The following is a 72089-nucleotide window of genomic DNA, read 5'->3' on the forward strand; positions in this document are numbered from 1 at the left end:
CAAGTGTCGAGCTGAGCCTCGATGCTGCACAAGAAACCTATGCATCAAAGTCAAAGGTGAAAAAAAAGCCTTACAAATCTGATGTGTGGGATCATTACACTAAAATTGCAAAAGTGGAAGGACACATGTCTTCTAAGGACAAGGTAAAGTGCAATTATTGTCGTGTTGAATATGTACATAATAGTGCTAATGGGACTAGTACAATGCGCACACACTTACAAAAGTGTGAGAAGTATCCCAACAATAATGACAAGAAACAAAAGCTTTTATCCTGGCAATCAGTGACACAAAAAGAAGGAGATAATAGCCTTGTCTCTTGGAAATTTGACCAAGATGTATGTAGGGATGCACTTGCGAAGATGATAATAGTAGATGAGTTGCCCTTTAAATTTGTAGAGCATGAAGGTTTTAGGTATTTTTGTAGTGTTTTGCAACCCAGGTTCAAGTTGATCTCTCGTTTGACTATAGCTAGAGATTGCTTAGCTATGTATGCTGTGGAGAAGAAGAAATTAAAGGGTTTGTTGTCTAATGAAAGAATTTGCCTCACTACGGATACATGGACCTCTTTGCAAAACATGTCTTACATGTGTCTCACTGCTCACTTTATTGATAAAAATTGGAATCTTCATAAGAGAATAATCAATTTTTGTCTAATTGCTAGTCACAAAGGTGATGCCATTGGAGGGGCAATAGAGTCGTGCATGCTTGATTGGGGTATTGAAAAATTGTGCACAATAACTGTAGATAATGCTAGTTCCAACGATACGGCTATTGCATCTTTGAGAAGAAGAATTGTTAAGACAAATGCTAGTTCACAAAATTGTTTGATGTTGGATGGTGATTTTTTGCACGTGAGGTGTTGTGCACACATATTGAATTTAATTATGAAGGATGGTTTAAATGAGGTGAAGATGTCAATCAATAATATTCGTGGGGCAGTTAGGTATATTAGGAGTTCTCCTACTAGAAGCCAAAGATTTAAGGAATGTATGGAGAAGGAGAAAATCACATGTAAGAGTCCTCTTTGCCTAGACATTCAAACAAGATGGAACTCAACATACCTAATGTTAGATGCTGCATTGAAATTCCAAAAAGCATTTGAACGGATGGAAGAGGAAGGAGAAGTTTGATAAATATTGGGGAGATATAGAAAAAGTCAACATAATGTTGTTGGTTGCGGTAGTGTTGGATCCTCGCTACAAATTAGAGTATGTGACATTTTGTTATTCAAGACTTTATAGCTCTGAAAAGGTTAATTTACTTGAAAAGAGAGTGAGGGACACATTGCTTCGTCTTTTTGAGTATTACCAAAGGGTGGACTCACTCTCATCATCTTCAAGTGGCACACCAAAAGTAGCAAGTGACATGGATGTTGATCAACCAAGTGTTGAGGGATGTGAGCAAGCAAAGTCAGATTTCATGTTGGATTTTAGAAAGAAATTGAGACAAGACAAGGGTTTGGAATGCAAGACGGAATTAGATAGATATTTGGAGGAAGATGTTGAGGAGGGGGGGTCGACATTTGAAATATTATATTGGTGGAAGTTAAATTGTTCTAGGTTTCATGTTCTCTCACTCATTGCACGTGATGTTCTAGCTATTCCTGTTTCTACCGTTGCCTCGGAGTCAGCTTTTAGTACAGGAGGTCGAGTACTTGATAAATTTCGTAGTTCTCTAACTCCTAAGTTGGTAGAATGCTTGATTTGTACACAGGATTGGTTGCGAGCTTCACCAATTCCTATAGATATTGAAGAGAACTTACATGACTTAGAAGATTTTGAGTCAGGTATTTTTTTTCTTTGTTTTCTTTTTTAACTTCTTGTTGACAATTTTAATTAATTCCAATTTGTGTAGATGTCGATTCTAATACATATATAATTATTTTTCTTTTTTGTAGGCATAGCTACGGATTTTGAAGCTTTTGATCTTGACTCATGAAAAACATAACTCTTGAGTTACTTGATTCATGGTAACCAATTATTTTTTTGTAAGATTAGAGGAAAAGGGGTGCAAGTTTGATTCATGATAAATAATTAATTGAGTTACTTACTCTTAATCTCTTATGTTTATTTTTCAGAAAATACCTATGGATATTGGATTTGAGGAGAAAGGATGCAGGTTGATAGCTGGATGGCTGGATTGAGTTACTTTATTTCTGTTGATGACTTGATTTGGAATTTTGGATAATGGATATGTTTTAAAATGGATTGGGCAATGGTCTTGGATTTAGTTATTTATAACTGTTTTAATTGTCATCTCATGAACTGAAGAGAGTTGAACTATAATTGTTTTAATGTAACTGTTCCATCATTAAGATCTTTTTAGTTTTTATGGTTTACTATCTGATTTTATCATATTGTCGTGTTATAATTACATAGAGTTTTAATATCAGATTATGCATGTACCCATAATGTATCCTTCTGACTTGTGACTTGTGAGCCTAGGTGATCTTCCCATTCAAAACATGATTTTCAGTTGAATCTATTGTCAGTCACTTGGCGCAATGGGTTATTGCTATATGTGGTGGAAGGCAAGATTCTACATGTTAAACCAACAAAGCCTATATATTCTGTTCCACATTGTGTTTCAAGGGTGCAAATAATTGCATTTGTTTTTATTCATTTATTCAATTTCTTGACTCTACTACTTCACATATAATGGCTAATCATGTTATTTTTTTTCCGAAATGGTATTAATCTCCCCTCGTAAGGGCAATTATACCTATTGCTTTTGACTGACAGAAGTTTCTACTTTTTGATTGATTCCAGACTGCAACAATGTTCTGTATTTAGGGTTTCAAATTGGATTTGATATCGAACTGATCTGGTTTAGAGGTGCCTGAGTTCTTGTTTCAGTTCTTCATCAACTGAAAGAAGCAACTGAGCATTTACACTCTCCTATTACTCACAGAAGTAGTTTCCTTAAACAATTTTGAAAATTGTTCATCATGAGTACTTCGCAATTGATTGAGAAAAGTGCATTTGAGCCAATCCCTCTGATTACATTGTTTGAATTTTGAAGGGCTGCCATCTGCCACATTCAGTTGTGAAGTGCTGACATAATTCTACACCAACTACAGGTTTTGTTCCAGCAAGCTTTGGTGAACAGTATACTAAAGCAGCAGAGCCACACATTATTTTCTGAACTAGGTGAGGAGTCTTCTAGGATTTTCACAGCACCAAGATCGAACTGGTTGCCCTTCAAGCATATCGTTCATCCAAGTGAGTGATATCGGGACTGGTAAGTTAATAACAATGAAACGCATTATTTGTATGCATTATTTCGGGTTCCAAATCTGTCATTTTTATTTAGATGGGCACTCTTGCTTGTTTGGAAATGCTCTGTTCCTTAGTGCATGTTGGGGCTCGTGGCTCGTGCATGTCTAGGTCGTAGATGGGCTCACTGTCCTGAGTTAAACTTGTTCAATTGCTGAATATTGCTTTAAAAGCAAAAGGTCATAATGTGCTCGTAGATATCAGCTTCCTTTTGTTCTATTAGCATATATTTCATGACTTAATCACGACTTCCTCCAATATTTGGTGCAGGGATATTCTTCGGTGGGGAAAAAATATTGGATCGAACAAAACACGCACTACGAAGCGTGCTGGTGTAGCAGTCTACAATAGAGCATCATCACTTGAAACGCTAGTATGTTTCTTAATCCAAGCCTTTGGAAACCTTAAGAAATAAATCGTTTAAGAGCTTTCATGACCATGCATTTTGCTTTTCTCTTCCAAGGGCCTCCACCTAATTTGATGTGTTCGTCAATTCATACTTAATAGGATTGATGATACAAGGGCAACAAATGTTTTTTATATTTCTTAAACTTTTCACAAATAAATGAATGAATGCTATCGCTCTTTTCTTTGTGGTAGCCTGCTGTTCCGCCAAGTTCCCTTTTCACAACCTGATTTGTTACTTATAAGCTTTCACCATTCCATTCTTTAATTATAAGTTTGCAAAATCTGACATCTCATTTCAAGGAGTTACATAAACATCTCTTGCCTCATCCCATTGTTGGACTTGAAAAACTCTGTTTCTCGACATAAAATTATGTTCTCAGGAATTTCACATTCAATTACAGTTGAAAGTTAGCAGATCAATATAATAATTATTGTTGTGCTTGGTAGAGTTATCTAATTATCTTTCTTTTTGTAGGTTGGAAATCTTTACCTGACTGATATAAAACGCTTGGAGGAGCTCATGCTTAAGTTAGGATTCTCGACGGGTGCTTCCACTGAAAGGATCTTGGAGGACTTATAATAAGTCGTGATAAGAGGTATCTAATCTAATTTTGCTGTAACTTCCTAGCTAGCCATATTGGCATGCCTTTTTCTATCAATCTTATTGTAAATGCCACAGCAATATTTCAATCCCAATGGCTAAGAACTACCTGCACCCTTACTCATTCTCATTTTTGCATCTATCCATCTCTTGTAAAATAACTGAGTTAAACTTCTTTGTATCTGTCAAATGCCAACAAACCCACTGATCGATTCATCCCCAAAACACTGTAACATCCATTAAATTTGTCTCTCCCTCGTTGAGGAGAAGTTGAGCTTGAATGGAAGCAAGCAACAGATGTGAGTATTGAAGGAGATTTCTAAAATGGAAGTACTGAATATCTAAGATTATAACTGTTTCTCATAATTAGATGCATAGATGTATGTTCTCATTTGTGTGTAAAAAGGGTTTACTTTGCCAAATATTTCCTGAAACGAGAGATGATTAAAAGCATTTGAAATCACACATATAAGTGTTAAAGCCCATATCTAAAAATAAGTTAATTCCACTCATAATTGCAGTTTCGATCAAATATCATTACTCACAGGACGTGGCCCATAATTTTCTAAACGAAACAGTTCATAAAATTTATATAAAAGCCCCTAGTTACGGCAAATATACAGTTACCGCATGTTTTTAATTTATCTATCCAAATAATAAGTTCTCTTTGGAAATAAAACACTTCTAGATATCTTTGGTTAACTAAATAACTAGTCACCGCTCAAATACGGATAAACCATGAATCGAACCGAACCGAACCGGTCAATAACGTTTGGTTCGGTTACGGTTTGGGAAAAAACCAAACCGATGGGATCGGTTCGGTTCAAGAAACACCCTTAAACCGAACCGGACCGAACCATGTGCAGCCCTATATGGAATGAGAATAACCAGTCACATGCTGCGATAAATACACATGCAGAAGGAATTGAGATCGTCATTTGCTAACCAATTGAAAATACCCATGTCAATAAATCTCATTTAAACTAAGGGTATTTTTGTCAAAAATTAAAAATCTGGATTAGGACTTCCTAATCTCAGTATAAGTACTAATTTTCAGCAATTTTCTTTGTATGAAAACCTAAACTAGAGAGACAGAAGGATGAAGCAAAGAAAGGAAGGCTGCGGGAGATCGTTTTAGAAATCTGAGGGGTCGATTTGAGGTAAGAATCCAATAAGATTTGGGTTTAAATATTGATTTATCTTGGTTTCGTATAGATTGGGGTTTTAAAGGGGGGATTTTCTTTGTTTTCACCATTCGACAATTTTTTGGGAGGTTTCCAACGAATATGTCGGACTCTTTGGAAGCCCCTTGCTCTAAGATTTTTTTGGGAGGTTTCCAACGAATATGTCGGACTCTTTGGAAGCCCCTTGCTCTAAGATTTCCAACAAGACCAGTATTGCACAATTTCAGCAAGATACGAATGAGATATGGCATTTTAAGTGGTGTAGAATAAAAAACTCACGAATTGGAAAAATCATTCCACTCTACTTGGTCGACTGAGCACCATGACGGTTGATCGAGTAGATCTCCGTCCAGGGCGGATAAGTCTGAAGCTTCAAAAATTCATAACTTAGTCAATTCTTGTAAGCCAAAGGTTCAACCCTTGGCATTTCCTATCGTGTTTTGTTGATTCTAAACACAAGTGATTTTGGTACTAATGTGCTTATTCATTTAGTACATTTTATATTCAAATTGATCAAATCAAGTTGGATAAATGTGGTGGAGCTTTCAAGGAGTATCATTCAAGAGCACAAGAACCCTTTGAGGATCCAAGTATGCAAAGGACTTGAAGTGGAGAAATCAAAGCTGAAGATCAAGTGCATTTCAAGACAAATTAGATTATATAATCAGATCCTTAGGATAGATATTTTTAGAGGCATTAAGGAGGCTTTGATGAAGTCCCATTAGCCATAAGCCATAAAAAAAGCTTTAATTGAAGAATGGGAATTCGGGTGGTTTGGCCTGCCAAAGTCCACCAAGCAAATTTGAGAAGCAAAATAAACAAAATAGTAACATTGCTTCGGCTTACTAAAGCCTGCCAAAGCTTTATCAACATATTTAGGAAGCAAAACAGTAACATTGCTTCGACCTGCAAAGCCTACTATACTGCGTATTGGCACATTCTTAAATGAGCCTATGGTAAGTTGTTTGGGATCCAAGAGAGTGTTGGGAGACAAGGTAGCTTTCTTCGACGTCAAGTGGTGAGGCGCGGATCCATCGTTGGATTGTAAAAAGTTTAATTTTTATCACAAGAAGATTGGTTTATTGAAGCCGCCAAGGAGACAAACCTGGTGGAGTGGGTAAGTGGGGTAGGCCTCTTGGTGGAGGACCGAACCACTATAAGTCTTGTTGCACGCTTTCTGCTCTCTCTATCTTTGATTGCATTTGAGTTTATCTTCTTTAAGCTACTGTTTGAAAGTTGCTCTTTGGTTTTAATTTATAATTAACAAAGGCAAAAGTTTTTATGAACCCAATTCACCCCCCCTTGGGTTGTCTTACTGTGATTTCAATTCTTATCCGATTTTTGGACTTCTTGTGCATTCCGGAAAGCTTAAGACACTTAATTTCCAAAGAAAATAGTTCCAAAAATATTTGGGGCCTTTCTAATTCCATTAATTGTATATTACTAAGTGAAACTCATGGACAACATACCGGCCTCTTCCCAATTATGCATTAAAGAGTGTTTCGTACTGCTATGATATTCAGTATAGCATTCTTAGACATGCCCATGATAATTGGAATGATTATTTGATACCAGGTGATTGAGTTTGAATCTCGAAGAAATTGGAGTTGTGTTTAAGAGGCAAGTGATATGAGACTGCCTAAGAATGATATGGTAACCCTGTTCTTTGAAATCTCAACCGTAACTCTAACCTCTTTGATGAACCCTGGGTCTAGCATGCCTCATTATTTTGGTACTTTTGCCCTTCATGTTCATTGACTTGCTTCTAATGCTACTCTGTCAATGATTCCTTTGTCATTGAATTGTGCATGCCTCCATACATTGGTATGTATCTCACATACAGTTCACTTGCCTCACTATCGTTCTGACTATGGATATGCTTTTGACTAATTGCCATATTGATTCATGAAAACCTTATTATATGCCCTTAATAAACTCTTGTATGAACATACTTCCATGACTATTGTGATTTTTTGTTTTGTCACCTCTTGTGAGGATTAGGTAAAAATTCTACTCTGCCAATGGGAAATGCATAATACGTTCGTAATTCTGGACAATGAATAGTACTTTGGTAATTATAGTCCCTGCAAATGGGAATGCATAATACATTGGTAATTCTAGACCCTGCCAATGGGAAATGTATAATAAATTGGTATTTATATCCTGCCAATGGGAGCTAATGTGTTAGCCCTGTAGATATGAATTCTGTAGGAATGAGATCCAACACAGTGGGCTGTTGGTGACAAAATAACGAGCTTTTTGTTATAAATTCTCAACTAAGGCTATGACCTAGAAGTGATTCTGATTTTGTATCTGCTTCTTTTTTTGTTTTTTTTTTCGTTTATGTTTTTGTTTTCGGTGATCTATTTCCATTTCAGTTTCAGTTCCAGATTCTATGTTAGTATATGACTAACGCATAACCCTTATTGATTCTTATCGAATTCGACCATATGACTGTTTATTACATGATTTTGTTGGGTTACTTTGCATTGTCTTCATTTCACTTGTTACAAACCTCATATTGAAATTAGAGCCCACTTCATGCTTTGGTTTCGTCTTAACCTCCTATTCTGTGTAAGCCCAAAGGTACAACCCGTTGATGTTTTGATGATTAACAAACCCAAATTGATGGTAGATTACTAATAGCTTCTCTAGTGTTGTGGTGAGACAGGATTCATCAAAGTCAACACTTGAAGCAAGAAGAAGAATAAAGGAAACCACAAGAACAAGAGCAACATAAAAGACTCTCGCAAGTCAAAGAACGTCCATGCAAATGCCTAGAAGAGAAGGAATCAAGAAGACTCAAGGTTTCTTTATTTTATAGAAGGTACTGGAGTCCTCTTGACATTAAGTAATTTGCATAAAATTATGTTTTCAAAACCATTTCAAAATCATTTGAACAAACTCAAAAATGCATTTGAAAACATAGGACAAAAGCCCAAAGACCATAGACCAAAGCCTTAAGAATTTTCTCTTTAAAACCAAGTTTTTAAAACAGGGCCGGTTGACCGCGGGAAGTGCTGGAACCTCGGCACCTACCCAATATTAGAGGGACGGTCGACCGAGGTACCCCGGTCGACCTCAAATGAGCTCCTGGAAATTCCAGAGCCCATCCAGAATGGTCAAGGAGGTCGACTGCCATAGGGTTAGGCGACCTCTGATAGGTTTCTGGATTCAAAATAAAAAATTCAGAAGGTGGGTGACCGCGGTACCCCAGTCGACCGCGGATGTTTGAAATTCAAAATAAAAAAGAGTTAGCGCTCAAAGGGCGGGCGACCGGGACACCTCGGTCGACCGTTTCTGTCTAAAAAAGTTACACTTGGGGCTCGAACGGTTAGTTCTTTTTTACCTAGTTTTTTACCATTTTACCCCCAAACGGTAATAACTCGACTTAAGCTATTTATACCCCATCCTTGACCATCTAAGGAACCTCTTGAAAGATCATTTATCAAACCCTAGTGCTTTAAACATTTAAATCAAAAGGATTCCTTCTTCAACCTCTTGAGCATTAACTTTGTGCATTTACTTCTTGTCAAGAGACACTCCTTAGGACTTTTACTTGTAATCAATAGGAGTGATTAGTGAGCCATTGAGTATTATATTTGCTTTTAAGAGGCTCGAGTGCTTTCTCTCTTTCATAATTTTCTTGTACTTGCAAAGAGAACCCATTTCCTTTGAGGCGTGTTGCGAAGAGGATTGGTGTTCTTGGAGGCGGTTCAAATTGTAAGGCTCGGAACTCGGCTTTAGTGGAGGTCCAAAATAGTGAAGAAAAATCTCAAGGAAAGACCAAGTACTTGGGTAGTGGAGTATGTCTGTTTGTGACCGAACCACTCTAAAATCCTTGTGTGGTCTCATTTCTCTTCATCTCCTCACATTGGGTATTTGGTAATCTCTTTACTCACTTTCTCATGTTAATTTAACAAGGGTTAGCATTAATTAAAATCAACTACAAACCCTTTTGATTTAGATTAATTTTTTAACTACCCAATTCACCCCCCTCCCTTGGGTTGCCATTTGGGATTTCAATTGGTATCAGAGCTAAGGCTCTTACTAGAGATTTTCTAATTGAAATTTGAAAGAGAAAAGATCAATGGCAACTTCATCTTCCTCCTCACAATACCTTGAGGGTCAATCCTCATCTAGGCTACCATATTTTAATGGATCCAATTATCATTGTTCGAAGGCTCGGATGAAGATTTATCTAAAGAGCCAAGATTTTGGCATTTGGAAGATTATTGAGAAGGGATATACTGAACCTTCAACCGATAGTGAAACTTGGAAAGACTCCAAGAAAGCCCAATTCACTATGAATTATAAAGCTATGAACTCCCTCATTTGTGCTCTTTCTTTGGAAGAGTTCAATAGGGTGTCCATCATTAAAATCGCAAAACAAATTTGGGATACACTTGAAGTAACCCATGAAGGGACCACTCAAGTGAAGAAAACTAAAATCAATTTACTTCTTAGTGATCGAGAAGCATTTAAAAAGAAACCCGGTGAGTCCGTCACCGAGATATATACTAGATTTACTAATATCATGAATGAGTTGGAAGGTCTAGGTAAGGTGTTCTCAAACAAAGAAATGATGAACAAAATCCTCCAGTCACTCCCAAAGACTTGGGACCCGAAGACAACCTCCATTGTAGAAGCCAAGAACTTGGACACGATGAGGCTGGAAGAACTAGTTGGATCTCTCATAACATTCGAATAGAAGATGAAGAAGAGAGAGACAGAAGAGCAAGAGGCTCAAAAAGAAGATCCAAGGAAGAAGAGTATTACATTCAAGGCCCAACAAGAAGAAGAAAATGGAAGTAGAAGTGATAATGAAAAGGAGAGTCTCAAGGATGAGAGAAGATATATCTCTCCTTACAAGAGATTCTCAAGAAACAATTGAAGAGACTTCCGGAAGGATAAAAGCTCTAGAAGGGAGAAGGAAGAAGAGAAAGAAGACAATGATTAGTTGAGGTGTTTTTTATGTCACAAGCTCGGACATATAAGATCCAATTACCCACTCAAAAAGCTTGATGAAAAATACATACAGAGAAAAGGGAAGGACAAGAAGAAAAGCTTTAGTGCAACTTATGATGGGCTCAGTTGCTCATCCGGCAGTAAAGAGAGTGATGATGAAGTATTCCACATATGTCTCATGGGAATTCAAAAAGACCAATCATCTAAAGAGGTAAATTCTTCATCCGTTCTTAATTTCGAAACTAATGATGAAGATGAAAATGTCTCCTTTACATATGAAGACTTGAGTCTATAAATGAAGAATTTTTAAAAGAAAACAAGGAGATTTATCTAAACATTGAAAGATTGTATTTAGAAAATACGGAATTAAAGTGGGAAAATGAAAAATTGTCATTAAAATTCAAATGTCGTAAGAGTAAGCTAGATGAAATTCTTGATATGAAGCTCTTATGAAAAGAGTGGTCTTGGTTACCAACATTTTCAAAAGAAACCTTCAAATAAGAAAAATACCTACAAATCACATATCTCTTTTGTAACAGCTAGGTCATCACACACACACACCATAGTGTTTGTTCTAGCTCATTCACACCCACTTGTCATTACTGTGGGAAGCTTGGTCACTTCAAATACTCATGTAGAATTAGAAAATCAAAGAACTAAGTGTGGGTAGTAAAGAACAATCTCTATGGCACTAATCATGAAAGACCCAAAAAAAATTGGGTACCTATTCTCTTTGATTACCCACTCTTTTGAAAACAGCACATTGACTTGGCATAGGAGGCTAGGTCATTCTAACATGGAAATTATTGTTAGAATCTCTAGGAAAACATTGTATATGGACCCTAAACTTAACTATCTTAAGTGCCATTTATGTAGAGCATGTCAACTTGGAAAACAAGTGAAAGACTCTTTTAAAACCAAATGTCTTTGATCACACCTCCTCCAACATTACTAGGGCTACCTCTACCCACACCCATCTGCATTTCGCTTCAAAACGTTGACAACCGGTATTCTCCAGTAAACCGAAGAAGTGTTATCTGTATTTCTTAAACCCAAAAGATGAAGAATTAGAAACTAGATTTTTTTTGGCCGTTGCCTTTTAGAGGATTAAGGCATTGTGAATTTTGAGCATTCAAAAAGCCTAAATTTTATTGTTTTGATTAATAATGGTTCATCAATTGGGTTGTTTTACGGGTTTTTTTTTTTTTTTTCGAATGAGGGAGAGTTGGAAATATCATTTTGTGGCCCCTCTTTTCCACGAGAAAATAACCACCTCGTTACATTTATAGCTCATTAAATTCAGTAATTACTTGGCTCTTCTATGCTGAAAAATTCTATTGCTTGTTAAATTTAGCAATGACTTGTCTCTTCTCTCCAGAAAAGGAGGGGGCAGTAAATTATATTTGGAAATCACTAAACACACTAGCCACTGGGTAATGTAAGATTTGCTTTTTCTCACTTCTACAGAAAGAATACTAATATGATGGGTGAAGAAAGAGCTATGAGAGACGGTCTTCACGATAGTGCAATCGTAGGAATTAAAAGAATATGGGTTGAATCTGACAGCCCTAGCCCTTAAAAATATCATTAAAGGTAAAAGCAGATCCCCGTGGCACATACATTATATATTAAAAGAAATAAGAAACATATTATTTGCTATGGATTTTGTTGTCACTCATATTTGCATGGAAGGTAATCTTGTCACAGACAGGCTGGCAAATTTTGCCAGTGACATAAGCATAAATTCAGTCTTTAGGGATTGGACCAGCCTACCAAAGAACTCCAAAGGAGCAGCTGCATGTGATCAACTGTGCATTCCTTATATTTGTAACAAATAAAGTTACTTCATTTTAGGGGAAGGAGGTTATTTCTTATTTTTCTTGTACTATGGGTTAGAGGCAAGGCTTTAATGTCCTCTTGTACCTTTTACTCCTATAAATAAAATTTAAGGTGCTGCCCCGGGTTCCAAGATACATTCTGGGTTAAAAGAAATAATACAGATAACACTTACTACATCAATCCGTCTACTCCATACCAATTAGTGGTGTCCTTGGTCGACCAGATTAATGGCCCCATGCACCAAAAAGCAGTTTTATTTTTTTCAGCTAACATTCATAGTTAAAACAACTTAGCTCCTTGCCACTAATCCAAAGTCCCCAAGTTTTAGAGTAAACAATCCTTATTTCCGACATATCAATGTTCAATAAAATCCTTACTACGTGGATTATACATATACTTAATGTGTTCTCCATGGGCCTGTGGTGAGTGTGGAGTCTGTTGGAAATCCTCTGTTTTTTTAGTAGTCAAAACGCCTCTAGGGAAGAGTACAGGACAAGACCCAGGGCACCCAAAAACAACATAATAGATATACCAAAGGAAAGTTTAACTTGATCTTTTGTAAACGGTATAAGCAACAGCAACTGATGCCGCCACTGCTCCGATAACAGAGAGAGCCACAAGAGTGTCACCCTGCTCCCATGTCTTGAACCATGATTTCAGCCTCCCTGCATCTCGCTCGCTCCCACACATTTTCCCCTCAATGCCGTTCATTGCTTTGTTTCCTTCCACCTTTTCATCCTTGCAACAAGTAAACCCATTGGCCACCTGACAACAGCTTGAACTAGAGCAGCCACCTCCTGATTCTTTCTCACTATTCGGCTGTAGCCTTTGCTCATATGCTTTCTTCTGCTCCTCAGTCGACAAGCCCATCTGACCCCTGCAATTGGTAACTCAATTAGAGGTCTTCATAATACAATTCAGAGAAAGTATATGATTTTACCATCTATAACACCCTCTGCAGAGATGAATCAAACAAACATATTTTGGCTTGACAAGTAAATAAAATTACTGTGTTTGGCACATGCTAAATGGAGCAGAATGGCAGCCGTCGATGGGTTTAATTTTGAATCCAATAATCGGTTTCGCACTCTGACGTCGGAAAAGCATGCAATCAGCAAGGAGGAGAAAATCGAAGCAATGAGAATGCTAAGATCAATTGTGGGGCTAGAAAGCTGAACTACGTGTTGGAGAGAACTCCTAGTGAAAGAGCACACCTCAACTCACACGTTCATTTTTCTTTTTTTTTCAAAACTCTTCTACAACAACCGATAAAAGAAAGCTAAGCAAAACAGATACTTGACTGATAATAGAAATTAGAAATAGATCCCTGAACAAATGAGGGCCACTCAATCAGATTCGGAGAAGATTTCAATCACTGATTCCAGCAACATAGAGGGTGAACAACCCCCCCCCCCCCCCCCCCCCCCCCCAACACACACACAGCCTCCCGAAGACTATCTCCAAGTGCCCAAACAGCTATGAAGAGAGCCAAGCGCAAATCCAATCATTAAACAAAGGATGATTTTGAAAGATCGATCTTGAAACTTTGATTACCGGATCCCTCCTAGGTCTTTAGATGTTTTTTTTTTTTGGGGGAAAGATGACATTAATATTTATAAATCATGCTTATAACTACATGAGAAAGTCCCCCATGATTACAAGCATGAGGACATCATAGCAAACTCTAATGTCGATAAGAAGAAACCTAACCAGATTAGGAAAATACTGTATATCCTATTTCCTGAACATTCTTTAACAAAAGCTTCACACAACTCCTTTGCGATCCCCACTAGGGATCTTGAACACTTCTCCTTAAATACTTCTCCATGATAAACCCATCCCAGACGGTCCACTTCCCTCCAATGTCACCCGAATTCCTTCAATTTCTTCTAATTCAAATAAGATTACCAAAAGGCTCCCTTCCGCAGAGGCAAGAAAATAAGAGGCTCAACAATAGTCGAGCAACTACTTCGTTTCGTACACACGTCTTGCTTTCAGAACAGAGTAGAAAATACATCCCAGGCGGCAAAGAACATGATTCCTCAAGCCCACTTTGATGTTCTTTTGCCATCTTCCAATCAGCACTTCTGTTGAAGAAAGAACTGCCAGGACCCTGCCTCTAACAACATCTCCCACTTTAAAGATTCCTTAAACTGAGGTATATTCTTACTCTAGCTCAAAGCTACACCTCCACCACAAACTTTCAATCAGAGACTTCTGCTCCCAAAAATCTAGACATTCTTCAAAATCCATCAAGAACTTTTCACTAAAAAACCTATTAGAACCAGAAAGGAGAATCAAGGACATAAAAAGCCTACCCAAAAAAATATATACAAAAGCGAGATGAAGGGGAAAATTCTAGGTACTAGGGTCCAAAGACCCATCTTTTCCTGTCCCTGACTCTAATTTTTTTCCTATACCTCCCTTTTGTCCTTTGGTGAATGGTCACTCGACACTGTTTCAAAGACATCCCCTATCACCAAGAAATTGTCTACCTCCTCTCCTACACTGGCATCCTCCGCTACTCGACAAGACATCGGTTCCTCTAAGGGAGCTAGCTGTAGCCTTTCTCTTGCTCTTTGCACAGACGCCCACTTTAGCCTCCTTTCCTCTCTTTCTTTTGCAAGGGCTTTTTGAAAGTAGGGGAGCTTGTATTTTGGAACACAGTTTTTTGATATCTCTCGTACCTGTTAAAGTGAAAAATTCCTCTATATGTTTTGTGGCATCTGCCTTGAACTGTTTCAAATCCTTCTTTAAAATCTCTATTTCTAGTTCTTTTCGTGTCGGAGGCCCTTCGTAAGCCCTTTTCTCTTTGACCTTTGGTGGATTTTTGTTCACGTCAGATGGCTCCTCCTATTCGACCTTTTCCCTTTCCTATCTTCCTTGTTTCCTTTTCCTGAAGAGTTAGGGTTTTCCATTAGGTCTTGAGAGGATGAAGGTACTTTTTCCTTCTTGTTCTTTATTGCTTTGAAACGACTTAGAAGCTTTCTTTTAAATAGTGATAGCCCACCTTTAAAGGCCCGAAGCGTCGGAGATTGTAATGATGATTACCTTTCTTGGATTTGCCACCTCTTCTCGTAATGAAACCTTCTCTATTACGATACCTCTTCGAGTACCATGCCAAAGGGCCACGATGTCCTCATAAGTGACTCCTACCCTTCTTGGCCCAATTAGAATTTTCACTTTACTTTTCGAGGCTCTCATTAGATTTTCTCAAGCCTTTCAAAAATCTTGTAGATATTTTTATACCTTTCCATGAAGCTTGCCTAGAAGCCTTCAGTTGTGGGCTATCTATGCTAGCCATTATTGCACTCTGGGAATCCATACAGATGGATTTTCCTTCCTTTTCGACTTTTTTCTTTTTTTGACCTGACGTACGCCAACCTGAGTATTGCACTTCGGTCGGGAACCCCCCACTTGATTCAAATTCGAATTTTTTTTAACGGATCTTTTTCTCCCTTGAGCCTTCCCTTGGAAAAGATTTTCCTTTGCTTTCACTAGTTGGGTTTCTCTTTAGTTGTGACATGTTACTGATCTTGCCTTCCACCTCTTGAGATGCACCAGGAGATCCTTCCTTGTTGGATAGAATTTCACTAGATGGCACCCCTTCTTCTACCTCTTCAGCATGCATCAGGAAACCGCTTGAACCAGCTTTGAGGCGAATAAAAGGGATCTAATATTTCCATTCTTTGATGAGGACCATACATGGTCATGGCTGCCTTAAGATGTTTTTGTTTTCTTCTACTGAGATATGTCGTATCCCTTATCTATTGGAGGATTCTCGGGATAGGGTTGGTGTTTAGAAGCCTTGATTGTATAATCTTTCATTTTTTCTTAATAAATAGGTAGGGGTCCACCCTAACCCCAGTTTACCTACGCAAAAAATTCTCTATCTTTTGAATTCACACCAAGGAGACACCTTCCAAAATTATGTATTCATGATTTAGACTACCAAGGATAGGGGCATAGGTCCTATTTATATTCCTTTTCTACCATAATGCCTTCCATTTGCGCATATATGATAAAATTAATAGCTAGATACTTCCATCCATATTCACCTTGCATCTACTCTTCTAGGACCTTAAACTACAATGTTGCATCTTGATATAGGCTGATAAGAACTTAAAACTTCTGCATTGCCTTCGATATGGTCAAATAGGAACCTGAACCTCCATGTTACCTTTAAATTAAAGGTCTATAATGACCCAAAACCTCAACTTATAGCCCAAAACGACTTGTACTAACTAAAGTAAATTATTATTCCCTGATAGTTGATTTTGGAATGTTCTAGTTTCACATATTGCATATCTTTATTCACATAATAACTCGTATCTTTTTCCTATATCACCTATCATACACTACATCCTTCCATGCTTATTCATTATCATGACTATCTGCTCTTATTCAACTATCATACAAACTTTACAACCAAAAGTAAATTATTACTCTCTGATAGTTGCTTTTTGGAACGTTATAGTTTGACATATTCCATATCTTTTTCACATAACCCAATCTTGTAAAATCACGGAAAAGTATGGAAGCATATGAAAATGATGAAACTTTTTAATCTTTTAAAAAACAAATGATGAAATTTTAAGATGAAACGCTGCGAAATGCCAGATTAAGCACAAATACATACTTAGAAACAATCACGTACCATAATAGCTTAATAAAATTGAACACCAACTGACATGCATTGTCTAGCATGTCTAGAATAGTAAAGTCAATAAAGAAGTACAATGTAATGAAGCATAATAAAGTATGATGACCAGCCTCCCCTCTAACGACCCCAACTCTATGTCAATAACACATAGAGTTATGTGGTATTATTGGTCTCATGCCGATATTACATCCCATGCATAAGATACGGTTACTATGTTGTGCAGTTCAATGACGTTGCCGGCACCAAGTATCATTCTCTACATTAATGAAATGAAATGAAATGCAAATAATAACATTGTTCCATTTTTTTTGTCGTTACGACCATTCGGGTAGAATTTCAGGAATTTCAATTGAATTTGGGAATTTCGAACAAATGTCGAGAAATTTGGTCAAAATTTCAGAGAAATAATGACGTGAAAGAAAATCATGTAGATTTCATTTCAGTGGGGATGGAAATGGAAACATTTCGATCATTTCGGGGATATTTAAAACCAAGCCTGATGTTCTCACACGAGGCAGAGGGACATCTTATAGCCAACCATCTCTCATCCTCCTCTCTATCTAAAACTATGACCCATTTTCATTTGACTTCTCCGTGGTTTGGCAAACACAAAATCCACCAAAAAAGATGCAACTGTACAAATATATAAAATTCAAGAATCTAAATATTTCATTCTTTTATCAGCCTTCCAAAAGGCAATAGATGTTTCTTATTCTATTTGACAAGTAATATCCACTTTCAAAAGACAAAATTAAATCCTAAGATCCTTAAAACACCTAAAATCTCTATTGTTCTATAAACGTCTCTGCTCCTTTTCGCAGCCAGCTCACACCGACATATTTAGGATCAACTCTAAAGATTTTTTATATAAAATAAGTTTCGGGTACAAAAGGTCAGTGGAAGAGAAGGGAGGAAAAAATAAAAGAAGAGAAAAATCCATACACCAATCAAGAGCTTTAGCCAAAAAAGGCAGGCCAACATATACATAATTTGGGCATGCGCCTCTAAAGCATCTCATATACAAAAAGTTCACATGAATCCTCTCCTACATTAATAAAAATGCATTCATCTCCATCTTGGGTTCCCACAGTTCCTAACACTAGGACAACACATCAGATCATCTAGCCTCTCACAGTATTCACAAGTGGCCTCCAACAGTCTACCATCACATCCCAACCATCTGATGCGACGCCTTACCATCAACAATGAAAAATGCAAACCACAGACAATTGCAACAAACAAGAAAGGACTAAACCCGATCTATTTTATTTATTGTGTTGATTACCTCATAGCTGCTTATTTAAATCCAGATTAAACGATTGTCTTTAGTTTAGATCAAACCACAATTAGAAATCAAATAGAAAGAATAAAAAGTGAAAGAAAAAAAAAACTTATAACTTCATATATAAAAATCAGTACTAACAAGGTAAGTTTTGATGAAAAAAGATCGGAATCACAGAAATATATTTGGCAGATATCTCCTTATCCTGTTTTCCACACCTTATTTGCTATATCTAGAGATGATTTCTCTCCTATACGTATTCTCGATCACAATTCCTCTCATTAGTACCTACGATCATGTCAATAGATGTCATTCTTTCAATTTATTATTCTATTTATTTAATTACTTGATGCAGGACGAAAGGAGACTCTAGGTATTGTAACTCTGATAACAATTGATGCCAACTGAAACAATCACTATTCAAATAGCTCTCATACTAATTGATGCAGGAAAGATACCAACTATATGCAGGACTACTGATCGATACAACCTCGCTAAATATAGGCCAAGTCTTAATCAAAAGATAGGATTATCAAACTGAAACCTAGAATCTGTATGGCTGTTAGGGAAGATGTAACACATCTGGACAGATCTGTTAAAACAGGGTAAAGAATGGTAGATGTGGGGCAAGGTAAAGGATCTAGGTTTGATTTAAGGTCTGGGAGATTGGTAAATACTTTTGATAATTAGTAGGGATGGGATCACAGTTAATTTAGGGATTGCTACATGTTAAAGTGACTGGTTTGAAGTTTTACAGGTTCAGCTGTCTAAGAAAATCTAGACTGGATCTAGTAATAGGACAGTAATGGCTTCTACAACAGAATTTCAGGGTAGGATTAATAATAGCTGAGGGCAGTTTGATAGGAGGTTTGAAGGATTCTAATACTAAGGGAAATTTCATAACTCTTAAATGTGTTGGGATCTGTAAAAGATTTTGGGTTTTCTGGGTGATAGGGCTTAAGGGTGCAAAGTTTGGTAAGGTTCAGATCTAAGGCAGGGGTTAAGGTTTAGGATTGGGGTAGGCAGAGGGATAGGAAACTGACATGGAGTCACATAAGAGTTCTCTTAAGCATCACACTTTAGGATGTGAAGCAACACACTTCAGAAAAAGGCATCACGCCCAATTCAACATTAGAAAGCATCAATGTTCATTCATATTCAACTATTTCCAGGGCCAATAAGCCTTTCATATTCATAGGTTAGTCAAGCCATATAAACTCAACTCAACTCAGCTAAGCCTTTGTCCCAAACTAGTTGGGGTTGGCTAATGAATCCTTTAGAAAAAATTTATGAAGAAGGTGAAAGGATCTGTCCCAAGGAAGCAGGATTCTTCCCTGGGAGTGGGGAACCCCGATTCCCGGGTTCTCGAATCCGAAACGGGAATCTTCTCGAATCTCTAAAAACTGAGAATCCCGGTTCGGATTCGCCAGAAACCCGATTCCCACTTTTGGGAATTGAGGTTTATGATTCCCCGGAAACCCGATTCCTACTTTTGGGAACCGCGGTTTAATGTTATGTGAAACACGATTTCCCAGTGATTCCCCAGAGATTCCCTGGCGATACCTAACTTCCCAGCGATTCCCCGGTGACTCTCCGGCGACTTCATGATTCCTGCTTCTGACCATCCCGGGAGCCTTCGATTCCCGCTCTGGCAACCTTGATCTATCCGGTTCAAATTGACTAAGTCTAATCCTGACACTAGTTGGGTTCGGCTACATGGATCATTTTCTTCCATTCTATCCTATCCAAGGTGATGTTCTCTGTTATGTTCCTAGCCCTCAAGTCTTTCCTCATTGTTTCTACCCAAGTTGTTTTCGGTCTGCCCCTGCCTCTTTTTACTCCATCAAATTGGCACGAGTCACTTCTTCTCAATGGAGCATCCAAAGGCCTACGTTGGATATGCTCGAACCATCTTAAGCGGTGCTCTCTCATCTTCTTCTCAATTGGTGCCACCCCACCTTTCTATTCAAGCCATATGTAATTTAAAAAAAAAAAACAAAAGACGCCTAATCCTTGTCGAAAAACAACTACAAGTCCAATTAGGACTGCCATTATAATTAACCTACAAACTACTCGTTGAAACAAAACTCCTATTACATGGACTCTCCCTACTGCAAGTAAACTAGGACTCTCCAAACCAACTAGGACTCCTAACTGATCTTGGAACCTAATCCATTTCATGTTCCGCAAATACAAGGACTTATTTTGCAACATGGGCCCTTGTGATCATTTAAAAACTTAAGTGAATTACAAGACAAATGATCTAAGTACCCATACCACTAATAATTTTTGTAACAAATAGGTGGGGCGCATTTAAAACACTCAACTTAAAGAATTTCAGTGGTTTGACGGGAAAGTCCTCCTCAAACCCCCAACCCCCAAGACCTAGGAGAATTAAATGACACATAAAATTAAAATATCGAGAGAGAATTAAAATCAAATTCTCTCTCGATACCTTCCTCAAAAAATCCGATTTGTGGCTGCGTTCGGCAACCATTTTCGTGATTCTCGCCCTGGAATCAAGAATCAGAATACATTTTTTGAGTACTTCTGGCAATAGAATTGTGTTAGGCAAACTCATGTCCAAAAAATACTTTTTTTTTTGTTTTTATGAGGAGAATGATGTTTGGATGTGATAGAAAAAATGGACTCTGAATTTTTTGGGGACATATGTCGACCCTCCAAAAGAAACTGTTTATCCAGGCTAGGCTAGTGGTTTGGATGGGCTATTTTTTTTTTTTTTTTAATGAGGAGAATAATTGTTTGGATGTAATAGAAAAAATGGACCCCGAATTTTTTGGGGACATATGTCGACCCTCCAAAAGAAACTGTTGATCCAGGCTAGGCTAGTGGCTTGGATGGGCTAAAGTAGATGAAATCCGGGCTAGGCTAGTGGCTTGGATGGGCTAAAGTAGACGAAATAAGGCTACCATTTTTTAGAAAAATAACAATTTCCTCCTTTTTTTTGGGAAATGATATCAGCACAAACATGTTTTAATGATTGCACAGATCCATGTCGTCTTTTCTTTTGTGAGTGTTTTTTGGGAACTGGACTAACATTTGACAGTTCTTCAAATAGTAAAAGACAAGATGAATTTGTGAAAATACCAAACCTTGGTTGTGTTGATATCATTTACCCTTTTTCCTAATCTCCAGCCCAACTTCTCTCTTCATTCAGAACTTTCCTCTCTCACAGCAAAAGGGTCTGAGGGGTGTTGGGACGGGATGTGTGAGACGGTGTAGCGATCATCGACACACCACGGTCGGATCGTGTAGTGATGTCGGCAACACAACAAAGTTCAGGAGCCTTGATGAGACGGTGTTGACTCCTTCGTGGCAAGGCTTTGTGATGTGTATTGACAACTCGGACGGCCACGACCGGCCGGATCTATTTGAGGCTGGCTGAAAAACGTTGATGGGGTCGGCCGGGTGGTAGAAAACTCGTCGGAGATGGCATTTTTGGCTGGCCGAAAGAGGGAAACCATGTCTAGATCTGAGTTTTCATGGAATATTTGTGATGTTTCTACAGGGTGGATTTGTCTGTGCCGGTGCTGATCGGAAAACCGACCATGGGTGTACCTCCCTCACCGGCAGGAGATTCATCCTTGCCTGATGAAGCATGTGAGGGGGACCATGAGTTCATTAATGTCTCATGGGTTCTCAACTCCGTGAAGAGAAAAAAAAAGGACACGATGGGTAAGCGGAAACGGTGGATATGCCCGATAAAATGGAGTTTTTGTTTCTCCGAAGCGACAATTTGTCGCTCTATAAAATCTGGGTTAGGACTGAGTAGAGCAACTAAAAATGTGCCTACTGCATCTCAAACGAACGGCATTCTTTTGCTATTATCATTCTGGGAACTAAAAATGCGGAAAAGCCATTTTTTAAATGGTTGCCGAACGCAGCCTAAGATGGTCCCCAGCTTGAAAAGACTCAACCATGTCAGGTATAATGGTCAGCATTACCAATGGGAGTTCGTCAGTTGTAATCCCCGCACACGTCGCAAACGGATGTCCCATCCAACGAACTAGGTACTTCAACCGTTATCTTGAGCAATTGCTCCTGATTATCATTGTATGATCGTAATGCGTCCCTTCAATGTACTGTTTGTACTATGTTGGCTTTAGCAAATGAAAGGTTGGCTCACCTCCTTGAATTGATTCGTAAACTTTCACCCATGTCTTCGATTAAATAGTAGAAATTGAGGTGTCCAAATGCTATGATCAGTGACTCCGTTGAGCACATATTGGAAGAAATATTATCTTTGGCCTTTATGGCTTCTTCTATCAAAGCTTCTCGCTCTTTAACCAGTAATGTTGTCCGCTCCTTGAAATTCCATTACATTTCTTCTAATGTAAATTGCAGTCTTACATTTTCTTCTGCTGACACTTTCTTCATGCCAGTTCTTAGAAGCTTCTTTGTTATAATTGCCTTATAAGCTCTTCAACTTGACTTTCCAAGCTAGCATGGGCAACTTGTAGGGATTTCATTCGCATTCTCCGAAGCTCTCGCTGACTCTATCAAACAACTTTGTTCCTCCAACTGTGATAATTGACGATTGATGCCCTCTAAATCCTCATATAATGCACATGGGCTAACTTCTATCGAAACCAACTCTGAAGGATGATCGCTGTTTTTAAATAGGTAAGTAATGTGACTCACGTACTGTCGGAATGACTCTGGATGATGAGTGTGGCTCTCGTTTGTCACTTGGATTTGAAAGGTTGAAATAATGTATCTTGTATGCTTGTTTGCCCAGGTACACTCATCAAGTTGTCTAGATCCTTAGACTATAGTTTTAAATTTCCACCGAAACCGACACAAAATGACTCAAATGTTTCCATTTCTATTCCCACCGAAACGATAACAAAACAGAAATGCATGTCAAAACCAAAATTGTAAGTTATTTGTAGTATAATATATCAGTATATATTATGTAATAATATTTTCTTTTTAAGTTGTATATATGATGTAATAATATTTATATGAATTGCATGATAACTGTGGAGTATATATTATATGGGGAAATGTTTTCTGCGCGATACCTGAGATAAGTTATCTGAGCAAGAGCTCAAAAAATCATGTGAGCCCACATTGTTTGGATGATCCAAAGCATTCATTTGATAGGCCCTTACATAGAAAGGGTGTGCCCCAAAAATCAGCTCCATAGGATCATCCTAACCCTTCGATTTTTGGAGGTTAAAAATGGACAGATTTGTGGACGTATATACCCATCCACTTTAACCTCCACAAATCAAAGGGTTAGGATAATCCTGTGGAGCAGATTTTTTGTGCACACTCTATCTATCTTTGGACTATCCAAATGAATGCTTTGGATCATCCAAACAATGTAGGCCCATATGTTTTTTTGAGCTCTTGCTCAGATAAATTATCTGAGGTATCGCGTAGAAAACGTTTCCCCATTTTATATATAAATATTTATGTGAATTTTGTGGGAAACGTAATATATATTGAATTATCAAACATGCCCGACAGTGCATGTCAGTAGGTGTTTGCTGTTATCAAATCATTATGGACGGCTTACCTTGCTTGTGTGATGGTTTTTAAGTGTGTATTTGTGTTTATTATAGCATTTCCTGCAGTTTCATCTTAAAATTCTATCATTTGCATATGTTTTCGTACGTTTTGCTAACTTACCAACTTCTCCAAAAGCTTAAGCTGTTGGAGAAAGGCGTTATTTATCTTTTATACTTTAACACTCCCCCGCACGTGTGGCCCACTTGGCAAACACGTGGCACATGTGGTCCCACTTTGGGCCAACCATCGCATGTGGATTTTTGCTATCCGGGAGGTTTGAACTCGAGACCTTTGGCTTTGATACCATGTTAACTTACCAACTTCTCCAAAAGCTTAAGCTGTGGGAGAAAGGCGTTAATTTATCTTTTATACTTTAACACGTTTTCATAATTTTATTTTACAAAATTTCCATCGAAAATTTCAATAACCAAAATGTTTCCGTTTTCAAGGAAACCGAAGATGAAACCGTAATCGAAATTTAAAATCTTGCCTTAGAAAAGAGAATAGCTTCACAATGTGAGCCTTGACTTTATTGGATTTCTCTAACATGCCCAACCAAAACCATCATGGCAACTTTGATCATTTGGTCATTTATTCATGTTGTGCTTTTCAAAGTACACTTCTAGTGTGTCCACGCAACACATGCTTGCTTCAATCAAAGGAACCCCAAGCGTACTCTTGTAGATATGGCAAAAAAGAAAGGTTACCAATCTCCTAATCTACTCTTCCCCTCTGGAAATTGATATGGAATCAATCATAATCGGGAGCACTCCTGTCATAAAGAACTGCAATAAGTGAGACTAAGAGCTTCCCAACAGAAGCAAAAGTTCAACGGCCTAACCTCCGTCTATGAACCTGTTGTAATCACTTCCATGGAACATAGGCCATTCATGTTTGTGGCATATCTCTTGTGATTCATACATTCAGTTTGTGCCAATTGGCATTCTACATTGCCCACCTTGTCTGCTAGAAATAAGAGCACCTCTATCACCTCTGGATTGTTGTTCCTTGGTTGGCAAGTCCTACCACTACGAGTTGTCATTTTGAGAACTATGGCTAAGATACCAAATGACGCATGATGGATGCTAAGAATCACTTCTCATATAGCTCTGATACCAAATGATGTAGGACAGCATAGGAAGACTATGTATCATAATTCTGATACAAGGACAGCCAACTAAAACAAACTACTCAAACAGCTCAGATACCAATTGATGTAGGACGGATACCAACTTGATGTAAGACTACTCTCAAAACTTAGGCTAAGTATTAATCAAAAGATAGGATTATCAAACAGAAACCTTGAATCTGCAGGACTGTTAGGACAGATGTAACAGATCTGTTAAAACAGGGTAAAGAATGGTAGATTTGGGATAAGGTAAATGATTTGGGTTGGGTTTAAGGTATGGGAGATTAGTAAATATCTCTAATGGTTGGTAGGGAAGTGATTACAGGTTTAGCGATTGCAGCACGTTACAATTAACAACAAAGATTTAAAGTGTATTGGTCTGAAGTTTTACAAGTTGAGCAGTCCAAGAAATAGGACTAACTGCATGGTTAGACTACAGGCCTATTGGCAGGGTGTTCAGTCAATTTAGGGTGGGTTAGAAAAGATAGGTTTTGGGTACGGTTATTAAGGTTGGATCAGGTCTGCAACAAGTCTGGATAAGATAATTGTAACAAATGTAAAATAATTTTATGATAGATCTGCCGGATCTGTAATAATATTTCAGATGCAATTCCGCAGCAATTCTGGAAGGAAATCTGGACTGGAATATAGTAACAGGTATGAATATGAATAAGATAGGTCAGTAACCGTTTCTGCAACAGAAATTCAGGGCAGGATTAATAACAGGCGAAGGTAGTTTGATATGAGGTATAAAAGATTCTAAGACAAACGGAAATTTAACATGTCTTAATTCTATTGGGACCTGTAACAGATCTAAGGTCTTCTGGGCAAATAGTCTACGGCCATAGGGCTTAAGGGTGCAAAGGTTGGTTAATTTTAAATCTGCAGTAGGGGCTAAGGTTTAGGATTGGGATGGGCTTCCTCGGGCAGTTGTAGGTAAGGTATTGGTTTGAATCTTGGTCTATGGGTATGGGGTAAAGGGAATGGGCAAGGAAGGTGGTAAAGAGTATAATAGTGATGGTGGTCGATGGTTGCAAAGGCTTGGGAGAATAGATCAGAAAAAGAAATATAGAGGGACAAAAAGAGATGGAAAGAAATACAAAAAGGGAAACAATGGAGATAGAAAACTCACCTAGAGTCACGTCAGGGTTCTCCTAGGCGTCACACCTTAGGATAGAAAGCATCATACTTCAGAAAAGGCATCGCACTCAATCAATAAAAGAAAGAATCTATATTCATTCATATTCAACTGTTTTCCGGACCAATAAGCCTTTCATATTTATAGAGTATGCAATCCATACGAAAATTGAAGAAAAAAAAATTGACTCCCAACCCATCTTGCAAAACTAACTCCTAGTCTAATTAGGACTCTCATTATACTAAAACTAATAACTCATTGAAATAAAACTCACATTACATACACCCTCCTGCGACAAGTAAAAAGTACTCTTCAAACCAACTAGGACTCCAAACTCACCATGGAAGCAAACTCACTTCATGTCTCACTAATACAATGACTCCTATATGCTGCAATGTGGGCCCTTGTAGTCACACAAAAACTTGAGTGAATTATACTACAAATGACCTAAGTGACCTTACCACTACAATTTTCTTAATACACAGATGGGGCCCATTTAAAACACTCATAACTTAAATAGCTTGAGTAGCTTTAATGGGAAAATATCCTACTACGCCCTATGACAACGGAGACTTCAATTCAGACTTCCAAGAATTACTCTAGACTCTATGCATTAGCTATTTCAGATGTTACCAGTAAATTAAGTCGCAAGTTATATTAGAAATAACCATGAGTTAAGTTTGAAATCTTATGTTCTTTTACAGTTTTTTCCTTAAATAAACTCCACATCATAATTTAGAGTCAAAAGAGAGACCTTATGAGGTAATCATGCCCTGACCACATGCTATTTTCCATTTTGGGGACTTTAGTTTGAGTAATTTCTATTTTCAGCACCTAAGATAGTTTCCATTTTCAGCACTCTTCCTATTTTAATTTGTTACTATTTTTGGAGCCTAGATGTAGAGATTGCCCACATTATCTAGAGCCCACAACACCTCCCACACCATGTCATCGCATACATTGCCCATATTACCCTAAAGTGATTAGTGTTTCTTTTATCATTAAGTAGAGGTATCTTATATCATATTGGTCGTTGGAGTGGGCCCACCTCTAAAACCACTTAAACCTTATATCAGGAGGCTAAGAAAGGAGGAAAATCCTAACATCGATTGTGAACCCCCGCCCCCTTTGGCGCTTGACGCAAAGTAGGGTTTTTCTTCCTCCCTCATATTTTCTTCTTTCCTCTCTCCTTTCCTTTTCCTTCTTTCTTTCTTTCTTCTTTCTCTTCTACTTAGGGGTGCAACTTGGGCGGGCTCAACCTGAACCCGACGGGTTGAACCCTGTTATTTTGCCAGGTTGGGTTGATGCTTGGTCGGGTCGGGTTCGGGTTCGGGTTGGGACAAAGCACCCGATTTTAATTTGGGTCGGGTTAGGGTTGAGGCGTTGGCAACCCGAGCCAACTCTCAACCCGAGTTTTTTTCTTTTTTTACCGATTTTTATTTACTTTAGGGAGAGCGTCCTTTTTTTTATTGTTTTCTTAGATTGTTAGAACTCTCATAAATAAGACTTTTGGTTTACTTGCTCAATCACGCCAGCTGTCTCCCACTACCAAAAAGTAAAACCTAAAACTGCTAGTTGTTTATTTCTTTTTGATAAGCTGTAAAAAAGGCTACTCTGTCTTTTTTATAAGCTGTAAAAATTAAAAAAGCCTATGAGTTATCTCCTCGTTGAAAAAAGCAAAATCCCACAGAAGCTTTCCACTCTTTAAACTTCAGGTTTCTTCGACGTACAACAATGGAACCCAAACCAGAAGGAGGAAAGAAGACTAAAGAAAACTACAAGCCACGGACCCACGGTAGCGGAAAGTTTTCTCGTCTTAACATTTTTGTTTTTTGTTTTTTTTTTTCATTTTTTTGTCTTCTTCTCTCTTCACTGTGTGTCATGGTGTCGCTGGATAATCCCTGTGTGCCCTTTTGTATATGGTGTCTCTGCTTTTTTTTTCCCAAGATTTCCGACTTTTTTCTTCATTTAATCCTCGGGTTGGAATTCGGGTCGGGTCGGGTCGGGTTAGGGGTTTGGTTTCGGGTCGGGTTGGCCCTCCTCAGGTTGGGGGTCGGGTCAGGTTAGGGTTGACATGGTGCTACTTCGGGTTGGGTTCGGGTTGGACTCAACCCGACCCGAGTTGCACCCATACTTCTACTCCCCTCCTTTTCTCCTTCCTTCTTTCTTCCATCTTCCTCTTTCTATTCTTTTTTGCCTCTTCTTTTCTCTATCTCTGCTTCTTTCTCTCCTACATATTCTCGGTTTTCTCCCCCTAAGCTGCCTCACGACTGGATAACAGTCCATAACTATCAGGGCATCCCTTCCCTTCTTCCTACACCTATTTTCCCCTCAACTGCCTCCCTACCTCCACCCACTTTCCTTCGTCCATCCTCTATCCCCTTCCATAAGCATCCCATCTAATTTCCAGCAGGCCTTTTCTGTCCAGACAATTTTGGACATAGATTGCACCTAACAGCCCTCGCGTGTCCTTCGTTGCTTCCTTAGGTCTTCTCGCATCCTTCCTTGCTTCCTTACATCCTCATTGATGTTATCTTGCCTCTTCATGCTGAAACTTCACTAGTTACAGCCCTTCATCTCCCCTCTATACTCTCTTTGCTTGAGTCTTGCTACATTACTCCGTTCTTGATTCTCTTTTACACCTTTTTTTCCAGGGGTTTGCGTGATTACCTCCATATCATATTCTCCCTATCTTGGCTCTACTCATTGGTGACGGCTGCTGTCTATCTTGGCTGATTGACGTCCCAACTGCTCCGCCACTTATCTTGGGCCCCTTCACGAGAGGTTTGAGGTCAATGCGCCTATCTATCAGTGAGATCTGATTGTTTGTGATTTTCAGCCTGTTCCTTTGGCCTCATAGGGGTCCTTACTTTATCCCAGATATTGTTTGCCCTAGGTAGGAGGTTAGTTTGGACCCTAGACTTCTTATATTCTTTATTTTCAGATTGTGTTCAGATCATATTCTTGTTGTGTGTGTGCGAGGGGAGGGGGATGAAAAGCGTGGGATCCCTTAGGTTTGATGGTAGGAGGTTTGTATGCCCATTAAGGCGGGACGCCTCGGTGAAGTTAAAGGAGGTAAATCAAGTTATCCTAGGCAAATGGCTTCGGAGATTTAGGAGGAATCTCAGTTCTGGCCAAAGTGATTGTGAGTAAGTATGGGTATGCTCTGGGCATTGGGAGTTTGTGGATACTTTCAAACATTTAGGGGTGACATTATGGCGTGACGTGTTGAGATTGAAGCAAAAGTTCTTAGGAGTAAGATTCAAAGCTTACTCTAGGGACCGAATAAGATTCTGGTTCCATAAGCGGTGTTCATCCCTCCCTTTAAAGGAGATCCATCCCAAGCTTTTCGCTCTGGCCTCTTCTAAGGGGGCATCGGTTAGGGACTATTTTGAGCGCAGAGACAACAGGGTGATAATGGAAGCCTATATTCAGCAGGAATTTTTTTGAGAGGGAACGCAAGGTGGTGGGCAAATTTTTGGGGACTCTAAAAGGGTGTTACATCAAACAATCTCGTGTGGAGAAAAGGGTCTGGATCTGGAACTCGGCTGGGGAATTCTCTGTCAAGTCTCTCTACAATCAGCTTGTATCTTGCCATGTTCCTTCCAAAGTTGCCAAAGTTCGGGAGATCCAATATCCATGCTCCTCCTAGGGTATGTGCATTTAGGTGGACAGCTGTCCTTGATAGAATTCAGACGGTGGACTTCCTAAGAGCCTGAGGGATGTGGATCATAGACCACAGTGCTCTATACGTAGAGGCAGGGGAATCGATGGAACATATTTTCATGCACTATAAGGTGGCTAGAGAGGTGTGGAGCTATATTTTATCTAGATTTGATATATCATGGGATTTTCCTGCCAAGCTTATTGAATTATTGGAATGTTGGCCCTCGGTTCCACGGAGGAAAAGAAAAGATCCTATGGAATGTTTCCCTTCTAGCTACGATTTGGGTATTATGGAAAACTGGAAAGAGCAAAATGCGCTGGTCTTTAAAGATTCTCAAAGAGATCGAATTTCCTTTACAATGAGGTGATTGCCATCACTATTTCATGGGTGAGGACACTACCTTGTTTTAGGTTTGTGTCTGCTCAAACCATTAAAAAAAAAAGGTTTGTGTCTACTCATGAACTATGGTTTGGGTGGAAGGAGATTTGCCATGATTCAAAATGGGAATCCAAGATCGTTCAGGATTGGGAGCCTCCTGCTCTTGGGTTCATGAAACTAAACTTCGATGGTTCTAGCATTGGGAACCCTGGATTTTTTGGTAATAGAGGAGTCCTTAGGGATGAGCATAGAGTAGTGAGGTAGGCTTTTGCAAGTCCCATTGGAGTAGTTGATGCCAATGAAGCCGAAGTGCATGCTGTTCATCAAGGAATATTGTTCCTTGGGAAAGAAGAGCTTACTAAAGTGGTGATTGAAGGGGACTCCCTCAACGTTATAAGTGGCTTAGAGGCTCCCATTCATAGCACTGAAGATTTGCCCCTTTTCTTATGAGATCCAAGATAGAGTGGGAGAAGCAAATATTTCTTTCCTACATGTTAGGCGGTCAGCTAATGGGTTGGCCGATAGTTTAGCCAGAGAGGGAGAGGGCGCTTCGAGGGTGCGGAGGTGGAGCTTTTTTATCCACACACCCCACCCTCACCACCACCCCCCGGGCGGACTTTTTAGCATTAAAGGAGTCGGATGAAAATAGAGTAGTGAGATGGGCTTTTGCAGGTCCCATTTGAGTAGCTGATGCCAATGAAGCTGAAGTGCATGTTGTTCATCAAGGAATATTGTTCCTTGGGAATGAAGACCTTAATAAAGTGGTGATTGAAGAGGACTCCCTCAACGTGATAAGGTGGCTTAGAGGCTCCCATTCGTATCCCTGGAGATTTACCCCTTTTCTTATGAAATCCACTATAGGGTGGGAAAAGTAAATATTTCTTTCCTTCACGGTCAGCAAATGGCGTGGCCGATAGTTTAGCCAGAGAGGGAGAGGGCGTTTCGAGGGCGGAGGTGGAGCTTTTTGGTTTCCCCCCTTGATCTTTTTATTCTTCTTGCCCCAAAGGAGCTCTCTATTGTATTTTTATGTTTTTCCAGTTGCTATTTTATTCCTTGTATAGAACGCTTCGATCTTTGGCTTCTATCAATGATTTGTTTTTAACCCCCCCCCCCCCCCCCCCCCAAGAAATATATACACACACATATTGTTTTCTTTGACTTGAACCTTATTTGCAATACATGTTTGAGTAGAGTTTTAGACATATTGTTGAATTATCTCAAAGGTTAAATCAAAGTAAATTTCCTAGCATTAATTGATTAATTTCTTTAACACCTAATCCGAAAGTGGAACACATTAAACTTTCTTCCATTCCGCTTCTTTTCATATTTTGAATCTTGAACATGAGATTGCTGCTCCTAAATTCGGTTGTTTTTTCTATTTAACTATTGATGATTTGGTGATCCACAATAGATCAAACAAAAGTAGCAGATTGAAGTCCAAATAATTGTTACCAGTAGTTACAATGACTTCCATTTGTGTACCAAGCAAAAATTTTCTTTTGTGGGTTTATTTTGGAAGGGCAAAGAGGTTTTAACATTCTTACTTCTATTAGTACCATAAATTTTTTTTATCATAAAAGACATGCTAGAACTTGATGAAGAACTTCCTTACAACTGTTTTACGATCTTAATTTACGTAGAATTCACTAAAGGTTACATTATCCAAACCACCTTGTTAATCATTCTACAATATCATCTCAATTGGCAGAGTACAACCACCTAAAGTCCTGAAAGATCACTCATTTCTATCATTTGATGAAGGGAATAACGTATGAAGACATTGGAAACAGAGTTTCACACATTATTCAGACTAGTCAAATACTGGCATCATTTAAGATGATATGAGCAGAGATATTTACTGAAAAGTAAAAAAGCGAATGAGTGCAAACGAAACAAACCTCCAAAGCTGATCAATGATCTCTCCCTTGCTGATGTGATGATCAAGCAAAACAGGGACATCATTGGGAGTAACATACCCATACCTGAAAAGAAAACCAAAAAAGAAAAAAAAACATTGTCAAAGGAGCAACATTAATCCATGTCCAAACTCAACAAACAAAGTAAAAGAGAAAAAGGAAAGCGTTGCATATTTGTGCTTCTCTTAGAAGTAGCTTATTTGACTTAAGTGAGCACAGTCATGTTAATTTGAGCTCGGGTTTTGCAGTCTTGGCCATTTTTGTTCTAAAGATCTTTAGTAACTTTTAATTGATTTTAGGTGATTTCAAAAGGTTTTTTCGAGCCCTATCAAGGAAAAATATGGATATTGGTTTCTGGGGCAAAACTTGCAAACATTATAAATTGCATAAATTTACAAAAATGTAGATTTTTTAGTGATAAAATAAAGACAATTCAAAAATGAAATATGCCAAATAGCATTAACAAATAAACATATGAAGGAATATTTGGTGGAAACCGCATGGCACCACTGCAATTTTAGGACCATGAGACCAGGAAAAAAATAGAACGAATGGATATTGTTGTCAATGGGCCAGGTGTGGGCTTTGCCTTTGTCAAGTATAAATGGGCTTGGCCAACCTGATTATAGTGTTATCTTTGGTTCTGAATAGCCTGTCGACTGCCCATTTCACCCTATGCGGATAAGTATCAGTTTGGGCAATAAGTATGTCTAAGTGGCTAGAGTTGTTTGGACATTAGCTGTGATGACAAGCCATATGAATATTTTGAACCATCATACAGATATCGTGGTAATGGTCTTTTTCAGGGGCTAATGAATTACAAATTTTCTTTTTATGTGGATTTATAGCTTAAATCTCATGATTCCACAAAGCTCATGTCGTGTGATGCTAAATCTTATGGTGTAGTAACACTGCTATGTAAGTTCTATTATTCTCAGGTCTCAAGCTTTTAGTATGAGTGTATTTACTACCAGATTGAAAGGAGTTACTGTGGGAAATTTGATGACTGGTATAGTTTAAATTTCAACTATAGTTTCTTTTATGGAAGTTTATGCATGAAGCTGGTATGTATAAGATTAATTCCGGCATTAATTGGTACCAGACCAAATTAATTTCTACGTTAGGAATTGAATAAACCAATCCAGAGCATGCAAATTAAATATTTATTCCATGGAAGATATGAGAAATAAATCTGAAAAGGCAAAACTGAAAGAATCTATGAAACTTACCAGTGACCCTCAACTTTTCCTTGAGCATTGGGACTGAATACTACCAAATTCCCAGCATACTTGTGCCCCCCAATGTGAGAGCATGGACTGACAAACACCTGATCATTTATCCCTCGTGTTTCAATCTCCTCCTGGAACTTCGTGATAAGGACAGGCCCACAAACACCGCATCTCTTATCTCTACTATTATGAGCGCACACAAATACAAAGGAACCAGTCAATGGCTCGGAGTTGCCAGAAAGCCAATCTGCGCCTTTTACAAGCACCTCCTCAACAAAATTATCCACATCAAATTCTGTCAAACCCCTGCATCAATTAAATCGATTCCACAAGAGTCTCAAATCACCAATCAGGCAAAAAATTGAGAAGCCATCAGCATAAGAAAAGATGAGCTCAACGAAATGAAGAACAGACTAAGGAACGAACTTGTAACGGATCATGTCTGGAAATATCAAAACATCCCCATTCGAATTCTCTCCCTCATCCTGTCCTTCGCATATCGTTACTCGAACCTGTGCAAAGAAACTCAATTATCAAAACTCTTTGTTTGCTGAACAGCCAATTCAAATTGAATCCTATTTTCATGGCATTGCATTGAATTCCTCTCTTAACTGAACCCAAGAAAAGAGAATAAAAGGAAAACAACAGCTTATTCTATTCAACTGCGACTGAACTCAATCTAAAACAAGAAGGAAAATAGAGGAAAGTAAGGGCCTGTTTGGATGGCAAGAATTTTGTAGAAAAGTTTGGAAAGAAAAAATATTTCAAAATTTCCTACATTTTTAAGACACGAAAAAGATAATTGCAGCCATATTCAAATTTTGTTAAGTGTGATAAGGGAAGTTTGGTCCACATATGTAAAATATACTTATATATAAATCGTGAGGGGGAGAGAACCGATTTAGCTTCTCTCTTATTTTTGCCCCCTTCTTCTTCTCTCACACACTCTCCCCCATGATTCATCTCTCTGTCTATCTCTCATTCATTCATCATCATGTATAACTCAACACGGCATCAGAGCAGATGGTTTGAGAGATCCACATCAACACAAAGGTTCTCCATTCCCTGCTTTGTCGTTTTTTTCAAATTTTTTTGGTTTTTTATTCCAACCCTACGCGTTTAGTGCTTCCAACCCAAAACTTTATCAAACCACCTCTCCCAACCCTTTCTGATTTTTGCCTGCACCCCTCCCTTTCTTTTTTATTTTTTTTGTCTTATTCACAAACCCTAATTTTTCTTGTTTGGTTCTGCTTCCGCCTTCCCTAACCCTAGCCGAACCATAACTCAACCCCCCTCCTTATTTTCACCACCCTTTCTATCCATCTTTTGGTTTCCCTAACCCTACATCCTACCCCACTTGCCTCAAACCCTAACCATAGTTCATATATGTAATTTTTTGGAATTCCTACAACCGAGGTGGGTGATTACATCATATCATCACGTCACTTTCTTTCAAATCAGCACTTATGTACCTTTTCTCCATGATCTAGCCTCTCTTCTTTTTGTCTATTTTCTTCGTTTGTGATTCCGGGCCATTGGGTTGTGGTTGGCCATTATTGGTTATGTTTCTTTGCATAAGTTATTGGCTGTTTCTTATTACGATGTCTGTGCTGGCGTGTGGTATTCGTGATTCGTTCTATTTAGCACACGTGTTGGAGGTGTTGTGATTGGTGGTTGATGATTATTGGAGGGATGCTATGGATGCTGAGATGGCTTCACTTAAATAAAACGTGGCAGTTTTTTCCCCTACCTTTTGGTGCCCGACCTGTCGGTTGTCATTGGGTCTTTGACATCAAGTACCTTCCAGATGGGTCTGTCAAGCGTCTCAAAGCTCGTCTTGTTGCTGAGGAGTACACTCAAACGTTTGGTGTCGACTATCAGCAGACTTTTTAACATGTCGCTAAAATTCCAACAGTTCGCGTATTGATCTCTCTGGCAGTTAATCGTGGTTGGCCTCTGTATCAACTTGATGTCAAGAATGCCTTTCTTCACGGCGATCTTTCTGGGGAAGTTTATATGGAGCAATCTCCTATGTACGTTGCTCAAGGGGAGATGTGTTCATCAGTATGCCGTCTTCAGAAGGCGATTTATGGACTCAAGCAATTGCCCAGGGCTTGGTTTAGACGTTTTAGTGCTATAGTTTTGCATTTTGAGTTGAAGCAATGTGTTGTCGATCATTCAGTATTCAGTCACAAATCTGATTATGGATATATTCTCCTGATAGTATATGTTGATGACATTGTAATTACAGGAGTTGACAAGTCTGGCATACAAAATCTGAAGTCCTTTCTCCAAGGAGAATTTCCACTAAAGATTTGGGTCAGCTCAGATATTTTCTTAGTATTGAGGTAGCAAGCTCTCGTCATGGCCTTTCCTTGTCACAAAGAAAATACGTGTTGGACATTTTAGAAGAGACAGACTCAATGGGGGTGAAACGTACTGCTACCCCTATGGATCCAAATGTTAAACTTCTTCCTAATCAAGAAAAGTTGGAAAGTTGCTGAATGATCCTGGTCGATACAGAAGACTAGTTGGGAAACTAATTTATTTGACTTTCACGCGTCCAGACATCATTTGCAGTTGATATGGTCAGTCGTTTTATGAGTGCTCCACGTACTTCCCACTCGGCGGCCAAGGTTTTAAATTTCGGTTTTAGTGTGGATTTTGGCCACCACCGAAACCAAAACGTTTCAGTTTCGGGCCGAAATTTCAGCCGAAATCATGTAAAAATATGATTATGATTTCGTTTATTTTTAATTTCAACCAAAATATCTAATACTTCGGTGTCAATTTCAGTTGAAATATGGGCTATTTCGGTGGAAATTTTATAAATTTCGGTGGACATTATAGCATTTCGGTGTACATATTTAAAATTTCGGTGGAAATTTTGTAAAAAAGTCCAAAAATTTTCGGAATTCTAGTGAAATTTTACCTAGAATTCACTGAAATTTCGGTGAAATCTTGTAAATAAACGACTTCATGTGAATTTCGTTTCGGTTTGTGCCGAAACCGAAATATTTCAGCCGAAACGAAACGTTTGTGCTTTAGAATTCGGCCGAAATTTAAAACCATGTGGGCGACTATAATTCAAATCATCAAGTATTTAAAAGGTACTCCAGGTAAAGGTTTGTGCTTCAGAAAATATGGACATGAAAAGGTAGAAGGATTCAGTGATGCAGACCGGGCAGGATCTCCTGCTGACAGTAGATAGATAAAGTACGGGATATTGCACGTTTGTTGGAGGTAATTTGGTATCGTGGAGGAGTAAAAAACAAGATGTTGTGTCCAAGTCAAATACAGAGGCTGAGTATAGAGCAATGTCATATACGAGTGGGGAGCTAATATGACTTTGCTCCTTCTTAGCAGATATTGGGTTATCATCGACATCTCATGCACAGTTGTATTGTGACAATAGAGCTGCAATTCATATTTCAACGAATCCAGTGTTCCATGAACGAACCAAACATATTGAGGTTGATTGTCACTTCATTCGTCATCGAATTCAGAGTGGTGAGATTTGCACAGTGTTTACTCGATCTACAGATCAACTTGCAGATATGTTTACCAACCTATTAGGATGTGCAAAATTGAAAGATTCATGTAAGAAGCTACGAATGTATGATATATATCTTCCAGCTTGAGGGGGAGTGTTAAGTGTAATAAGGGTCGTTTGGTCCACATATGAAAAAAAATAATTATATATATATATATGAGGAAAGTGTTGGTGAGCTTAAGCGCCCAATCACATTGGGGCCTACTTTGTTAGGATGATCCAAAGCATTCATTTGAAAGGCCCTTACATAGATGGGGTGTGTACCAAAAATCAGCTCCATAGATCATCCTAACCCATCCATTTGTGGAGGTCAAAATGGACAGGTTCTCTCTGACTTTTGGCCCCCTTTTTTTCTCACATACATCATCTCTCTGTCTATCTCTCCCATTCATTCATTCATCATGTAGAACTCAACAAATTTTATTCACAGGGTCATAGAATGTATGATAATATCTGTTCAAATTAACCAAAATCATATCATTTCCCTTCAAACCATAGAAGGAAAAAAATCCCCCAAGAATTTTTTTTCAATCAGAAATGTTTTTCTTGCAATCCAAACAGGGCCTAAAGCAATAGAATTTCCAAACACTCCTTAACCAAGTCTGTCCCAAAAATCTAACATAAAGAACCTCTGTTAACCCACACTCGCCACACAAACCCTAACTACAACATTTCATTCGATCCTACACCCGATTAAACTTGAGAAAGACGAAAAACAGAAAGCAAGAAAGAAAAATAAACGAGAAGAAAATAGATAAAAAAAGGAAAGAAAATTCTTTGAACAAACCGACACTTCTTGGAATTTCGTTCATGCGAGATTTGAGAACAGTGGCAAAGTGTTTGGGGAAATCAGAGCCTTCAACGCGAGGAGGCCAGCTCTGAGGATCCTTATAGCAGAGAAAGAGATGACAGTCGTAAGCATCGATTGTGCCGGCCAGAGGAATCGTGTACATCTCAAGCCGTTGGAATCCGTGCTTGAGCTCGTCAATCTGAGAATCGGAGGAATTCATTGAGAGTTCTTCACGAGATTCAACCATGGGGGAAATTAGGGTTTGTAGAGGAAGGAGTGATGCAGAAGAAGGGAAGGGCAGATGGAGATGTTTGGGAAATGAGAAAGAGCGAAGAAGAAGTCTCATTCAATTCTTTAACTATACATCAAATTGTATTAGCGTTTTGGGTTGAAGCAATGTGCAGTTGATCATTTAGTATTCAGTCACAAATCTAATTATGGATATATTCTCCCAATAGTATATGTTCATGAGTTGGCTTACATAATAGATATTGGTGAGAAGAGAGAGGAGAAGTGGCGTGGAGAAAAGTCTTTCGTGACTTTGTCCCCCACCCCCCGCCCCCCACACACACATTAATATATATATATATGTGTGTGTGTGTGTGAGAGAATATATAATGAAATGACAAAAATAACCCCACTTAAGTGAGGTTCTTATACGTGCAACACTAACACTCCCCCTCAAGCTGGAATGTATATATCATACATTCCCAGCTTGTTACATAATTCACTTAATCTCACTCTGCTTAAAGGCTTGGTAAACATATCTGCTACTTGATCGTTTGATCTAGTGAATACTGTGCAAATCTCCCCCTTTTGAATTCTGTGACGGATAAAGTGACAGTCCACCTCGATGTGCTTAGTCCTCTCATGGGAGACTGGGTTATGTGCTATGTGAATGGCGGACTTGTTATCACAATGAAGAGAAGCAGGAGATGAGTAGGGAAGCCCAATCTCTGACATGAAGGATCTCAACCATATCAATTCACATCCTGTATAGGCCATGGCCCTATATTCTGCCTCTGCACTTGACCTTGATACGACATCTTGTTTCTTGCTCTTCCGGGATACCAAGTTACCTCCAACGAAGGTACAATAGCCAGCAGTCGATCTCCTATCTGCAGGGGATCCTGTCCAGTCTGCATCTGAATATCCCTCGATTCTCATATGCCTGTGTTTCCTGAAGATCAATCCTTTACCAGGAGACTTCTTCAGGTATCTAACGATCTACGTGACTGCTGACAAGTGTGATGTTTGTGGAGCACTCATGAATTGACTAGCAACTCCAACAGCATAGGATATGTCTGGGCGTGTGACAGTCAGATAAATCAATTTTCCAACTAAACGTTTGTACCTCCCTGGATCCTGTAGAAGTTCTCCTTGACCAGGAGAGAGCTTGATGTTGGGATCCATGGGTGTCTCAGCCGGCTTTGCACCCTGTAATCCTGTCTCTTCCAGTAAATCTAGCGCATATTTCCTTTGTGATAGGGATAGCTCTTCTTGTGAAAAAGCTACCTCTATCCCTAAGAAATATCTGAGGCGACCAAGGTCCTTAGTGCTGAACTCTTTCTGAAGGAATTCCTTCAGCCTCTGTATACCTGCACTATCACACCCAGTAATAATAATGTCATCAACATAGACGACTAGAAGGATCCGACCATCCTTAGACTGAGAGCTGAACACAGAATGGTCTACAGCGCATTGAGTCATGCCAAACCTAACAACTGCTTCACTGAATCTCCCAAACCAGGCACGGGGAGATTGCTTAAGTCCATACAAGGCTTTTCTCAACTTACAAATAGAATTCTTCATCTCCCCCTGGGCAACATACGCAGGAGGTTGCTCCATATAAACCTCCTCCTGGAGATCACCATGCAGGAATGCGTTTTTGACATCCAACTGATATAGAGGCCATGACATCTTAACGGCAAGTGAAATAAGAACTCGGACTAACGGGATTTTTGCAACAGGAGAAAACGTATCCGTGTAATCAATCCCGTAGGTTTGAGTGTACCCCTTTGCAACAAGTCTTGCCTTTAATCTCTCCACCGTACCATCTGGTAAATATTTCACTGTGAATACCCACTTACAGCCCACTGCCTAAGCCCCAGGTGGAAGAGAGACCAACTACCATGTATGATTAATCTGCAAAGCACTCATCTCAGTGTCCATCGCTGCTCTCCAACCAGAATGAGCCAAAGCCTCTGCAACTGAACAAGGTATAGAGACAGAGGAAACAGAGGACAAAAAAAAAACGAAAAGTAGATGACAAGCGAGCATAAAAAAAAATATCAGAAATAGAGCGCTGTGTACAACGAGAACGGGTACGAGATGATACAGGAGCATCATCAAGTACAATCAAAGGAACAGTTACCTCAAAAGCTATGGATGGATCACCAGGGGTGGCTCACATGAGGGGCCGTCGGCACACGTGGGTAATGCAGGCCGCTGTCGAGGACGACGGGAATAAATTTTAACCTCAAGTGATGAAGATGATACAGGAGGAACCGGAGCAGACAACGGAAGAGGAAGAACATGTGAGGGTGAGGACGCAGGCTCCGTAAAGTATGGTTTATCCTCAAAAAATGTGACATTAGCAGCAACAAAAACACGATGAAGTTGTGGACTATAGCACCTGTAGCCTCTCTTAGTGCGGGAATAGCCAAGAAAGATACATTTGATGACACGTGAAGCAAGCTTATCGAGACCAGGTGCTAGATTATGGACAAAACATGTACAACCAAAAACTCGAGGAACCAAAGGAAAGAGATTCCCTGACGGATGTAAAACCGAAAAAGGTGACCTATTTTGGAGGACAGATGAGGGTAGACTGTTCGCCAGAAAACATGAAGTAAGAACAGCGTCAAACCAGTATGTCTTCGGAACATGGATATGAAATAAGAAAGTGCGTGTCATATCAACCAAATATCTAAGCTTCCTCTCAGCAACATCATTTTGCTGAGAAGAATGAGCACGTGATGATTGGTGTAAGATGCCATGACTAGATAGAAATTGTTGAAAGCCACTAGAAGACGAAAATTATTCACGTGCATTATCTGTGCGCAAACATTTTATAGAACATGAATACTGTGTAGAGATCTCAGCATAAAAGGAACAAAACACAATAAAAACATCTGAACGGTCTTTTATTACATATAACCAAGTCATTCGTGAATAATCGTCCACAAATATAATAAAATAACGATGTCCAAATAATGAAGGAGTCCTACAAGGACCCCAAATGTCCGAATGAACAAGCTCAAACGGATTTGACACACGACTGACGGACCTAGATGGGAAAGAAACACGATGGTGTTTTCCATACTGACACGACTCACACTGAAAAAAGCTAATAGGACTAGAAACGATAGAAGAATGCTGAAGGCGATTCGCTGGAGGATGACCAAGGCAACAGTGCCACATGAATGAGTCAACAAAGGCTCTCAATGCCGAGAATGATGGTGCACTGTCAAAGTAGTAAAGGCCACCGGTCTCACGGCCCTAGCCAATCCTCCTCCCAGTCGCAAGATCCTGAAAAACACAATAGGATGGAAAAATTGTTACAGAACATCGTAGATGGCGAGTAATTTGACTAACAGAAAGTAAACTACAAGGAAAACTGGGAACACATAGGATATAAGAAAGAAATATCAGGGCCAAGCAATGTGTCCCCGGTACCAGAAATAGGACACATCGTTCCATTTGCCAAAGTAACAGAAATATTAGCAGAATTCGGCACAAAGGAACTAAGGAAGCTACTATTACCAGTCATATGATGAGAGGCTCTAGAATCAATGAGCCAAGAACCTGACTGACTGAGAGAGGAGGATGGTACGATACCTTCCTTTGTAACAGTGGCAGTAACTGGTTTTCCCTCATCCTGAGAGCGCAACAGAGCCTCATACGTCGTGCGTGAAATAACTATCGTATTTGAACGAGTAGACTGTGAAGGAGCATCTGCAGAGATAGAAGTAGTCGCGCCAGAAACATGATGAGCAACACATGAGGGTCACAGCTCTGGATGTAAATCATAGCAAAAATCGACAGTATAGCCCTCATAACCACAATGCGTACAGTAACAGGATCCACGACCACCAGATCCACGGCCTCCCCCTGAACCTCGACCACCACGTCCACGACGACCACAACCACGGCCTCCACGAGTACCATGACCAAAACCAGTCTGCACTGCAAGAGCAGAACCCTGAATGGAGGAATTATTAGGGACCTCTGTCCTCATAGCACGTTGAACTCGTGAAAAGGTCTCAGTGAGAGACGGTAAAGGATCCTGACCAATAATCAGTTGACGAATCGGTAAAAAATCACTGAAACCATCAAGGAACTGAACAACCCTCAAGTCGCTTTTCTGCTTAGCCAGGATAACAGGATCTGTAGAGAAGGGCTGGAATGAATCTAGTTGTTCACAATGGTGAGCAAACTATGAATAGTAATCTGAAACAGTTCGAGCACCACGTTCTAGACGTCGGAGTGCTGAGTAAGTGTCACAAATCCGTGTCAGATTATTCTCGCCAGAGTACAACGTTTTAGCATGCTCCCATATATGTTTAGGCGTGTCAAGAAACATCATATGTTCAGCAATCTGTGACTCCATGCTATGAAAGAGGAGAGTTTGAATGTGAGCATCTTCCTGATGCCACTGAGTATGGTTCTTGCTTTCGGCTGACGGAGGAGCCGAAGTGAGATAACCAGACTTCCTTTGGGCTCGAAGATAGATCTGAACAGAGCGAGACCACGCAGGATAGTTCTTGCCATTTAGTTTAACAGATGTCATCGGAACCATTGGTAGGGTTCATAGAAGACCCAGAAACCCCAGTCGAAGAGGTAGGCGTCGTCATAACAAATCTCCACAACTACCACAACAATGAACAGAATCTCGGCCCTACCAATAGACTAGCAACAAACAAACCACAAATCAACAACTATCAGACCACGAATCCACCACTAATGAAACGGAAACACCACATCAACCGCTCAACAACCAAGTCTCATAAAGCCACCAACAACTACCACAAACATACTATCAACTATGATAGGCACGGAAAAAAAAACCAGCCACCAACATCCACCACCAACAACACCACAAACATAGACCTCAACTAATAACACCAACATTAATTTTCGTTTCCGGGAGAAAAAAAAATGGGCAGCACCACCACAAACATACAATACCAATAGAAGAGAAGCGGCCAACAATCATTCGGAACGAACTTGCTCGTGATAAAGATTCAAGAAATGGCATTTAGAACATCGAGGCAAAGAGATAGAAAGGTTTAAAGCGAGTTTAGTGAGGTTAAATAATGGTACTGTTCACTAGGAAGAGAGGGTGTGAGGTTTGTAAGGGTTAGAGGAGGGGTTTAAAATGAGGAGAAGGAAAAGGGAGGGGTGTGATTAGGGTTAGGGAATATACATAGCACTTTGATTCTAGGATTTTTGGATTTAGGGTTAGGGCTCTCGATCTTCAATCTTCAGATCTTCAACCCGCAGCTTTGATACTATGTTGACTTACATAATAGATATTGGTGAGAAGAGAGAGAACGGAGAAGAGAGAGGAGAAGTGGCATGGAGAAAAGTCTATCGTGACTTTCTCCCCCCCCCCCCCCACACACATTATATATATATATATATATATATATATATGAGAATATATAATGAAATGACAAAAATAACCCCACTTAAGTGAGGTTCTTATACGTGCAACACTAACAATGACATTGTAATTACAGGAGATGACAAGTCTGTCATACAATCTGAAGTCCTTTCTCCAAGGAGAATTTCCACTAAAGATTTGGCTCAGCTCAGATATTTCCTTGGTATTGAGGTAGCATGCTCTCGTCATGGCCTTTCCTTGTCACAAAGAAAATAAGTGTTCGACATTTTAGAAGAGACAGGCTCAATGGGGGTGAAACGTGCGGCTACCCCTATGGATCCAAATGTTAAACTTCTTCCTGATCAAGGACAGTTGTTGAATAATCCTGGTCGATACAGAAGACTGGTTGGGAAACTAATTTATTTGATTGTCACCCGTCCAGACATATCATTTGCAGTTGGTATGGTCAGTCGTTTTATGAGTGCTCCAGGTACTTCCCACTGGGCGGCTATCATTCAAATCATCAAGTATTAAAAGGGTACTCTAGGTAAAGGTTTGTGCTTCAGAAAATATGGACATAAAAAGGTAGAAGGATTCGGTGATGCAGACTGGGCAGGATCTCCTGCTGACAGTAGATCAAGTACGGGATATTGCACGTTTGTTGGAGGTAATTTGGTGTCGTGGAGGAGTAAAAAACAAGATGTTGTATCCAAGTCAAGTACAGAGCTTGAGTATAAAGCCATGTCATATACGAGTGGGAAGCTAATATGGCTTTGCTCCTTCTTAGTAGAGATTGGGTTCTCATCGACATCTCATGCACAGTTGTATTGTGACAATAGAGTTGCACTTTATATTGCAACGAATCAAGTGTTACATGAACAAACCAAACATATTGAGGTTGACTGACTTCATTCGTCACCGAATTCAGAGTAGTGAGATTTGCACAGTGTTTACTCGATCTGCAGATCATTGGGATGTACAAAATTAAAAGATTCGTGTAACAATCTTGGAATGCATGATATATAGCTTCCAGTTTGAGGGGGAGTGTTAAGTGTAATAAGGACATTTTGGTCCACATATGTAAAATATACTTATATATATAAATAGTGAAGGGGGGAGAACCGATTTCGGTTCTCTCTTACGTTCGCCCCCCTTCTTCTTCTCTCACACACTCTCCCTCATACATCATCTCTCTGTCTATCTCCCATTCATTCATCACCACGTAGAACTCGACAAATTTTATTCACAGGGTCATAGAATGTATGATAATATTTGTTCAAATTAACCAAAATCATACCATTTCTTTTCAAACAGTAGAAGGGAAAAAATCCAAAGAAATTTTTTTCAATCAGAAATGTTTTTCTTGCAATCCAAACAGGGCCTAAATCAATAGAATTTTCGAACACTCCTCAACCAAGTCTGTCCCAAAAATCTAACATAAAGAACCTCCGTTAACCCACACTCGTCTCAACACAAACCCTGACTACAACATTTCTTTCAATCCTACACCTGATTAAACTTGAGAAAGACGAAAAACAGAAAGCAAGAAAGAAAAATACACTAGAAGGAAATAGAGAAAAAAAAGGAAAGAAAATTCTGTTAACAAACCGACATTTCTTGGAATCTCGTTCATGCGAGATTTGAGAGCAGTCACAAAGAGTTTGGGGAAATCGGAGCCTTCAACGCGCGGAGGCCATCTCTGAGGATCCTTATAGCAAAGAAAGAGATGACAGTCGTAAGCATCGACTGTTCCGGCCAGAGGAATCGTGTACATCTCAGGCCGTTGGAATCCGTGCTTGAGCTCGTCAATCTGAGAATCGGAGGAATTCATTGAGGAGAGTTCTTCACGAGATTCGGCCATGGTGGAAATTAGGGTTTGTAGAGGAAGGAGTGATGGACGAGAGGAGAAGGGCAGATGGAGATGTTTAGGAAATGAGAAAGAGCGAAGAAGAAGTCTCATTCAGTTCTTTAACTACACATCAAATTCTAAGGTTGATACACAAAATAAAGGGTAGTGATATTTTCCGGCCCTTTTTGTACTTGGGACAGCCATCACTAGTGTTTTTATGACTACTCTTTTACACTCGCTAGGGCTGTCCCAAGTAAAAAAAAGGAGAGAATATATAATTTTCATAATTTTCCATGGGAAGGCAACCAATTAGACTGGTTAGGATTGTTTGAACACAACATCAGGTGGCCCTCTGGCGTTGATCATTTCACGGATGGTTCAGATCAGCGGCTCCTGCTTTTACCCATCCAACCCCAGGAAAACGCCAAGTAAAATGATCGGGTGTAAGACGTCACTGCATCAAGAAACAGCTAAATAATATTAGGAAAAAGACAATGACGTGTTTAAAGCAGCAATGTCATTGTATTAAAATATCATATCTAAAATACTTGTATTTCATTAAATCCTAAATTTGAAAAAAAAATAATAAAACTTAAACATTTACCTATTGTAATAAAAAATTATAAGTAAGATACTTGTCTCTCATCAAATCCAAATTTAAAAATAAAAAATAAAAAAATTAATGATTCAACTATTTATGATAGTTGATTAGTTAAATTGAGATCCGCCAAACTCACTGTAACCCTTGCAGAAACAGTGTAGAAGGGTGGCACCATTGCATCCGCATCATTCTGAGTGCATTTATGATGGCATTGAATGACGGCATTTATAATGACATGGATCCAATGGTGCTGCCCTTCTACACGGTTTCTACACAAGGGCTCCTGTGAGTTTAGCATTCCTCAGATAAATTATATAAGAAAATTCAAAACATTTAAGACATATAAAAGTGCTATAGAGAGTTCACAAATGTTGGGGGTACAATTCACCACGCAACAAGAAGCTAAGACATTGCATCCACAGCCCAAAGGTGATAGGGGCACAAAGGTAATTTCACCCAAACCTTCTAGAAACCCTAAACCTTCTCAAGTGACGAACTTATTAGGCGATATTCTGGGAAACCAGCCTAACTAGGAAAGAGACTCAGAAAGACGGGATTCCTTAAAGGCTTAGGACTCTATTCTATAAAAGGGTGACAAACTTTGAGGTATATATTAAAAATTCACAATTCAATTCTCTTCGAGGTAACTGCAACCCGTACTTTGTTGCCGCGTCTAACTGAGGCATCTAACGCCCCCCCCCACCCCCCTTCTCCTGGAGCCCAACTCTAGTCCTCTTTTCAATCAATTTAGGTATATGTAGGTCACCTTTTCTAAAAGCAAGCTCAACACAGTTCATTGCTCGAGAGCCAGTCTAGATTTCAGTGGCACCAACAAGGAAAAAAACAAAAAAGGTTCTCATTGTCAACTCTTCACAACTTGAGACAGACAAAACCATATTTTTAATATTCCTATGGAGTACTTTAAGCTTATTGGCATATAGTTGAATTAGACTTTATAGCTAGAAAATTATATTTGTTTTCTACATCTAAGATTATATTTTGTTTAACACATTGAAAACTACTAAATATTTAAAATTTTGAATGTTTGGATTTAAAGTTGGTAACGGGAGAGGGTTCAAAACTTTGAATTTAAATGCAAAAGAGGAAGGACTTGAAAACTTGATGGTTTGAATTTGAACGTGGAAAGTTTAAAATTTGAATATAAGCTTAGTAGATTACTAAGTTGTAGGTAAGTAGTATTTTAGGACTTTATGTTGGGGTCAAGTTAACTCAAATTAGTGTAAGTGACTGAGTAGATTTCACAGTCTAATTCACAAAGTATTGATGTGCATAGGATTCCTAGCTTAGAACACTAGTGATTCAGGATCTTAAAATACTTAGAGGGTTTAAAGGGCCTAGATAATATGAGATTGCAGCTTCAATTAGCAGATAGGTGTCTATAGACACCCCATTTTGACTGGACCCTAAACTCCCAAAATTAAGTGAAATCCAAAAATCAAATGGAGGTCTTGAGATATGAATCCCAAAATCGAGCCCCGAGTGAAAAGAGCCTGAACCCGAAAAGTGTCCGTTTACAAAACATTTGGAAGCCTTCACAGAGCCTGAGTGATCCCCAGAACCCTGTTAGAAACCTCCATTTCGATGTCCCATCCTTTTCTCTCTTTTTTCTAAAATTTGCAGAAAATCATGAAATGCCCTTGTATTCTTGGTATTGGCACTCCTTATTTGCACCCTTAAGCTTCAATGCTTGATCGCAATCACATTCTGATATTTTCACTAACTCGTCTTATATTTTTGTGTGCAAAATACTACCAAGGGGTTGCTACCATTTCCAAGTGCTCCCCTCTAAAATCTTAGGTAAGATAAGAAAATGAAGGAATGACAAGAAGAGTTGGTGTGTTTATCAAGGCATAATTGTGCAGACATCATTTTCTTTAAGGTTTCCTTTTACCCGAGTCACCCCCCCATATAGGGTAAAGGAGTAGTCAAAATACACTAGTGGTGGCTGTTTAAGAAAGAAAGAGTTAACAAGTGTATCATTTCCCTTTTGTATACCTTTATTTTTACCTCAGACCATACCCTTGTGAAGTAAAAAAAGTGGGTCATACGCTATATAGGGGGTGTCCAAAGGAAGTAGAAAGGGGTTGAATATACCAATTTTTAGTGCCATAAGTTTTACCCAGGCCACACCCTCGTAGTGTAAAAAGAGTGGTCACAAATACATGAGATGGGGGGCTGCCCATGGAACAAAAACCGGGGGTTGCATATATCATTTCCCTTTTGACCCCACCGAATTAGGGCATGAGCGGGGGGTTTCATTTTGTGGATAAAAAAACAGAGGGAGGGAGAGCAGATACAGAATAGAGAAGGAGAAGAAGAAAGTAGGTTTTTCTTTGGGTTTTTTCTTGGGTTCCTCTTGGAGCTTTCTCTTGGGGCTATATCTTGGGTTAATCTCTTGTACAGTCTTGGGTTGAGAGTGTCAATCTCAAGGTTGGACTTAAACACGTTCTGTGGGATTCAAAGTAAGCGTTGAGCATTTGTCTTGATGTAATGTGAGCAAGATAAGGATAGTTCACTATTAATAGGGCTTAAGAAATGACAGATTCAAGGGTTAATATAACTACACAAACAATTTCGCCTGTGGAGAAGATATTAAAGGATAAAGGAAACTGCTTGCAGTCTGAAAAGAAATCTTCAATGTATGTAAAATCAAAGCTCAGTATCTTCTTCTTTTTTACGTAGGGTGTCCCCATGCCACTTCGTAGAGTGAGGCTAATTCCCTCCGGATGCTCGCAATCACCCGTAAACAATGCGCATTGGGCAAGCCCAGGGAGATTTGAACTCTCGTCTCTGGGGAGCATACCCAAACTTAAGCCAAAGAGCCACACCTGTACGTGTTGCTCAATACCTTATTTACCCAAATATTTGGGGTATGTAAAGTTCCAATCCAATGAATGGGAGAAGTATTGAACAATAAAAGAAGGGCAATGATTTTTGCACCCCCCCCCCCTAAGGACGGATGCGCCCCCATTTTAACATGATTTGACGTCAAAAAGAATTAAAGTTGCTCAAAATTCACATTAAAGGGGGCGCATCCATCCTACAGGGGCGAAAAAATCATCTCCGTAAAAGAATATGAGATTAATATTCAAGTATAACTCTATTTTACGTGAGCATTAGAGTTTATAGATAGGATGAGCTGGATTTGTTTGAATCTATGAACAGGAAATATTGCAGACCCAATAGAAAGTAATGGTTATTCCCTTTTGGATTGGGATTGTTACACAATATTCACAAATAGTATGAATATATCTTACTAGCATTCTTGGCCCATGCTATGCATGGGTGCAAAATAAAATGCCCCACCTAGTTAAAATTCAAGGTAAAATGGTGGGCCCCAGTTTGGATTGCAAGAAAAACATTTATGATGGAAAGTTTTTTCTCTAGAAAATTTTTCTTTCTACAATTTAGAGGGAAGTAATATGATTATGGTTAATTTAGACGAATATCACTGGAAGTCCCTCAAAATAAAAATTGAATAGTGTTTTTTCATAGGTAAAAGAAGTTGGCAATTCTACAAACATTTTTCATTTCCGAACTTTTCCACAAAATTCCAGCAATCCAATGTGATCTACCTTATCAAGATTCTATACATGGTGTAAAGGTAGCTCAAGATTCCAGACATGGTGTAAAATACTGGTCTCCACCCATGGTCTTGTGTGGAGATTGTGACACCAACCTCCTCAAAATGTGAGGTGTAAAATGGTGAACAAAAAGAAAACCTTCTGTCACTACCCCCAAGATAAAAGAAGGGATTTTTGCTGATTAGTCCCTACATGGTAGAATAATTGCTTATTAGTCCCTAAGAAAAGCATACTAGCTGAACAGTCCTACTTTTAGAAAATATTTGCTAAAAGGTCCCTACAACTCACAAACTTCATTTTTCTCCCTCAAAAATTTTAAAATGGCAAATTTACCCTGCCCCCCATTTAATCAGTTTTAGCGTTTTTTATTTCCCTTCCAATATTTTTGGAAAAAAACTAGGAAATAAACAACAATATTTATCTCTTTTAATATTCTCATCAAAAAACCTTCAACAAAAAAATCATTTTAGGAATTAAATAAATTGAAAATTCGTCTATAATAAATTAAATTGGGTCGGTTTGAGTTATCATTTCTTCATAGATAAATAAAGTAAGCAATTTTAGGAATGTTTTTCATTTCTAACATTTCTAAGAAATTTCTATCTTGGTTGGATCGCAAGAAAATATCTCTAATGGAAAATTATTTCTATGGAATTTTTTTTCCATTGAGGAATTATGTCTGATTAATTTAGAGGGATAACATCATAAACCCAAGGTCTCTAACTGAAAAATTGAATAGGGTTGGTTTACCTTATCTTTTATTATGTGTAAGAAATAAGAAATTTTACATTTTTTCCTTTCCGAACTTTTGTTTTGGGAATAAGAATTAGGGCTTGGCTTCTAATCTTAGGAGAAGAAGCAGGGAGAATGTCAAAAGGAAAGTCAATATTGGAAGAGATAATATTGTTACTTATTTCCTAGTTCTTTTCTGAATATATTGGAAGGGAAATCAAAAAACGCTAAAACGGATTAAATGGGTTAGGGGTAAATTTGCCATTTAAAATTTTTAATGGAGAAAAATGTAGTTTGTGAGTTTTAGGGACCTTTTAGCAAATATTTTCTAAAAGTAGGACTATGAAGCTAATATGTTTTTCTTAGGGACTAATTAGCAATTATTTTGCCATGTAGGGACTAATCAACAAAAATCCCATAACAGAAAGAAAGAAGAAAGAAAGAAAATCTTAGGCCAAACAAATTTCTTAGGTCAGGCAGAAAATGACTAAAAATTTTTGGGCTAATTGCCACATTGGAATCTCATCCTTGGGTTTGGTACCTTCGAATAGAAAATGGTCATCCGGTACTGAAATATGGCCGAAATTGAAGAGCATTTCTTTTGCTTTTCTTTGTCTCCGATTCTGCTCTTCCACCATCACCACCACACCCTCCTCCACCTATTCTTAACCATGAAGACGGTTTGAGTCGAGAACCCATTAGACAGAAACATAATCAATGTAAAATGAAGGGAAAAATGAACAAAGCAAACTCTAGAAATGCTAATCTCTTACCGTTATTGCCGTTAATGAGGGAGTCATAATCGCATCAAGCTTCTATCAAGTGAGCGGACATATGCGTGAAAATGGATTATACAAAGAATGATTATTTTTGAAATCTTAAGATTTTTAACAAAAAAAAATCATAGAGCTAAGCAAGTCTAATAGCTGTGTGAAATTTTCTTTTTAAGATTGATGCTACAACAATTACAGAACAAGAACCAAAGGGCATGCATCATAATCGAAACTGCAAGCATTAAATAAAAGAACAAGAATGGGTTTAGGTCTTCCCCGTTCACAGAGATGAGCGCCAAACCGTGCACTTCGTGCTCAGGGTGAAGAGAGGAAGAGATTACGGTGGCTTTTTTGTGGGGATGTTTGAAGACTCTAGAAGATGGAGACCCGACTGTTGCCCCGGGATTGAAATGATGACAATATTAAAAAACTGAAGAAAAGAGAAGAAAGTTGCTTGAAGAGAGAAGAAAGCTTGTTGCTTGTGGTGTTCTTGCATGAAAATATTATGCTGTCCTTTGAGAGGATTCTTAGGTTCGTTTTTATGAGAGAAAAAGAGCCGTTAGGGCATATCCATCGAGAAGATTTCGATCTTCTTTTTATGGAAAAAAGGTTGTAAACATGGGGTTTGATTGGGATTTCTTGAGGGATGGCAAATATAGGGTGGGGTTTGGGTTTTTTTTGATGAGATTTAGCCATATAGGGAAGGATTTAGAGGAGAAATGGGATTTTGAAGATTTTTCAGGGAAGATACAAATGGAAAGATGAAAAAGTCGTTTTACGGCCCAATGGCAAAATTTTGTAAATTTGAAGAAGTTGAGGAGTGTTTGGGTTCTTCAAAGGAAAGGGTAAGGGTTGTAAATAGATAGAAAATGGGGGCCTTTTTGTTTTGGCTTTTCTTAAAGAAGTGGAAACGACAAATAGAAAAAACGCAAGCTTACATTTTCCTATCTGTAGACACCCCATTTTGTTTTGTTTTAATCAACAAATAAATTAGTGTGTTAAATCCATGTGAGAACCCCCTCTATCATTGATTTATATGTTTTAGGTCATTAATATCTTGATCTGACTTTACGGATCATCAATCGGGACAAAATAAGCTAGGGTCACTTCATAGCCCGGACCCTGATTCCATTCCGAGACCCGATTTCCGTAAATCGTTAGATCAATGGCAGATCATGACCTGGGTCTAACCATCCAAAACCACCTAACCTCTCCTCTCATCCTAACCATTCAAACCTCACCTAACCTCACCTAACCTCTCCTCCCATCATAACCATCCAAACCTCACCTAACCTCACCTAACCTCACCTAACATCACCTAACCTCACCTAACCTTACCTAACCTCACCTAACCTCACCTAACCTCCTATCCCATTCTCCTATAAATACCCTCTCATCTCACCAAAGAAAAGGGGGGAAAAAAGAAAAGAGGAGAGAACCCCTCTCTTAGAAAATTCAAGCCCTCTCTCTAGACCAAATCCCTCTTCTCCATAAGTTTGCATGGAATATCGTCTACAAAAAGGTATGTCTTTTGGAATTTTATTTTATTTTCTATATTTGTAGGATTGAGTGTTGTTTTGCGTATATTTTGGTTGATGTCATGTTTAATTTTGTACTAGTTTGGCCTTGGTCATGTTCTCACTTATGCTAAATATAATTAATGTGTTAGGGTCATTAGAACCTATTTGCGATGGGATGTTGAAATCATTGGCTTGTTAGGGAATTTAGATTTCTTTTGGGAAAACAATTCATTAAAAATTTTGAACATTTACAAGAAAGAAAACTTGAATTTTACATGAATTATCAAAACCCATTTAATTTGGCTTACAAAACCTCCATCTTTCAATTGATAACAACAGCCCCCACTCCAATTTGATAACAACAGCCCCCACTCAATCTCAAGAACCCAATATCCATACCCCACCTTGCCAAGTAGATAAAAACAACCCCTTTTTCAAACATCCCATTTGAATCTAATCTCAGGCCCATTCAAGCCATTTTTCATATTCACCGTCTTTTAATCACTAAAAAAATAAGAACTATCAAAAGAAAACATGGGGGTGCCAATATCATTCCCGTCATAGTGCTAGCTGTTAGACTTTAAACAGATTTTTTCGACCTCTAAACAACAGAATCGTGGGAAATGGTTAACTACAAAGTAGTAGATATTTTCGTGCCGTTTCCAACGAGTATTCGTGCTAGATCAGACAGCGAGCGGTTAAAAAGTTAAGTCCAAAATGGTTGCGGCACACCTTTAGGCATTTCCAGTTTAATGTTGCTGTCCTTTTGTTTGCAACACAAATTCGAACCTCTAAATCACAGATTTACAAACAATGGAGAACTACAAAGTTGTAGCCCTATAAAAGATCTTTCCAACGCATGTTTGTACGTTGAATTTGGCCAAGCGGTTAAAGAGTTACGACAGTTTTAGTGGGCTGCATTTGTCAGATCTTTTAATGGTCAATGGTTTGTCGAATTTGTGCAATTGTCAAAACTTGGTTGTGTTAACGTCATTTTCCAAACCAAAATCGAAAGACATTAATCTAAAGTACATCCAACCTAAAATTAACAAAACTAAAATTCACCCATTTAAAATCCACTGATAAAAATCCGTTAAAAGCCATTAACCAAAAGACCACTAAAAATTTCAAATGAAACTAAAACCTTCTAAATAAACAACTTTAAAAGCTACCAAACACACTAAATACCTTCAGATAATAAAAGCTTCAAGAAAACTCTAAAAGTTTCCACAAACCCAAAAGAATTCGAGATTCCCAAGAGCCGGTGGATTCAAAATTCCTTTAGGAACCCTTAGAGCCCAATTTAGGAACACTGGTGTCGTGTCGTGTCGTGTCCTAAGTTTTAGGGAGTCCTAGGTTTTAGGGAGTCCTAGAGTCAGGAGTCCAGCCTCATCACGGACGTTTGCTATGTATAGCAACCGTGCCATAGGTTTAGTTACACTAGTCACCCGATCTTTTCCATAGGACAAGCCTAGTAAACTAGGATGTAGGCTAACCTGCATTAGTCTAAGGGACAACTTGCATTTAGATAAGAATCATATAGCATTTTCGATGAAATCCTAAGATAATAAAATCCTCAACTTGAATTAAATAACTTCTCTTAAAACTGTTGAAACAGTCAATCCCGTCTAGGTCGGTGTCTTAGTTGAGTTAGGCATATGTAACTTAGCTTAGGTGCACCGAACTACGTCGACTCTGATCCCAGTGAGGCTTGGGTACGTAGGCAGCTTGGATGTCTGATGGCATACCACCCGCGAGTCGGCACCACAAACAAATTGTGGTGTTTTGTATATTAATTTTCTTGTAAATGCTTAATCAAATCACTTAGGACTTTCCATGAAATTAGAATTTTAGGAGAACTTTCACTTAGATTGAATCCAGACAAATTAATAAATCAAGATACACATTTAGGATTCACATTGAAATTAGATCATAGGATGCATGTCACTTAGTTCGCACATTAACATAGAGTTGAATGAGCCATTTAAAATAAATTTAAAAGAGTTAGCTTTTGGAATCGAAGACCGATTATCGGGCAAGAATGGTGCATGTGGTGGATAACTCCCCATACCTTCCATTCTCGTAACCAGGTAGCGAGTCTAGATTTCTGGTTAATTTTGGGTCCTAGATCCCACATCTAGGTGGCGACTCTGTCAGTCTCTTTCGTGTGGAATTCGGATTGCCTTAGTGATCCCAAGTTCACAGGAAAGACGAATTAAAATCAACAATTAAAAAACACACGCCAATCGCGTGGGTACGAGAGACCAAGAGAGAGAGCGCGGCGGCTCGCGCCCCACCCCTCTCGCGGGATCGGGTCCCACAGTCTGGCGACTCTGCTGGGGATCACCTAACTTCATTAAAATTCCAAAAGATAATTCATTTGAATTTAATTTAACTGGCTCATAAGAACTCTATCTCTTGTATACTTGTCAGATAAGTTTGTCTTGTTTTATTTTCTCATCACATTTTACTCAAACTTAATCTAACAAAACCTGAAGGCATCATAGATCGCGCGAACTTATTGCACACACTTACATCACTTGCATCTAAACCCTTGCATCTCACGTGCACACACGTCCTATTTTAGGAACCCGGAGTGTTATCTAGCATGGTTGACTGGGATTTCATCACCTGGTGCCTCTGTGCTAGAGAAGCATTCCACCCTTAGCCTGGTACCTTTATGGTACGTAAACGGATCTCTTGTTCACGTACTGATACGCCGGACACTGGTACAGTATATCGAGCAGGGGTTCGCGCTAAGGGAACTCTTGGCCTTACCCCTAGATTAACCCACACATGCATGTAGTATACGAACACATGTGCATCACGTGTGTGAGCCTAGTTTAGGATATCCTACCCATTGGTGTCTAGATTAGGCCGTGGTCCATCTTCCAATGGTCACGATCGGTCCTTATATACACGAACAAAGTCATGAGTCGAGATTCTCTCTCCACTCCGATAGATTAGGATTAAGGTTGATGCCTTCAGGTAACACTGATAAAATGTGAAAAAAAAAATTCCCTTTGAGTTAGGATATAAATCCCATCATTTCCAAAGATCTCATAGGATTAGTCATTCATGATCTATCCGTTGAAAGCAATCTTATGCTATCTCATCTAATCTTTTGATCGTGCGTCTTTCGTTCTTCTGTCATACGATTCGATCGTATCTTCATGTCATCCCCTAACTGGCAGATGCAGAATCTCACAATCTTTCGATTATGCGTTCTCATGATCTGATCATGCCTGGTCCAGATAATCCAATCTTGCTTGTACCCCTGGTCTGTTCCTCCTCTAGGGGCTACCTTTTTCAAGATTATTTTGCTAAGTCCTTCAGAGTTCACTCTCAGAATCCTTGAGCTAGGGGCATTTCCCTATGCGAATCAGTCATCATTGTCCAAAATTGAAAGTATCAGCCATGATGATGTTCAGAACGAACCAGCCTTCGCCGAGCCTTCAACGCCAAACAGTTGCAGCAGTTAAAGTTTTAGTCACTTACTATTTTATGTTGAGTCAGTCATCATGGTCAGTATAATTGTTGAGTCCGGTCTTACAGTTGAAGGTCAATGCCTAGTCCAGGCAAGTTATCTTCTGTTTCCCTTTCTTATTTAGAGTTGTGAATCCTGAGCATGTTCAGGATAGGTCGTCTGATGTAATAGCTTTTGTTTAAATAAAATTTCAGTCAGTTCCAAAAAGTTCACTTGTGTCTGTTCTTAAGTGTGCTTCTGATCTTAAAATAAGACTCCCTCTTCAAATGAGGACAAAATTGACGAAACTCCACTTGAGTCACAGCAATTACTTGAACGAGAGGAGGAGCGCCAATCCCAACCTTTCAAAGATGAAATTGAAATGATAAACACTGGCACTGAAACTTTGATTCAGTGAATGCTGATTGAAAATACATTACCCTCTAAAGAGTGTGAAGAATTGATAAAATTATTTCAAGAATAAGAAGATTGTCTAGAAAAGCTACAACCGATACCAGGGGCAAGACATAGATGGAAAGCTCAAAGAAAATGAAGAAAGTGAGAAGATATATGCTATACAAGGGGCATAGAGTGGAAACAACTTTCATATTTCCAATCAATGACCTTGGTTCTCAAATTCATAACAAAAAGCCAACAAATTCAAGATGAAAAGTTCAAGAGCAAACAATGAAAAGTGATCATCAGATATCGAGAGTACGAATCCATAGATGGAGGATGTCAAAGAACAAGTTTCGCTCTATGAAAGTCAAAAGCACGTATTAGAATCTTGGAAGAAGAAGATCCATTATCTCTTACCTGGAAATGCCGTCAAATTCTGTGAAAAAAAAAAAGAAAAGAAAAAATAAATAAATAATCAGTACCAGAGGGACCCTAGTAACCTAGATCGATTCCCAATTTGAACATCGGAAGGCCTCCTTTGGCCGAATAAATCCCAAAATCAGAACCCAACGTCAAAAGAATACCGGTTTGCAAACCCTTCGAGCCTGAATCAAATTCTCTTGAAAACCCATCAAACTAGGGGCATCCGCCCCGAACTACGCAAGACCTGATCCCTACACTGGGGTACGTAGGCAGCTCGGTTAAACCGAGTTCGGTCGATTCAAAAAAAAAGAAAAAAAAAAGAAGGACAAGTTCCAAAAGAAGAGAAACCAATTATTCCAGAAAGAAAAGAAAAAAGAAAAATCAATTAACCTTCAAACAATTTATTTTCAAACTAGGGGCATTTGCCCTGAACTACACACGTCCTAATTCCTACATGAGGATATGGAGGCAACCTGTTCACAGGTTTGGTCGAAATCTTTGTTGAGCCTTAAGCCATTCTTTGTAAAGCCCTATCCTACCTATAAAGTCCCTCCGGTGTTCAGATTTAATGATCTAGGTCCCGAAACACAAAAAGAAAAAAAAAAAAGAACGGAGTTTGAAGATCTGCTAGACTGAAAACCTGAAAGGGCGGTCTAGGCAAAATTTAAGATCATTTCCCTGCTAAGTTAAAAACCCGAAAGGGCGGCTTAGGCAAAAGCTAAGGGGATAGCCTGCTGGATCGAAAACCTAGAAAGGTGGTTCATGCAAAAGTTAAGGCTAGCGCGGTCCGCCAAGTTAAAAACCCTGAAGAGGTGACTTGGTCACGGTAAGAGAATCAGTATAAGAAGGCAACAGCCGGTATCAAGACTGAAGATCAACTGAAGTTCAAGCAAATTCAAGTGATATCCTCAAAACTGGGGGCATTGAAGCTAAACAATCTTAGGGGTCGTAATTAAATTCTTGAGGCATTACTGTTTCGAGGAAGAAGTCCGGTGTTTACCAATTGAAAAACTATTCCTTGAAAGGATAGACTTACCAAACAAAACATTAACTAAGTCAGAAGCATCACTATGTTTGTCAGTATAGTCAGTCAATCTTTATTATTCTAAGGGCTGCTCAATCCTTTGAGTAGTGCCTTTCATCTAAGTTTTCTCTTTAGAAAGAGTCAATTGTCGTTCCTATGTCCAAATGATGTAACTGTCTTGGTGAAGGAGGCCAGGCCTAGGCAGCTCCCTGCAATTATACCTGAAAGAGCTCGAGAATTTAGTCAAACAACTTCATTTCAAAGAAGATCAGCTCAGAAAAATTCAGAAGTAGAAACATCAGAAAGCCCAGCTTCCGTAAAAAGATCATACCCCAGGAAGACACCTTAAGCTTGGAAGAACCTCAGATGCAATGGTGGTTGAGCCAATTTCTCAGAAAGATGAACCATTCAAATTCATAATTCCCTTCCGGTTAGTTATCCTGGTCAAGAAATGTTTATCTAAACACCTGTCAAGAAGCAGATCCCGCTTTTCCATGTTAATATCCAAGAGAGTCGTTGTTCTAAATTACCAATCTCAAATGTCTTGTTCAAGGTTTCAGTTATCAAAATCCCCAGAAGACAAGACCAGCAGTCTCTTTGAGAAAAATCTTGTTGAAGTTTCATAAAAATGTTCCTAATCCATTCTTGCTAGTAATGGTTCTTCGTTCCAAAGGTTTGCCGTTTCATCATTCGTCAAAGTCCTAGTTTCCAACATCTTTGTCGGGCACGATCCATAATATCCCCGATTTCATTGAGTTCAAAAAAATAAAAAATTCATCAAATCCAATCTTACGTCAAATTCAAGTTCATGGAAAATCTCTAAATTCTTCGAGCCCGTTTGTGAACGGTACCTCTTTTCTCGAGCCCATTTGCAAATGGCCTCGTCTTCTCCTTGAGCCCGTTTGTGAACGGTGCCTCATCTCTCGAGTCCATTTGTGAATGGTTTCGTCTTCTCCTTGAGCCCATTTGTGAACGGTGCCTCATTTTCTGAGTTCATTTATGAATGGTCTCATGTCCTCCTTGAGCCCGTTTGTGGACGGTGCCTCATTTCTCAAAAAATCAAAAATTCATCAAATCCAATCCCCAATTCAAAAAATCCAATCCTACGTCAAATTCAAATTCATAAAAATCTCTAAATTTTTCATTGTTGAATTCATCAATCAAAGCTATCTTGAGTCGTCGAGCCCGTTTGTGAACGGTGCCTCATTTCTCGAGCCCATTTGTGAATGGTCTCGTCTTCTCCTTGAGCCCGTTTGCGGACGGTACCTCATTTCCCAAAAATAAAAATTCATCAAATCCAATCCCCGATTCAAACAAATCCAATCTTACGTCAAATTCAAGTTCATGAAAAATCTCATGTCCTCTTTGAGCCCTTCTGTGAAAGGTGCCTCATTTCTCGAGGCCGTTTGTGAATGGTCTCGTCTTCTCCTTGAGCCCGTTTGCGGACGGTACCTCATTTCCCAAAAATAAAAAATTCATCAAAACCAATCCCCGATTCAAACAAATCCAATCTTACGTCAAATTCAAGTTCATGAAAAATCTCATGCCCTCTTTGAGCCCGTTTGTGAACGGTGCCTCTTTTCTCGAGGCCATTTGGGGATGGTCTCGTCTTCTCCTTGAACCCGTTTGTGAACAGGTTTCTCATTCTCTGAGTCCATTTGTGAATGGTCTCATGTCCTCTTTGAGCCCGTTTGTGAACGGTGCCTCTTTTCTCGAGGCCATTTGTGAATGGTCTCATCTTCTCCTTGAGCCCGTTTGCGGACGGTACCTCATTTTCCAAAAATAAAAAAATTTATCAAATCCAAATCCTTAATTAAAAAATAAAAATAAAAATCCATTCCTACGTCAAATTCAAGTTCATAAAAAAATCCCTAAATTCTTCGAGCCCGTTTGTGAACGGTGCCTCATTTCTCGAGTCCATTTGTGAATGGTCTCGTCTTCTCTTCGAACCCGTTTGTGAACAGGTGTCTCATTCTCTGAGTCCATTTGTGAATGGTCTCATCTTCTCCTTGAGCCCGTTTGTGAACGGTGCCTCATTTTCTGAGTCCATTTGTGAATGGTCTCGTGTCCTCTTTGAGCCCGTTTGTGAACGGTGCCTCATTTCTCGAGTCCATTTGTGAATGGTCTTGTCTTCTCCTTGAGCCCGTTTGTGAACGGTGCCTCATTTCTCGAATCCATTTGTGAATGGTCTTGTCTTCTCCTTGAGCCCGTTTGTGAACGGTGCCTCATTTCTCGAATCCATTTGTGAATGGTCTCGTCTTCTCCTTGAGCCCGTTTGTGAACGGTGCCTCATTTCTCGAGTCCATTTGTGAATGGTCTCGTCTTCTCCTTGAGCCTGTTTGTGAATGGTGCCTCATTTCTCGAGTCCATTTGTGAATGGTCTTGTCTTATCCTTGAGCCCGTTTGTGAATGGTGCCTCTTTTCTCGAATCCATTTGTGAATGGTATCGTCCTCCTTGAGCCCGTTTGTGAACGGTGCCTCATTTCTCGAGTCCATTTGTGAATGGTCTTGTCTTCTCCTTGAGCCCGTTTGTGAACGGTGCCTCTTTTCTCGAATCCATTTGTGAATGGTATCTTCCTCCTTGAGCCCGTTTGTGAACGGTGCCTCATTTCTCGAGTCCATTTGTGAATGGTCTTGTCTTCTCCTTGAGCCCGTTTGTGAACGGTGCCTCTTTTCTCGAGTCCATTTGTGAATGGTTTTCTATCCTCCTTGAGGCCGTTTGTGAACGGTGCCTCATTATCCAAGTCCATTTGGGAATGCTTCTTATCCTCGTTGAACCCGCTTGTGAGCGGCGTCTCATCTCCTTCTAAAAACTGTTTGAGAGCGATCTTTGTCCTTTCCCTTCAGAATCCATTCGAAAATGATATCTCATTCTCTAATTGCCCGTTTGTGAACGGCGCCGCATCGAGTTTTTATTATTATTCAAGTTCTAGGGTTTCATCTAAGGTTTTGCATTATGTTAAGGTGCGTTGTATCTAGAGAGTCCTTTGTCGATTAAAACTACGCAAAATGGTTCTGTCATTTTTAACTTTGGTATTCAATGACTACGTCATCTCTACCAAAGAGGGGCATCTGTAGACACCCCATTTTGTTTTGTTTTAATCAACAAATAAATTAGTGTGTTAAATCCATGTGAGAACCCCCTCTATCATTGATTTATATGTTTTAGGTCATTAATATCTTGATCTGACTTTACGGATCATCAATCGGGACAAAATAAGCTAGGGTCACTTCATAGCCCGGACCCTGATTCCATTCCGAGACCCGATTTCCGTAAATCGTTAGATCAATGGCAGATCATGACCTGGGTCTAACCATCCAAAACCACCTAACCTCTCCTCTCATCCTAACCATTCAAACCTCACCTAACCTCACATAACCTCTCCTCCCATCATAACCATCCAAACCTCACCTAACCTCACCTAACCTCACCTAACATCACCTAACCTCACCTAACCTTACCTAACCTCACCTAACCTCACCTAACCTCCTATCCCATTCTCCTATAAATACCCTCTCATCTCACCAAAGAAAAGGGGGGAAAAAAAAGAAAAGAGGAGAGAACCCCTCTCTTAGAAAATTCAAGCCCTCTCTCTAGACCAAATCCCTCTTCTCCATAAGTTTGCATGGAATATCGTCTACAAAAAGGTATGTCTTTTGGAATTTTATTTTCTTTTCTATATTTGTAGGATTGAGTGTTGTTTTGCGTATATTTTGGTTGATGTCATGTTTAATTTTGTACTAGTTTGGCCTTGGTCATGTTCTCACTTATGCTAAATATAATTAATGTGTTAGGGTCATTAGAACCTATTTGCGATGGGATGTTGAAATCATTGGCTTGTTAGGGAATTTAGATTTCTTTTGGGAAAACAATTCATTAAAAATTTTGAACATTTACAAGAAAGAAAACTTGAATTTTACATGAATTATCAAAACCCATTTAATTTGGCTTACAAAACCTCCATCTTTCAATTGATAACAACAGCCCCCACTCCAATTTGATAACAACAGCCCCCACTCAATCTCAAGAACCCAATATCCATACCCCACCTTGCCAAGTAGATAAAAACAACCCCTTTTTCAAACATCCCATTTGAATCTAATCTCAGGCCCATTCAAGCCATTTTTCATATTCACCGTCTTTTAATCACTAAAAAAATAAGAACTATCAAAAGAAAACATGGGGGTGCCAATATCATTCCCGTCATAGTGCTAGCTGTTAGACTTTAAACAGATTTTTTCGACCTCTAAACAACAGAATCGTGGGAAATGGTTAACTACAAAGTAGTAGATATTTTCGTGCCGTTTCCAACGAGTATTCGTGCTAGATCAGACAGCGAGCGGTTAAAAAGTTAAGTCCAAAATGGTTGCGGCACACCTTTAGGCATTTCCAGTTTAATGTTGCTGTCCTTTTGTTTGCAACACAAATTCGAACCTCTAAATCACAGATTTACAAACAATGGAGAACTACAAAGTTGTAGCCCTATAAAAGATCTTTCCAACGCATGTTTGTACGTTGAATTTGGCCAAGCGGTTAAAGAGTTACGACAGTTTTAGTGGGCTGCATTTGTCAGATCTTTTAATGGTCAATGGTTTGTCGAATTTGTGCAATTGTCAAAACTTGGTTGTGTTAACGTCATTTTCCAAACCAAAATCGAAAGACATTAATCTAAAGTACATCCAACCTAAAATTAACAAAACTAAAATTCACCCATTTAAAATCCACTGATAAAAATCCGTTAAAAGCCATTAACCAAAAGACCACTAAAAATTTCAAATGAAACTAAAACCTTCTAAATAAACAACTTTAAAAGCTACCAAACACACTAAATACCTTCAGATAATAAAAGCTTCAAGAAAACTCTAAAAGTTTCCACAAACCCAAAAGAATTCGAGATTCCCAAGAGCCGGTGGATTCAAAATTCCTTTAGGAACCCTTAGAGCCCAATTTAGGAACACTGGTGTCGTGTCGTGTCGTGTCCTAAGTTTTAGGGAGTCCTAGGTTTTAGGGAGTCCTAGAGTCAGGAGTCCAGCCTCATCACGGACGTTTGCTATGTATAGCAACCGTGCCATAGGTTTAGTTACACTAGTCACCCGATCTTTTCCATAGGACAAGCCTAGTAAACTAGGATGTAGGCTAACCTGCATTAGTCTAAGGGACAACTTGCATTTAGATAAGAATCATATAGCATTTTCGATGAAATCCTAAGATAATAAAATCCTCAACTTGAATTAAATAACTTCTCTTAAAACTGTTGAAACAGTCAATCCCGTCTAGGTCGGTGTCTTAGTTGAGTTAGGCATATGTAACTTAGCTTAGGTGCACCGAACTACGTCGACTCTGATCCCAGTGAGGCTTGGGTACGTAGGCAGCTTGGATGTCTGATGGCATACCACCCGCGAGTCGGCACCACAAACAAATTGTGGTGTTTTGTATATTAATTTTCTTGTAAATGCTTAATCAAATCACTTAGGACTTTCCATGAAATTAGAATTTTAGGAGAACTTTCACTTAGATTGAATCCAGACAAATTAATAAATCAAGATACACATTTAGGATTCACATTGAAATTAGATCATAGGATGCATGTCACTTAGTTCGCACATTAACATAGAGTTGAATGAGCCATTTAAAATAAATTTAAAAGAGTTAGCTTTTGGAATCGAAGACCGATTATCGGGCAAGAATGGTGCATGTGGTGGATAACTCCCCATACCTTCCATTCTCGTAACCAGGTAGCGAGTCTAGATTTCTGGTTAATTTTGGGTCCTAGATCCCACATCTAGGTGGCGACTCTGTCAGTCTCTTTCGTGTGGAATTCGGATTGCCTTAGTGATCCCAAGTTCACAGGAAAGACGAATTAAAATCAACAATTAAAAAACACACGCCAATCGCGTGGGTACGAGAGACCAAGAGAGAGAGCGCGGCGGCTCGCGCCCCACCCCTCTCGCGGGATCGGGTCCCACACTATCTTTGTCACTCATTGTATGCAATGAGTGACAAAGAAGTAAATGAGTACAAAATGGGGTTCTTAGTTTTAGGTTTGATGTCTAGGTTGAAAGTGGACGCCTATGAGTTTCCCCTTTTGGTTTCCCCATGTGCACACATGGGGGAGGCATAAAGGGTAAAAGTAGGGTTGGAAATAAAGTAAGTAAGAGCGAAGTAAAATGATAACTAGACGTTGTTACACACATCTTTAATTTCACTCAAAATCTTGGCACTTGCTTCCTTTGATCTTAATGAACTTTGTTAAAGAGGAGAAAAATTGAATGGAAAAGGAGGATGATAAAAGATTTCTGATTGTCTTTCTATTTTATAAAGTGATTTTCTAGTGTATTTAGATTACACACAAATTTCACATTTGTCATTTGAATTACGTTCAGTACTAGGTATTAAACCTAAGTTTATCATTTTCTTCAAAGAAGAGAAATTTACATGCCCTAGTCTACCATACCACACATCTAAAGAGTCAACGATATAAGCAGAAGAAGAAGCTGTTAGAGGAATTAGGTCAAGCAAGAGGTTGCTTGAAGCATTACACCCAAGGTATCTAATTTGGAATACCAAGATTGTTGCCTCCATCCCTATATATAGATACACTAGGGTTAATGACTGGTTAATGGACTCTAGCCCAGTAGGTCTACTACACCGGTCCATTATCTTATTGGGATTATATTAGAACATATATGGGTTATATTATATAGCAAATAATCTCCTCCTATGTTCTACACATAGCACAATCCAATAGATAGTTAATGTGATGTCCAAACAAAATATTGAATCATCCATATCACCATATTAAAGAAGATCTATAATCCAACTGAAAACACGAATACTTCTGAGAATAACCAAGCGTTTTAGAAATAATCTAAACTCAAACAAAAGTTGTTTCACATGTAAATGAACTATTTTGGCAACTGAAAAGAAAATAATAGTCCCCACTGCTCTATAAGGATTCACTCATCAAGTAAGTCATCCTCATCAAAATCCAGATCGAGGCAAACTCCTCAATTTTCGCCAATTCCTGTAAATTACCAAATATGAATTTCATGTAAAATGAATCCAATCATTTGTGTAAAATACTAAAGTATCTAGTTCTACCAGAAGAACTTAATACACTTTCATAATGGCTGAAAAGTAAATATCAATAAGCATCAATGTCAAGTTTCATTTAAGAACAAGACCTTAATAGTTTCTTTTGCAAAGAACCATTCACCATTCTCAAGTTTAAATACAAGAACAAAACCAAAATAATTTTTTTACAAAGAACCATTCCATGTTTCCATTTTGAACGTTACAGCCATCATATCCCAATTGAGTTAAGTTGTATCATCAAGTTTGGAATGAAACAACCTTTCCCAAGAATGACATGTCATCAAATGTCGAATGACATAAAGACAACTGTAAACATCATTGAAATATATCAAGTGCTTATCTTAGCCATGAAATGGAGATTCAAAAAATTCAAAATAACATGGATGTAGGTTAAGACATATCCACACAGTCTTTAACCCCATCTCCCCCACAGTTTTGAATATTCGATCTTTGTTCAGTCCTTTCGTAAGAGCATCGGTTATATTATCCTTCAATCTCACATCAACCAAAGTGATAATACCTTGTTCTATAAGATAATTCAGCGTGGCAAGTTTCAGCCTGACATATCTCTTCTCACCATTAAAGAGTGAGTTCTTCACAATCGTAATTGTAGCTTGATTATCAGAGAACAAACTTAAAGAGTTAATCTTTAAACGGGTCAATCGAATGTCCATGATCAGATTCCTTATCCACTCTGCTTCATCGCTTGTAGAAACTAGAGCATAAAGTTCTGATTTCATAGATGACAGAGTAATACAAGTCTGTCTCTTTGACTTCCATGCAACAGCGGCTCCACCGAGTGTAAATACATAACCACTGGTAGATTTACTGTCTCCTAATTCTGAGCCCCATGATGCATCAGAATATCCTTCTAGGATAGGAGGATGGCCACTATAACATAGACCATAACCTTGAGTACCCTTAAGGTATCTCATCAGCCTCAGAAGGGAATCCCAGTGCTCATGGCTAGGATTACTAGTGAAACGACTCAGCATGCCAACTGTAAAGGCTATGTCTGGTCTAGTGCAACTCATTGCATTCATGAGGCTACCAATCAGTTTAGAATAATCCATCTGATTCACGCTGGCTCATTCATTAGGTCTCAGCTTTTTGGTATAATCAAATGTTGTCTCAATCGGTTTACACTCACTGTATCCCCATGTAGAAAGTAGTGTCTCAATATAATGGGCTTGGCTAAGAGTGATCCCTTGCTTTTTAGAACTTACTTTCATACTAAGAATGATGTCTACCACACCAAGATCTTTTATGTTGAATTCTTTAGCCAACATTGATTTCACGTCACTCACTACAGAGAGATCGGAACTAAGAATCAACATGTCGTCTACATACAAGCAAATAATTACAACCTTATTCGACACAAAACGAAAGTAAAGGCATTTATCTGAGTAACTGGTCTGAAAACCAAAGCTCTTTACTTTGTTGTCAAATTTTTTATGCCACATTTTAGGTGCTTGTTTAAGACCATATAAAGATTTGTTTAGCATACAAACTTTGTTATCAAAACCTTCAATGACAAATCTTTCAGGTTGGTTTATGTAGATTTTCTCTATGAGGTTTCCATTAAGAAAAGCCATCTTTACATACATTTGATGCACAACTGTAGACACCCCATTTTGACTAAGTCCTAAAGTTCCCAAAATTGAATAAGAACTTCAAAAATCCAATGAAATTTCCAAATTCCGAGTCCCAAAGTATTCCGAAATTAATCTTAAAAATTCCTGGGGACTGGGCCCAAAATGAGAAGAAGGCTCGAGTTTTGGGCATCTTGTTGTGCGTATTCCTGGGTACAAATTCCCCAGGAGGTTGTTAGTATTCTCAGGGATACCCCTGCAAAATTTCATGGCAATCGGGCAAAAAATGTAGAATAAGACAGGCGAAGTGTGTGTGATAATCAAAGTGTTGGGTATAAGGGTGAATTATCAAAGCTTGGTTGTGTAGATATCGCCCTCCTTTTTTCATAAAAGGTAAGATATTTGTGTTGGGTATAAGGGTGATTTGCCATCCTTAGAGGGGTGATTTTGGAATTCTAATTTTACTTAAGGTGTAAGCAAACCTTAATGGCCCTTGGATCAAATCAAGGGGTTAGGATCATTTGAACAGAAAAGAATTTGTTATCCTATTTTCTACCCGGACCACCCCCCTTTTGGTTAAAAATTGTCAAAAAATGCACTAGATGGGGCTGTCTAGAGCAAAAAGGGGGGGGTCAAGTATATAATTCTTCTCTAATAAAAAACCAAAATAAGGGTTTGGGCAAGAAGGAAATCAACCCATCTTTAAGGGTATTCTTGGATGTTCTCATTGCTTCCTCTATAAGCAATGAGCAAGGACCCTAAGATCAAAAGAGGGACAAGTGTAGGGCTATGATGGAAAGCACATGTTTAGGGTTTCAGATTTTAGCACAAGGAGAAGTGATCTAGGCCATCAAAGGAGATGGATGGTGAGGATTAGAACTAGGTCCCTAACCCTAGTTATAAAAAACAAAAAAAGAGAAGAAGAGGGGAGCTCATTTTCGTTGGAAGAAAAAGACAGAGAGAGAGAGAAGTAGAGAAGGGAGAAAGCCCACCCTCATCACCATCTTCTCCGGTTGCCTTCACCGGAATCCGGCAAACCATTTTTAAACCCCCATCTGAACCCATTTCACCCCACTTGAAAACCCATCCTCTCCAAACCCAAAAATCCACCACCGTAACCACCTTCATTTCGGCCACCATTTCCACCTCCTCCTCCATCTTCTCCGTCAAGCCTATCCCAGCCGTTCACCTTCTTCTTCTCCAACCCTCCACCACCATCAAACCCCCTTCTCATCCACCATCCAACATCTCAGCCATCTTCACCCAAAACCCATTTTTAAGACCAAACCCACTTCGAAAAACCCTAAATCCACCTCCATTAAACCCTTATTCCCCATCAAACCCATTTCTCCCCAAACTAAACCCAAGCCCTTCATTTTCTTCGGGCATCCCGTCGGATTCCGGCCACGCCCTTATCACTTTTGACCACCTTGGTTTGCAAGGAATTGCAGATTTTTAAAAAATACAAAAAAGGAAGAATTACAGAGGGAGATAGAGAGAGAGAGAGAGCTGAAGGAGAGAGGGTTGAACCCCACCTTCGTCTTCTCCGGCAACTTTGCCGGAGACCCCATTTTTCTTTTTCTTTTTTTCTTTTTTCCACCACCGATTGTACCCTCACCGAATCAACCTCCGCTAAATCTGCCCACCACAACCCGCATCAAGCCACCACAACCCACATCAAACCCCCTCCTCCACCTAGATCTGCCACCCACATCCCCTGTTTTTACCATTTTTTCTATTTTTATGAAACCCCATTTCATTTCATCAAAACCCATTTTGTTTTTTCTATTCCCCACCATCACAGCCGCCGTACCCCCCCATTGAAAGCCATATTCAACCCCATCAACCACCTCCCTTTCCAACCACCACCTCCACTCCAACCAGTTTCGCCCCCACCACCGTTTGTAACCTCACCAGATCTCCCTTGTTTTAAACCATCCGTCGATCCCAATTGTTAGTCCCATATCTGCAAACCCATTTCACCAGACCCTACTCCATCTTCTTCCTCTACTAAACCCCCTTCTCCAACATTCAGATACTTCAATTCGTCATCATCCTCCATCAATTCCGGCCACCGATCTGCTATCACCCATCGCAATTCCGTTGAAGGTCGACACAAAGGGGATCTTGCCATCTCCTTGCTTCAAAGTCCAGGTAATCTTCTTTCCCATCCTTCAATTTATGATTAGCATATAAATCCTTCTCTATTTCTTTGGGGGACTGATATCAGCAGCCATGTTCTAGTTAATTGTAATAGCTATGGTTAATATGTGTGGTGGTAAAAACATCTCTATTCTATGTTTTTTGTTCATACAAATATTTGGACCGCAATGTGTTCGTGTTGCGAATGCTAGTCCCCTGCTTCACATATTAGCAGTTCCCATTAAAGGGGTTGGATTTGATCATTGTTAGGGAGTGACAGAACCCAAATATGGCAATCTCTTGGATCGAAGTCCGCATCAATGAGGCCAAATTTCATTCGATCAACCTGATTCTCAAACATCTTGTGAAATCTGTTCTTATAGCTTTGCCATATCCTTTGGCTAATTGGGTTCTGAATATGTGGTAGAGATTTTCACTTGTGCAATCCATGGTTATTTGGGTCAATTCTTGTTACTGTTGGAAACCAATTGTCAGACCTCCATTCATGTTTTACACAACTTCTTTTTCTTGCAATTGAAACTAGTACAAGTTGAATCCTCGTCCATGTCATTATCTGGAAAATCAGTGTTGGGTGTAGATTATCTCCATAAGTATTGGAGTCCCTATTGTTTCATGTTTGGTGGAAAGCATATACCGAGGAGGTATAATCTTTTGTCGAGTGAAAGGTCAACTAATTCCGAGAATTGGCTTTTAGTATGAGGCCCACCATCAATGTGTCAAAATATTGAATTGCCTTCATGACCTTTTCTTAGTTTCCTAAATAGCTTCATTGTGTTGGCCAAGATTTGGATACACTACTGGTGAAATGTTCCTGTATTCGAAGTTCTTTTATACTTTGATGAGATTCGCATCTCAAAGCCTCCTCCAATTTTTCCATGATGTTCTGTTCTCCAATTACTTACCAAAAAGAGCCTACTCAATAGAACATAAGCAAGAGCACCCAATTACATGATCTGGGTACTTGGAGCACAAAAGATTGGGCCACGCTATATCCTAAATGCCTGAATACTATTAGAGTTTCCTTTGTTGTCGATATCTTGGTTGGAATCCTGGATAGCCATTGGTGTTTGGCATTGTCGTCAGCTTTTTAAAAAAAAAAAATCTTTACATAGATCCATGCTATGACGAAATGCTTCTTGAGCCACCCCCTTCCCTTCCTGCCTTAAAGTCTTCACAGGTTAAGGGATTTCTTCCTCTTTAGAGTCAGTCCTAGAGAGTTTAGGAGTCAGTCCTACCATCCTAGGGTTTAAGAGTCTGTCCTACTGTGGACCCCGATCCGAGGACGGTGCCGAGGGACGCGAGATCCCTCCCGCAATCCTCTAAGATCTCCACAATGTGAAGGAGAGCTCTGCCAAGGAACTCTCGAAACTGCTGCCACTCTCACAGCATAGCACGAGTGGCGATATAAAAAGAAAGAGATATGTCTCGATCCGGAGCTAAGGCTCGAAACCAAGACATACCTGAAATAAACTCAGAGTCGCCATCCATGGACATGCCATGGAACCAAAACAAATGCTCTGTTTGCAATGGATAACCAGAGATACAGAAGGTCCGTGCCTGATGACGAATGGAGAAGGTCTGAAGAGCGCCCCCAATTCGCCCGAGTGCGAACACTTGGTCTCTTATGCCATTTTTTCATTAACTTCGAAGAAGTTTTGGGCAAAAATCATGTGAAATGGGAACAATCCTCAGAAGTCGTCTACCTAAGCATGCATTTCCTGAGGACAAAGATAATAAACACCCATAAAATAAAATGAAAGATGTGTTGCCCAAGCATAGCTAGGTTATGAGTGACATGCCTAAAGGGTGTCTAAGTTCTGGTGGACGAACGCATGCATGCTACAGCTAAAGGTATAGGTCTGCACAAGAAAGTAAGAAAACACAACAAAATATACAATATAACACAACACAACAAATCCTAAGACTCTAAGCGATTTAGCCCGAGTCTTCGGATGGTCTGATGTTCATCCAAAGAAGCCTACGTATCCCCGCCTCCACGAGAATCAAGGCAACGTAGTTCTTCGCGCCTATTCTAAGCTATGATGCCTAAGACACCTAGCCCTCTATCCTTAACTCGATCTAAAAGACCGGACCAATTATTAAAGTTTATTGTACGATTATTTAAATTCCAGTGAATTGTGAATTTTAGGACACCCTATATGCCCTAGCTAAATGCAGGTTAGCCCTAAGCTAATGCAGGTGGTTCCTACAACCTATGTGTAACTAGGCTGTGTGTCCTAAGGAAAACAATGGGATCACTAACGTATCCTAGACCTAGTCATCAGTCGGCGATGTGAATCGCCAACTGACCGGACGGAGGCGCTCCTATAACTCTAGGACAAACCCCTAACTCTAAAACAAACACAAACAAGCACACAACAAATCCAAGACAAACTCCTAACTCTAAAACTCTCTATCTAGGACAAACTCCTAACTCTAGAGGAAGATCTTGTTGAAAACAAGGTTTTGAAGAAAAATGGTTAAAACATTTATTTACAAAGTTTGGCTGGACTTGGGATATAAATCCCAAGCTGCACTACGTACCTCGGAAGAGGATCAAGCCAACGTAGTTCGAAACGAACTCTCTAACTACACTCAGAACATTTTAAAACAATTCAAATGTTTCGATATTTTTGGATTATAGGTTTCTGATGTTTTCACCTTTTTGGTCAAAGACCGGAGGGAAAATACAAAACAACATCCTAGGGACGAACCCTAGAGTTAAAAGGAGAAACTAGGCTCTAATAATACCATTATAAGAGCAAATGAGTCCAAGACTCTCTAATAGCAGTAACTGACGAATAAATGAGTCAAAGACTCTCTAATAAAAGCAACTGAAGGATAAAAGAGTTAAAGACTCTCCAAAAAGAGCAACTGAGAGATACAAGAGTCAAAGACTCTTTAAAAGAGAGCAAATGAGGGGTACAAGAGTCAAAGACTCTTCAAAGAGAGCAACTAAGGGATACAAGAGTCAAAGACTCTTCAAAAGGAGCAACTGAGAGATACAAGAGTCAAAGACTCTTCAAAAAGAGCAACTGAGGGAGACAAGAGTCAAAGACTCTTCAAAAGAGATGGAAACACGAGTCAAAGACTCCACTGACAACAACACAAGTCAAAGACTCCACTGATAACAACATCACAAAAACAAATGAGTCAAAGACTCTCTTAAAGAAATGGAAACACGAGTCAAAGACTCCAAAACACCAACTAAAGGATAAATGAGTCAAAGACTCTCTAAAAGAAATGGAAGCACGAGTCAAAGACTCCACTAACACCAACTAAAGAATAGACGAGTCAAAGACTCTCTAAAAGAGAATGAAACACGAGTCAAAGACTCCACTAATACCAACTAAAGGATAGACGAGTCAAAGACTTTCTAAAAGAGAATGAAACACGAGTCAAAGACTCCACTAATACCAACTAAAGGATAGACGAGTCAAAGACTTTCTAAAAGAGAATGAAACACGAATTTGCACATTTGGCAGAGGTAAAACACTCAGCCGGGCCGGACAGCTACCTAGCCCTAGGGTGCAACAAATGTGCAACCCAATACCCATAAGGGTAGGGGTATGCTGCCAAGCCGAGTATGGTGTTCTCCCAAAACCAAACGACGCACAGAGAGGAGGACTAACGAGAGAATGAGACCGAGCGGGTCTCCCAAACACACACAAAGATGGGCT

The 72089-nt window shown here is 39.2% G+C and overlaps 2 protein-coding genes and 2 long non-coding RNA genes across 4 annotated transcripts; 3 read left to right on the plus strand and 1 right to left on the minus strand.

Annotated features, from left to right (window-relative positions):
- Positions 1-1164: 1164 nt before the first annotated feature.
- On the plus strand, positions 1165-1938 carry LOC143861453 (zinc finger BED domain-containing protein RICESLEEPER 2-like). The gene is made up of 2 exons (XM_077372383.1): positions 1165-1786; positions 1898-1938. Exons 1-2 carry the CDS (start codon positions 1165-1167, stop codon positions 1936-1938), a joined length of 663 nt encoding a protein of 220 aa, XP_077228498.1.
- A 3424-nt stretch (positions 1939-5362) lies between these two features.
- Positions 5363-9082, plus strand: LOC143860800 (uncharacterized). Its single transcript, XR_013239813.1, has 2 exons — positions 5363-5444; positions 7044-9082. It is a non-coding gene; the product is annotated as an uncharacterized LOC143860800 (long non-coding RNA).
- A 3382-nt stretch (positions 9083-12464) lies between these two features.
- On the minus strand, positions 12465-45149 carry LOC143860799 (altered inheritance of mitochondria protein 32-like). Its single transcript, XM_077371620.1, has 5 exons — positions 44779-45149; positions 33642-33727; positions 33216-33521; positions 31969-32052; positions 12465-13152 (listed from the first exon to the last, which is right to left on the minus strand). The coding sequence occupies exons 1-5, from the start codon at positions 45124-45126 to the stop codon at positions 12819-12821; spliced, it is 1158 nt and encodes a 385-aa protein (XP_077227735.1). The 5' UTR covers positions 45127-45149; the 3' UTR covers positions 12465-12818.
- A 6844-nt stretch (positions 45150-51993) lies between these two features.
- Positions 51994-55940, plus strand: LOC143861339 (uncharacterized). The gene is made up of 2 exons (XR_013239950.1): positions 51994-52248; positions 55441-55940. It is a non-coding gene; the product is annotated as an uncharacterized LOC143861339 (long non-coding RNA).
- The last annotated feature ends 16149 nt before the right edge of the window (positions 55941-72089 follow it).

The sequence above is a fragment of the Tasmannia lanceolata genome, unplaced genomic scaffold, assembly GCF_043159265.1.
Source record: "Tasmannia lanceolata isolate RefF3 unplaced genomic scaffold, GAP_Taslan_0.1 ptg000037l, whole genome shotgun sequence".
Taxonomy (NCBI): Eukaryota; Viridiplantae; Streptophyta; class Magnoliopsida; order Canellales; family Winteraceae; genus Tasmannia; species Tasmannia lanceolata.

Coding starts and splice junctions, on each gene's coding strand:
- LOC143861453 (XM_077372383.1), top strand. CDS start 1,165: ATGTTGTTGGTTGCGGTAGTGTTGGATCCTCGCTACAAATTAGAGTAT. Junction 1,787..1,897: donor CTTAGAAGATTTTGAGTCAG/GTATTTTTTTTC, acceptor TCTTTTTTGTAG/GCATAGCTACGGATTTTGAA.
- LOC143860799 (XM_077371620.1), bottom strand. CDS start 45,126: ATGAGACTTCTTCTTCGCTCTTTCTCATTTCCTAAACATCTCCATCTG. Junction 32,053..33,215: donor GGAAAAGTTGAGGGTCACTG/GTAAGTTTCATA, acceptor TTTTCTTTTCAG/GTATGGGTATGTTACTCCCA. Junction 13,153..31,968: donor ATCATTGATCAGCTTTGGAG/GTTTGTTTCGTT, acceptor TACCAATTGCAG/GGGTCAGATGGGCTTGTCGA.